General features: G+C 37.4%; 3 protein-coding genes across 3 annotated transcripts; all 3 read left to right on the top strand.

Annotated features, from left to right (window-relative positions):
- Positions 1-13326: 13326 nt before the first annotated feature.
- On the top strand, positions 13327-25260 carry LOC110785205 (uncharacterized). The gene is made up of 9 exons (XM_021989640.2): positions 13327-13674; positions 13780-13959; positions 14064-14139; positions 18497-18623; positions 18724-18835; positions 21325-21416; positions 22955-23024; positions 23118-23200; positions 24092-25260. The coding sequence occupies exons 1-9, from the start codon at positions 13507-13509 to the stop codon at positions 24210-24212; spliced, it is 1029 nt and encodes a 342-aa protein (XP_021845332.1). The 5' UTR covers positions 13327-13506; the 3' UTR covers positions 24213-25260.
- An 8652-nt stretch (positions 25261-33912) lies between these two features.
- On the top strand, positions 33913-34948 carry LOC130467438 (glutathione S-transferase T2-like). The gene is made up of 2 exons (XM_056835944.1): positions 33913-34354; positions 34476-34948. Exons 1-2 carry the CDS (start codon positions 33913-33915, stop codon positions 34946-34948), a joined length of 915 nt encoding a protein of 304 aa, XP_056691922.1.
- Positions 34949-35496: 548 nt separating this feature from the next.
- Positions 35497-36927, top strand: LOC110785217 (uncharacterized). The gene has a single exon (XM_021989657.1). The coding sequence runs from the start codon at positions 35497-35499 to the stop codon at positions 36925-36927; it is 1431 nt and encodes a 476-aa protein (XP_021845349.1).
- The last annotated feature ends 35162 nt before the right edge of the window (positions 36928-72089 follow it).

Here is a 72089-nt window from a genome sequence, read left to right on the forward strand (position 1 = left end):
CATATTATGAGTTTCCTACCCTAGACAGTCTAGGAAAAGTTTAAGTATTACTATTTTCTTAGAAGGAGTTAAGTTAAGCATGGTTCGAACTCAAAGATTATGTGGATATGGATTGTTTTAAGGAACTTTTATGAAAGATTTAAGGATGGTATAAATGTTAGAGTGCCAAACAAGCATAAGGTTGTATTTCATGAGTGGTTGATCCCCAGTTAAGATGAGGTTATTCGAAGTTTAACGTGTTAACGTTATGAATAAAAGTGATCCTTGGTCTACCTTTCCGATGCATATTTTGGTGTTTATAAGTACAAAGGCCTATTATCTAAAAGCTGATTGATATGCCCCTATTAATGAAGCTAAGAAGTTATACATAAATGTTATGAACCCAACATGAGTTATGATAAAAGACCCATTTGAGTTGACACATGAATAAGATCTTGAGGATTTTTCCAAAAGAAGTTACCAAGAATTAGCTTGTCAATAAAGGTTGAATGATAGAGTACCGAAAGAGCATGAGTTGTAATTTTGTAAGTGGTGAACCATCGATTAAATCAAGGTTATTCAAGGTTTAAAGCGTTCAAGTATGATTGATTCTTGAGTTACTATTCCGCGCCCTTTATAATGATTGTTTTTGCGGTTGCAAGTACCTAAGTGTATTTTCAGATATGTTAAGGAAGCTAAGCTAGAATTTTAAAAGTTATGCAAGAATATTATGCGCAACCAAACACGATTTATGGTGAAAAGATGAAATTAAGGTTACACATGAAGTTCTGAGAATTTTAAAAAGAAGTTATCAAGAATTGGTCTTTCAATAAGGTTGACCTTCTGCATCATTTATAAGGATTGTTTTTGTGTAATTATCTGAAAGGATGCTTGATTATCTCCATAAAAGAAAAGTTGAACCAGAGAATGTAAGTTTTGCAAAAATGTTGTGAGGAAAAGTATGATTTATGGTGAGGAAATGAAATTGAGTTTGCATATAAAGCAAGTTATCGAGAATTAGTCCTTCTATTAGGTTGATGATATCAATGGATGTTATCAAAAAGAAATATGAATGATTGAGGAACGCAATGGAATTGAGAATAGGAAAATCGACAAAATGACATGTCTATAGAACCAGGTAGTATGGAGTAAGTTTCCTAGGAGCTAGATTATTCCTGATAAAGGCACGCTTGATGGCTTAGCGTTATCCGCAAAATACAAGATTTACTGATTTAAAATATTAAGGATAAGTAACGAAGTTGTATGTCTAACGATATATCTCTAGTCACGTGATTGGACTCGAACCCCTACAACGAACGTAGTTAACAAAGTTACTCATCGTAGAAGAAAAGATCGGAAATCGAAATCAAAACGAATTAAATAAAGAAAGTCAACGACAAGATTCCTGCAGCAAAGAAGCTCAAGAGCAAACGAAAACGCAATATCTCCCAATAGTCGCCTAAGAATGATATAAATCACGATGTTTTATGTAAACGTGCTATGAATCAACCATGCTCGTGCGTTAGATCAAATGATTATGAATGTTATGAATGTTATGCTTATGTTGAATTTGAAATTTTCAGTTTATGAACTATGTCTCTATGATATGGATTACGTTTATGCTGACATGATTGTACTGGTAATTTAATTGTTATACATGGATGTCGTCTCCGATGAAAGTTCTCCTGAGCTCAGAGTACGAGATTAATATAATAAATAAATTTTACAATTATTTGAGTATTGTAATTGATAGATAAATATTTATTTTCATTATATATACACATATTTTCAGAATTATAATTTTGCATTAAAAAAAAAACAACTATTTCTGGTGGAAAATATTTTCAAACACAATCTCGCAAAGTAAAATAGGAGCCTAGTCTATGCTAACAAGTTTGCCCCTTTTATGTTCTTTGCTCCTCGATCCTATTATATGAAAGCAAGTGGAGTTACGAAAGACGATGGCGAAATGTAATTGACCTTAATGACGATTAAGGATCAATATATAATTTTACCCCTTTTGTATTCTTTACACTTCGTTCTAGGTCTCGAGTTGAAGCGAAGTCCCAAAAGATGATGGAGGAATGAAGGCTAGACATTGTCGGGATTGAAATAAAATTTTGAGATCTTGGTTTTAAAATAAAACATCATACTTTAATTTGAGCGTTTTCAACTTTCAACAAACATTTTATAAATCTAATTATCAAGTTTCGAGGACGAAACTTTTTCTAAGGGGGTAAGAATGTAATACCCCGAGTTTTTAAAACTCGATTAATTATGCTTAATTATTTTTATTTAGCTTAAATCGTTTTAAATCCTAATTTTGAAACTTTATTTTAATTAACGAAGTTTTATTTCGCTTGAATTTTTAATATTGCTACACGATTTATTTTTCAATTTATAATTTAATTTTCATATTTACGAGTTTAACAAACTTTTTAAATTTTAATTATTTTCGAATTTCTAAATTTATTTTATTCAGAAACTAAATTAATTATTTAACGTTCTTATTTTTATTCGGAAACTAAATTTAATTTTCGTTAACGATAATTTTATAAAGAATTATTTTAGCTAAACATTTCTATTTTTAGTAGTTTCCTAAAATAGCAATTAAAAATTCAGAAATTTGCCTAACTAGTGAAAATTACGAAAATGCCCTTTTAAAGCCAAAATGCCATTTTTCTTCTCTGTTTGCTCTCCACGTAGAAAGCAAGAATGAAGAGGTTTCTTCATTCCTCTCCTTCCCTCAATTCAGTCTTAATTCATTGCCTTGCTCCCCAAGGATTTCAGCTTTCATTCACTCTATTTACCATTATAATCAGCCATTTTCTTTCCACTTCTCTCAACCCAAAATCATTTACCAAAACTGATTCACTCCCCTTTGTGTTCTTCGTTCGAACCACTGCTCAACCACCACCACCATCAGTGGTTGCCGCCATTGAAACCTCCGTCAAACACCTCTACCACTGCTGCCTAGCATCACCTCAACCGTTCCGTTCACCACCACCGCAACCACCCTTTATTCGCCCCCCTGTTCCTCCATCTCACGCACTCGGCACTCCCCTGCTCCCTCCTTTCTTTCGACCTGTCGCACCACCAAAGCCACGCCCCACCACCGTTCACCATCACCACCACTTGCGCAACCCTGTTGTGCTGCCCAGCCACCCAGACCACCACCCGCCAACGCACCACCTTCACCTCCCTTGCTCTTCGCATCCCCTGCCCCCTCCCCTGTTTCATCCCCCTTCCCCGCCTCGCACCACCAACACCGCAGCCACCACACCAAAACCGTCATCATCAAATCCAACCTCCGCCCTAATTCCCGGTGAGCCACCGCCGCCCAGAACCGCCCAACGAAACTCCCCTGCCTCCCCTGTTCGCCTTTCCTTTCCTCTCCTTCCCCTCGCTGTACCGCCGCCGAACAAACCACCACCACCCTCGCCTTCACCGGCTTTTCCCGCCGCCACCAAACCCAGCCCCATCGCCCTCCTTTTCGTGCTCTGCTCAGCCGTGCTCCCTCCCCCTCTGTTCGTACCTCTCATTCAAAAAAAAAAGGAGAGAATCAGTTTCAATTGAAACTGATTCATTTTCCTCCAACCCAAATTTAAGTTGGGCCAACTTAACCATTTGGGCTTTGGGTAAGACCAACCTAAGTTTTCAGAATTTCTATGGTGTTTATGTTTAATAAATTGATTTTATAATATAATTATTTACTAATAAATCGTTATTATTTTTCAGGTTTAATTATCGATTTTAATAAAGGAAATTACTAGATTTATTTAACAAAAATGGAGTTTAAATAATATTCATGACAAACAATTTATGAAATAAATATATATACATATAAATATTTTGATTGAAAATTAGATTAATATTATTTTCATTAAATTTCGAAAAGTATATTTTATTAAAACTCTTGATTTATAAAATTTATTAATTATAAAATTTATGATTTATAAAAATATTGATTTTTAAATTATTTATCGATTTAGTACTAATTCAAGGATTTATTATTTTGAAAGAAATTGGACTCGGAGCTCAGGACGAACGAACCAAGGAAAATCCTTAGCAAAATCGTGGAAGTGAGGTAACGGCTATTGCTAGTACCCGCAATCCCCTTATAAATGTATTATGAAATTATGACGTTATGATTGGATTATGAATTAAATGTTTTGACATGTTTTATGGATTGTGGGAATGAAATATGATTTGATTGAATTGTTTCCTATAATATGATTTGATTGAGTTTTCTCATAAAATGATGTTTATGCAATGCTATGAAAGAAACGATGTTTTATTTGATCCCAGGATCAAAATGATGTTTTATGATATGAAAGAGTTATGTGATTTCAACTGAAATACAAGCCAAGGCTTGGTAAAATTATACAAAACATGATAAATGAAAGTGAAAGACCTGGTTTGTCTGGCGGTATATAAACTACCATCTTCCTATCTACCGGTCATGCATGCACCACGGACACCTGTCCACCCATGGATTACGAGCCCAGGCTCCCATAGTTTATGAGCCCAGGCTCAGGGCCCAGGCCCCATGTTACGATGAGCCCAGGCTCTTATGGGCCCAGTGGAGAATTCCTTCACGGTTCGTACTTGCCGACAACTAGCATGTTAATTAAAAGTTTATGAATGACGTTTTCATTAAAAGTTTATGAATGAATTAAATATGATGTTTTATTAAATATTTTACTTATTCTATTCTCCCTGTGTTATTAAATAAAATTAGTTGGGATGAATTTACGTTGCTAGGGTAGTCGTTACTGAGTCTTCGGCTCACCGTTTTGTTTTGCATTTTAGGTACTGCGGGGATCGACGGAAACGAGTAGAGGCGAGGAATTTCACTTTAATAATATTCACCTAGTTTATGCTTAAAGTTATAATAGTTTAATTAAAGACTTTTAGTAAGTTATGTACTTTTATTTTGAGAATATAAAGGATTATTATATATATTGGAGTATTTAAAGGCTTATGATTGATGTTTTCCTTGTAATTTCTGAAAAGGAAGTTACGGCAGGTAATGTCCCGACCAATTAGGTTAATTCCGCTGCTAATTATGCTTTAATAATTGAATTAGAGGTCGGGGCGTTACAAAATTAGACTACTTCCGGCCTAAACGACCAAGAAAACTGAAACCCTAAAAGATGAGAGAGAAGAGAGAAAAAAATTAACCCGAGTCTCAGGCTCTCAGCTCCCTCTATAAATACAAACTTAGTGAAACTAAGGGTTTATTTGCATTGCAAAACCCATTTGTACTTTGATTAAAATAATTTTTAACATCATCTTTTTTCTATTTTTTTGTTATTCCCTCCCTCATTTGCTTTATTATTATTATTAGATTAAACTCCCATTCCTTAATACGCGTGCGGACCAACATGTGACTCCTAATGCAATAATACGGAGAGAGTATTTTACACAACTCTTTCTTGTTTATCCTTACCCATTTACCATACCTTTTTTTATGCAATATATTTTTTTCTTACCTTCTCTGTATTTTTTTTTACCATATCTTTCACCTTTCATTTATGCCTGCCACTACTTCATCCATAATCACCAGAGCACCACCATAATAGCTCAAGGAGTCACACCCACGGTCCGACGAACTGTTCATCCAAATGTTTTCGACCTCCCTCATCCAGTGAATTGTTCTTCAGTCATATACATCCGCATTACAATGAGTTATCCTCTTTTCTCTCTCCTGAGCATGCCTGTTCTTCATAATTTTAGCTTAAATTTCTTCAATCTTGTTCAATTCATCATCCACAATCACTACCATGTGTAGGAGAACAACCACAATATCCACCCCCTTTTACCCCAATAATACCTATTCGTCTGATATAAGTAGGTGACTCACATGGATGAAGAGTACAACAACAATTGCGCACGTGGTAATGTCCAGTCTGTGAAATTTATAGTTTTCGAAAAATAGGGCGAGACTAATCTAAGTGAGGATATCCCATGGGTAGACTTTTATTTGACGATTTATGCGTTATTCGTACTCCCTCTGTTCTGGAATACTCGCACCGTTTTGACTAGACACACTCGCCAATGCACAACTTTGACCACCAATATCTTTAACAACATATTATAAAAACTTATAAAATATCAATATTTTTAAAATATATATTAAGATGAAGCCAAAATAATATACTAGAATTTGTTTTCATATACTAGAAATAAAATAGGGCCAACGTGAATTATGTGAATAGTGCAAAAAGTCAAAACGATGTGAGTATTCCGGGATAGAGGCAGTACTTCTTGTTCTAAAATTTCAAAGTTTGACTTATTGACAATGTAGAACTGCCTCTTTTCAAATAATGATTATTCCTTTTTATAAGTAACAAATTGCTAGTTATAGTTGGAGTTCTACATTCTAGGGTCTGACTAAGTCTATTTCAATGTTCTATGACTATGGTGTTCCATTCTGTGTCACTGTAATACTCTAGTGCGGCTGACATTACAAGACCACCAAGATTGTCACTGAATAGATCACTGAAAGGTAACTTCACAATCCTATATAGAGTCAATTATAGTGAAGAACAAGGCAATGCACCATCATATACCTATGAAGCCAATCAGGTACCTGTTTTGTACGAATTCTACTCAGAGTCGAACTCGTCTTAGGGAGGTGATAACAATCGAGATAAACTAGATAATATTAGGATTACAAGAGTAGGATTGAGAGAGTACGAGTGTAGTATTGAGCAATATGATAACGTATCCTCTAACAAGAAATTACCAACGTATTTTATACACCTACTCCTACTTTGTAACTTACAAATGATGATTAAATCCCCACTTAATGTTTTGACTCCATGAATTAAGCTTTGCTACTTAATGTATATAACCGTCGTTCCTCTTATAGTCGTTGCTTTGATGGACGGGTGAGACGTTAATCATGCCTTGCTGGCTGCCACGCACTATCCAAGTAGACTCGTCACGCCATGTCACAAGGAGGGTATTTTCCCTCTAACAATTGTCCCAAAATCCATTTTTAAATTCTTCCGGGAAGCTTAAAGGGAAAATGGGTTCAATTTTTGAAAAGGGGAGGAAATAAACCTACTGCATTCTTATTGACTGGTGAGATGTAATGATGATCTCGAAAAACCAACCTCCTCCCACCTTTAATAAATTCAGGGGGAGAGGTTCCAGATCCTCCACGCTTCCTTTCTTCTCTCTCTCCAACCGCAAAAACCAGAGCTTTCTCTCTCTAGAAAAACCAGGTAACTGTCTTCCCTTTCTCTTCAATTTCTTCCTCGATTCTTCGATTCCTCATGTCAAGAAGGATGGAACCAAATCCACTCGATCCAAGAAAAAGAAAGTGGTGATTGATTGTGACTTAGAGGACGGGCCGTCACTCAAACCGAGCAATATCCTTGATTGCAAAAGCGCCCGCCCAACAAATTGGGGCAAGCAAGACGCGACACAATTGGGGACCGAGTGCGGTTTCCCTACGGCGACGGGAGTTTACCTGCCTCTGCATGGCGAGTGCGCCGTCCAGGTGGGAATGTTTCTATGAGTACCCCTTTAAAACAGGGTACACTTATCCTTTCACGCCGCTGGCCAGGGGCGTACTAAAAACCCTAGGCGTTTCGCCTTCTCAATTGATGCCGCAGGCCTAGCGGGTGTTACGGACAATCGACCATGTGGGTGACAAATTGGGGGTGAAAACTGTTGGTGGAGGACTTGGCATACACGTATAAGGTCCGTAACTATGGCGTCGGGAGGTACCTGCTATATGTCGAAGACGACAAGGAGGCTCTGCTGGGGTCTGATCAGCCCAACAACAGGGGTTGGATGGAGAGGTTCTTTTTCGTGGATTTGGCGGTATTGGGTCCCGAGAAAGACTTCTTGACTGGGGAATGGAGGGCTAGAGGTATTTGTGTTTACTTTTGTGTTTGAGCAAACGTTTGTAATTGACCATTCTCTCACTCTTTTTGTTTTGCAGGGCCGAATGTGGACTCTGTTGGACTTGGTGCTCAGGCTGTCGAGAAGACTGCAGTCATCTTAGGGGCGTCTCTGGGTGACAGGACCTTTACTGGAGCACAATTCACAAGAGGCGAGAATCCACAAGAGGAGGAATATTCTGAACCCGGAGACATGTCAACTTAAAAAATCATTAGTGTTAGTGTAAAAAATAAAGTATGCAAATATGTTTGTAACGAGAATGAGTCGTCTGTAACTTGGTGCATGTGCAGATACTAGGAGATCATCTCGTTCTAGGAGGTCTCCAACTTTTGATGCCCTGATGAGAAAGAGGCTCGAGACAATGGGGGGTACTTCTCGTCCCACTCCTGCTGTTGTTAAGTCTCCAAATAGCTTACCTAGGGTGCTTCCAGACGCGGTTTCGACCGACGAGACCTGGACGTCTCAGGTAGCTGAATTCAAGGTCTCGCCCCCATCTCGGAAGAGGAAGATGACAATAGAATTTCCCGACGACTATGGGTCGGTTAACACTCTGACTTACAAACTGTGGCCAAAGGTGGATCGCCTGTGGGTGCCGGCGAGTCGTGAGCGCCAGGAGGCCTTGTCCTCAGTCGCTACTACTGCCGAGAACGTCTCTAAAGCCTGGAAGATAGATCTCTTCAACTCTCTTTGTGTTGTGTCGTACTGTAGCTTGTTTTAGGTTTTTAAAAATTTTGTTATTCGTGCCTTTGTTAGACCCTTCAATCCGCCTTGGCTACTCATCACCTATAATGTCATTGGAAGACAAGTTAGTAAAAATGAAGGTCGGCTTGAAGTCAGCAAAGAATGAACAAGGGCGTCTAGATGGTGTCGCCACCGAGGCGAGGATCGGGGCCGATGCGTTGGAGGTGGACAAGGTGAAGTTCTCAGCAGATGTTGCATCGATGATTGATGATAAGGAGGCTTTATCAGCCGAGGTCACCGAGCTGAAGGCGTCGCTGGGCAAGGTCAAGGCAAGGATCTTTGAGTGCACTGGCTGCTACTCCTGGAAGAGCAGGGCTGAGCTGATGGGGGACTTCTTGGAGGGCAGGCATACGAGATGGAATCCTCAGGATGACATCGACAAGTTTAACGCTGCATTCCCCGGGGAGTATGTCCCCGTGACGAGGACGACGTTGAGGTGGGTGCAACTACAACCAGCCCCAATGCCGATGACGAGGCAGCACCAGGTGATGGCGAACAAGCGGAGAATGCAGGCCCTAAAGCACATCTTGAGTAGTCCCTCTTCCCTAATTTGAAAAAACTTTGTTAAATATTTGTAGTTAGAAATATTTCTGTATGTATGCATTTAAAGAATAATATGAAGTTCATTATATATGCAGTTAAAATTGGTTAATCAACAATCGACATACTAAATTTTTGAGTAATTTACATTATTTGCATAAAACTTTACTCATTTGATTAGTTAAAGGAAAGTGAATCATTTTATTCCTATTCTATTCTCTATTAATTTTTATGTTTGATCTAAATATTTTGTTTTGAAAATATACTACGTATAAATGATTAATAATGAATAAACTGAAGGAAGAATATTTTTATCATAAATTGTTATTCAAGTACATAAATTTGGGCATTAAACTTTTATACATTTATAAGAATGATTTTTCTTTTTTTAATAGTTTTAGAGTCATAAGTTGTATTGTTGGTGTGATGGTTAAAACTTTGCTTTAACATATGAGAGGTCATGGGTTCGAGGATGAATATCAACATTATATATTTAGATTGGTGTTTCCCCTCGTATTTGTCCAACTAAAAGTAAACAGGCGGTATCGTCATCGAAATTTAGGGGGAGATACAATTTTGGTGTCTACATCACTATTTTAGCTCCATAGTATATTAGTCATTTATACATATTAATATTTCTAACTATAATATATATGAGTGATCAAATAGATGTGTTATAAAATTGTTCCACTGAGGAATTTGTCATAAATTTAGTCAATGGGTTTAATAAAATAAATCATGTCCTCCATATTAATTTCTCATATTCTGATATTTTTTCATGAATAAGGAATAAAGATTAGGTCAACAAGAAGAGTTAAATTTGGGGGTTGCTAAATGCAACATGATTTTACTTAACGCAACCCTTTTTTCTTTCATTTGTTTCATTCTGGAAAAAAAAACCTAACCCCCACTTTTATTGTTTTCTCTCAACCTTTTCCCCTATTATTTTTATTCACGTAAACTTGAATTTTTTTTAGTGTAACGTGTATGTGATAAAATTAGAATACGTATTTGGATTGACATGGACAATTTTTTTTGAATTGGAAGACCTTGGAATTGAGGTAATATCCGTTTTTTTTCTGTTTTTTTCGAGTCACTTCATGTAACTTATATGAAATATACGCTTCCATTTTGTACAGATTGAACAAAACAGAATTAGCTATTTCGTATAGATTGAACATAGTGGAACTAACTATTTCGTACAGATTGAACAAAATAGAGTTAACTATTTCATACAGATTGAACAAAATATAGTTAACTATTTCATACAGAAACCAAAGAATTAAAAAGGGTATTTCTGGTTTTTTACAGGGGTGCGCCAAAGTAATTGAAGATTGCGTATAGCAACCGTGTTAAGTTTATATGTTAACATCATATCAAATATTAGTTATAATCAAAGGTATGATCCTAGGTGCTTGTACGTACGTTGGTATATTTATACATTATCAATTTTAAATACTACAACTCCTGGATTTTGGTTTTATCGTGATAGTAGTGTTTACTTATATTGTTTGGTTTTCTAAAACTTCCATTATGATTTAAATATTTAATGGTTAGCTAATACCATGATTGGTATGCTACTTAAGTTTTTTCGAGCAACATCATCTTCTAGCTATAATATGCTCCAATTTGTTAGAAATTTGTTCAAGATTTATACTTTTTATTCTTTATTTTATTGATACGTTTATACTCCATATAATTCGGGAAAAAAAATATATTCCGCAGTAAAGCTCCAATGATATGCATCGAGGAAACCTTTATATTTGTTTTATGTCCTTTCTCATCTTGTCTTCGATGAATTAGGGGCGGATAATTTGTTTGTCTTTCACTCTGAAAGATTTTTGGATTGTTAATTTCATATCATAAATAAAATAGTTTATTGGAGTCCAACCTAATTTCTCATTTCAACTCCAATGGCTGAGCTAATAACTTAATTGAAATTTTTAAAATTACAAGCAAGCCTCTAAATACAACTATTGAAGTTGCTTTAAGGGAAGACTAATAGGTTTTAACATTGATGATAAAGTTTTTTTATTTATTTTTAAATATGGGTAATTAAGCATTGTTGTTAGGATCGTCTAGATCATCTTTTACATGAGTTATCTATCTATCTATCTATACTATATATTAAAAGGCGTTTACAATCATGTTCATCTTCCACGTGGCGCTCTCCCTCTTCCTTCTTAATTAGAGGGTGGTACTCCATGCATTTACATACAATTAAAAAAATTGAAATATTGTTTATGTAAGACTCGAACCCTTGACCTCAGGTTTTAAACAATAAAGACTTATCCACCAAGCTATATGTCATGTTTGATTTCTTTCTTTCCAAACAAAATATAACAAATGACAAAATAGTCAAAAAGAAAAATAATATAAGCATTTAATCACGTTCCTTGTATGTAAAGGAATAAATATGGTTTTTCATGTAATGACCCGGGGCATCGCCCGGGATCAGAAACTAGTTGATGATTAATGGTAGAATATTTGACGTAAAACTTCCCAATATTTTTATTTTGATGTCTATTGGGAAGGAAACCGGTCTCCACTTATTTTTATTGCCTATTAGCAGAAGGACAATGTATTGACGCAAATAGGTATATTCTCTGTAGGAATTTCACGCACTATTAAGTTTAGTTTATATACGTAGTATATCTTATGAATAATTGTTGTTTTAAGATTATTTCTTGATGTCTATATGCACCTCTTTAGTGTTATATTGGGAAGGAAATTGATAGCGATCCACTTATTTTTATTGCCTAATAGTGGAAAGACGTGGTATCGCGCAAATATGTAGATATAATCTTAAACAACAATGTATCGACGCAAATATGTAGATCCACTTATAATCTTAAACAACAATGTATCTGAGTCAAATATGTAGATATAAATAAAGTTCTTAATGAATATTAGAATAAATGCCACTTATAATAATGTATCATTTGTTATTTCCTTATTATGATTGTTTGATTAGTAATACAATCAATGTATTTAGTACGAAAGTACGAAGATTTTATTATCTACTACCTCCGTTTCAAAAAGATCTTTACAGTTACTATTTGCACGGATTCCAATGCAATATTTAACTACTGATATATCCAATTTTGTATGTGAAAAATTTATAAAAATTTGATATTCTGAAAATACATTCCGAGGCCAATCTAACAAGATCTTACATGTAATGTTTTGATGTATATAATGGTGAGAATATACGGTCAAAGTTTGTATACTTTGGACACATTTTCCAAAGCGTAAAGAACTTTGTGAAACGGAGGTAGTATACCTTTTGAACTTGGTATATTTTTTGTAGGAATTTCATACACTATTTAAGTTTAGTTTATATACATAGTATATCTTATGTGATTGTAAATCTCTATTATATAAGTGAAGAGGTGAGGTTATTTTAGTAAATTCACTTTTGGTGTCCCCCTTGGATTACTAAAATACCCTCCACATTTATAGAATAGAGAATATAAATATATAATGGCAACCTACCCAGTAGGAAAAGCTCAAAGAAGCAGTTTAATCAATCTAGCCCCTTAAATAAATTCTTATCATTTTAATCAATCTGTTTATATGCGTTCGGATCTATCTAACTTATATGTTTCTTATATTCGCACGCATCGCATTTATATTATATTTTTTACATGTTTATTAAGGTTTAAAAGTAATAAAATAAATCTGTTTCTTATATTCGCACGCATCGCATGCATATAAGATTAGTAAAATAATAAGAAGACAATGTTGTCATAAATAAAAAAAGATTACATAATTCAGGCCATTTATTTAGGAAAAGAAAAAAAGAGCGGGAAACCTTTTATTGTGAGAGTGACATGTGTCATCTTAGGTTTTAGGGGCTCTATTTTAGTATAGATATATACATATACATATGAGTTTTATTTAACTTAACAATTTAATAGAATTCGTGCATCGCACACCGTTGTCGGCATCTGCCTAACCTGCTTTAGCTGCTACGGGCTAAAATCTAATTTTATTATAAAATAGAAATTCAAAAATTGCAAAATACAAATTACATGACAAGAAGCTTAAAAAAATAAATACAAAGTCAACCAGGGTAACCAAATAAATATTAAGTCAACTCTTTGATGTAATGAAATACCAAGTCTACTCTAAAAATTAGAAACAATCAAACTTTATCCACAAGTGGTCTATTTTTTTCAAAAAAGAAAAAGTTCTGCTCTGTATAAAATACCTTCAATTGAGAGTCATGGCTCAGATAAGTAATTAAGTGGCATTGCACTAAATAAACACTCTTACATCATTTTAGGGTTTTAAAACAGCCAACCTCCACCTCATCAAACAACAATGGCGGGTGCCGGTATTCATCCTTATCACCACCAACAATGGCCACCTGTTCCGGCTCCTCCACCACCTCCTTCCACCGCCGCTCCTCCTCCTCTTCCTCCCCCAAACTCTGTCGTTCCTATGCCACCGCCGCCTCATCCTCCTCTCGATAATCGCCTCTGTGATGATGTCATTTTCTGTCTCGTACTTTTTATTTTTTTTAAAGAACACATTTTTTTGGTTGATTTTTGACTTGACAATGTACGAATAATCTTTTTGATGGATTTTGAGCAGGTGAGGACGATATTCATTTCGGGATTACCGGAAGATGTGAAGGAGAGAGAATTGCAGAATTTGCTACGGTGGTTGCCAGGTTACGAGGCGTCTCAGATTAATCAGAAAGGCGAGCATCCTATGGGATTTGCTCTTTTCTCTTCGCCTGAGTTTGCTCACGCTGCTAAGGATGCGCTTCAGGTGTTTTTTTCTTCCAATCTTTTATCATTTGATTTGTGTTTTGATGTATCGAAATCGTTGATTGTTTGTTGTTGTTTGATTTATTTTTGGTTCCGTGTTTGTAGAATATGGTTTTTGATGTGGATTCAAAGTCGGTTTTGCATACAGAAATGGCGAAAAAAAATCTTTTCGTTAAGAGAGGTTTGTGTTCGATTCTACATTTTGGTTTGTTGTTATGGTGGTTTATGTTGGCTAAATTAATCTTGATTGATAGATTATGAGTTGTTTGTACCAAGGAGGTGAGGGGGGATAGGAGGAAGTTTATGTATAGGATTATGGCTTGTTGTCGTTTTTTGGTCGAATGGAGAATGTGTAAAGGTTAATTTTGCGGCTGTTCGTGTTGTAACAAGTTTATGTTAGGTTTAGATATATGCAATTCTAAAGAAAAATCCTTTGGAAAGGTTTAGTGGTTAGTAGAAGGATTACTTTGTCATTGGAAAGTCTGACTTTGGTCTTTAGTTGAGTTCAAATGATGAACAGCTTTGTTCATTTACATCCTCCACAAGGAAAAAAACTTAAATGGAAATACTTGGAATAGGTTTGTTATTGCGTAAGGAAACTATATATAAGAGCATGACCAATGGCTAGCAACAAAGGTTGTTGCTTTGTTTTGCCACATCATTTCCAAACTGCTACCCAATTTCAAGCTACGACTTCTCTTATGGAATACCACTCGTACTTGTAGTTGTTGTAGATCCCACATGTCAATCATCATTTCAAATTAGTACAATATAATTTCATAATGATGTATGGTGGGGACCAAATATGGTGACAATAACAACAACAAAATGGCAAGTGAAACTGTGAAACACACTTTCCCATCTACACCATGTGTGTAGTACAATTGAGAGGAGAATGAGTTATTGTTTTTCTCAAAAACAAACACCAAGCTACTGGCTCCATAAAACTACAAGGTTTTGTAGAGCTACAAGTTTCATTCTTCCGCAATGGTTGAGCTTGTAGCTCTAACAATTTAATATCTGCTAGCAGGTCCTTCTTTTCAACAACTGATGATGCTCCAATGTCCTATTGACGTTGTCTATTTACTAGATAGTGGAATTTTATTGATGAATTGTTGCATTATATTCTTTTTCCCCCTTTTTTGACCCTTTAACAATACCAAGACAACAAGGCCCTGATATGGATCTGAAGAGTAGTAGGAGTATCCTCTTTAAATATTATAACCATCAAAACTAATCAAGGATTTTAGATTTTTGTCCAAAATATCATGCATCACACCATCTGTTTGGAAGGATGGAGAGGAAAAGGAGTGTTCTTTGATCCACCCAAATTGGTGAATACATTTAGATACGGGTGACATGATCAATACAACATGGGGAATCGGGGATTGTAGGAACATTCTGGATACTGAAATGTGTTATGGTGACATGATCTATATGATACGAGGATGCAGTGTTAGAACATTCTGGATACTGAAATGTGATACCACTTGTAAGGACATCTTATTTGATAATCTATCATATTAAGATAGTAAATGGGCCAAGGCCAACTGTTCCTACATCCGTGATTAGTCTTTTTTTTTAAAAAAATCTGTTCATTTTTTTGACAGATTGTGCTCCTGTTGGGATTTGCATGTATGTTTTTATGGATTATGGGTTAAGGAGTACAAGTTAGGATGCAGTACGTTTCTTAAAACTTCCATTTGGAACAAATGTCTGGCGTATATGTAAATAGAAAGTTTATAGAACATATCTGGTAGAAAATAAATGCATCATTTTCTTTTGTTTCTATGTTTTAGCCTTTTAGGAAAGCAGGAAGGTTTTATATCGATCAATTATTATAATATACATTGTTTAATCTTTGAAGAATTTACAGCCATCCTCTTTGTCTTTTACATAGAGGTAGGGTTTACCCAGTGTTTAAAAAAGCGCGCTTAAAGCTCGCTTAAGCGCTGAAGCTCGAAGCTCTAGGGCAAAGGGCTTAATTAGGTATGAGCGAAGCGTTTGTGAAAAAGCGCACCGAAGCGCACTTCAGCGCATGAAGCGCAAAAAGCGTATGAGCTTCATTGAAATTCTTCTTCTTTTTAATTCACATTAAAAGCTTTTTTTTATATGTTTGTTATTGTCTATTGGACCACATCCTATAATCCTTAACAATAGAAAGTGGGCCAAGAGTCGAAAGAAAAGAAAAAAAGAAGATGACATATCATTTTGAAAATAACATAGTATATTTGTTTCCTAGAAGGTCTTTCATTCCCTTTCTCTCTACTGTCTTGTACTGTTGTGTTTGATAAGTGATACGAAGTATAAACTACTCTTGCTTGCTTGCCAAAAAAAATAAAAAAATAAATAAGAGCATAAAGCTGGTAGAAAAAGACAGAGCTAGTGAAACGAGGTGTTAGGGTAGGTAGTTTGTAAAAGGAAAAGATAGTGGTAAACCCAGTGTTTAAAAAAGCGCAAAGCGCACTAAAGCGATATGAGTCCTAGAGCTTAAGCGTAAAGCGCAAGCGCAAAGCGCGAGCTTCATCTAAGTGAAGCGCACTTTTTAAGAATTCAAGGTTTCTTTACCATTATAGATATATATCTTACTAAAATAACCACAAAAATACATAAGCATCAGATTTTCTTCCCTATTGCTCCTTGTTTTAACAAAATAAAGAATACAACATAGTGTTTATCAAGGCTAAACTTACCCTACAAACTGCCCCTAGTAAGCCCAACAAACTGAGCTTACATAAAGAGAAACATTACAACTCCTGAAACCAGTTTCTACCATAATATCCTTGATCCTGTGCTTCACCTCAAACTGAATAAGCTGGACTGTAGTTGCAGGGGTAGGAACCACATTTCTCCAAACTGCAGAATTTCTGGGTAACCAGATGTGATACACTAGGCAGGCCATTGTTGCATAAGCCACGATCCTTCTGAAATTACTCTTGCTATACTTCCTGATCCAGTTCAGGCCATGAAGTTTAGTCCACCTACTATGAAAACCAAGCCAGGAGAAGACAACAGACTTGCAAGTAACACTGAAGTGACAGTCAAAGAAGAGATGTGGGATATCCTCTGCTACATTTCCACATATAGCACAAGAGTTGGAATCACACACTCCAATCTGGTGTAACCTTGCTCTAGTCTTAAGTCTGTCCAGTAGAGCAAGCCAAAGAATCACCCCTATGTTTTGGGACAGTTAGTCTGTTCCAAACATATTTGCACCACTGAGCTTTTGGGAGACTAACACTTAGCTAAGAGTACATATCTCTGATAGAGTACTTGTAAGCTGTTAGCCATTGGTGAGACTGCAATCTGGTATTGCAATGGTTAGATGCATTTAAATGCAGTCTCCTCTTATTGTCTGGGATTTTAGATGCATTTTTGAATGCCTGATTTGTATAGAAGGTATTTGGGAAATTTGATTATTGGACAGGAATACAGGATAGCAATTATTTTTGCAATTTAGCATTTAAATTATAGGTCCACTAAAAAAGTGGGATTGCTACCATCGGTACCTTATGCCATTTAAGCTGTCAATGTTAAATGTTTGTGTTTTTCCTTTTGTTAGATACTTCGTATACATTGCAAAAGCTGATTTGGCATCCAAAGTTCTGATACTCTTTGCTTCATTAAAGTTTGTGGTTTGATTTAGTGGAGATACTATGAAGTCACTTAAAAGTTTGTTGACATAATTATTATACTCAAAATATTAACTTTTACATCCTTACTGCTATACCTAAAAGAATGACACCATGCCTTTATTTTACTACGTACTTCGTAATTGTTTGTTATGCTTAAATCAATTTTCTACAAGAAAATCAACAAAGAAGCGAGTGCAAATTTGACCTCTGTTTTTTTCACCTATAAAAATTAGGTCAAAGACTCATAAGTTTTGACTAGTTCAATTCAAATGCTACTAAGTTCCAATTAGTTCAATTAAAGACTACTAAATGTAAGTACTATCAAAAAGAAATTTCAGTTAGGAAGAAATAAGTTCAACCATTTAGGGCAAATGGGTTTAGATGAGTTATAAGTTCAGTTCAGGGATATAAACTAAGGATATTTAGGTGAAATGAACGAGATGTTAGTATAAAGAAATTCAGTTATTGGGAATATATGATAGAAATATGATTTTAAGATGATAAGAGATTAAACATTCTCATATACATGGTGAAACTTTTTGAATTGAATAATATGTTTCTATGCTCAAACTTGATTAGGTTGAAAGATGTTAATTTCCTCTACGCTATCTTTGAACAATTGAACCTTTTTGACTTTTTCCGTCTAACTTCTATGGGAAACTTCCCATGTAAAAGAGGGATGCTTAGCTAGAAAGAGCGATGATAGAATTTTACAGAATTAAAAATTGTTAAGAACACTTTTAATTTTTCTTGTAATCACTGTAGATAATTGCTCGTCTTATTCATACTCTTTTCAACTTTCTTTGTGTCTTTATCACCTTTTTCTTCCTATCCGCGGGGGAGGACTGCTGTTGTGTTTGTATTGTTTAATAATCTTCTTGTTCACTCGTCTGCTTGTAATAGGTATTGTAGCAGATGCAAATGCTTATGACCAAAGTAAACGTTTAAGAACAGGTGGTGACTATACGCATACTGGTTATGCCAGTCCATCACCATTTCACCCTCCAGCACCTGTTTGGGGACCACATGGGTAGGTTTAAACTTTGATTTTTAGTGAAAGCAATGGCTTGTGAAAGTGTGAAACAATTATCAGTTATTAGTTATTAACTGACTCCATTTCTATGTCTTAGGTATATGGCTCCCCCTCCCCCTCCACCATATGATCCATATGGAGGATACCCTGTACCTCCAGTTCCCATGCCTGCTCCTGTACCTGCACCAAGTAGCTATGTTCCTGTGCAGGTACTTTCTCTTTCACTTACACCTCGTGCATGATACTAAACAATAATGGAAATCGTGGCAAGTATTTTCAATTTGACTTGTGTATTATGCTTATTTTGGTATAAAAACCTACTTCGATATGGCTATAGTCACTAAGCTTACCTATAAATATTGAATTTCATCTATAGTACATTCTTAGCAGCCTTGATGAATGTTTACAATTTTAAATCTTTTAACCTAATATTAAAGCGTCAAAAGTGCCCCCCCCCCCCCCCCCCAAGTTTAATGTATAAAAAGTCTCGGTTAATTTATTATTAGCCTTACAAATGTTTAGACCTTTGTTTCATGATAAAATACGAGAAGTTTAAAAATTGCCCACCTCCCTCTCTCCAAAAATGTATAATTTGTGGACTATCAAAAATATGTTCAGCCACATGACTGCAACATTGAAGTCTACATATCTCATGTAATACTGTAGAGAATCTAGAACTTTTGTGTACGGCCGACGTTTGCTTGAATACAGAAAATGAAAACGACTGCAATTTTATTATTGTGGTGCCTATTTCATTCTTTGACTTACCTAGGTGAATGGAGACCCATGGCTAATGCTATTGCAGATTCTTAAACACAATCATATGACTGCAACATTGAAGGTTAAATATCTGATGTAGTACTGTAGAGAGTCTGGAACTTTTGTGAGCGGATGACCTCTGCTTGAATACAAAAAACTGAAAACGACTAAATTTAATTATCGTGGTGCCTATTTCATTCTTTCTTTTATCTAGGTGAATGGAGACTGATGGCTAAAATTAAGATATATTTTTGAGTGATATGAGATTGTGAGGTGCTTTTCTCTGTATATATATAGTTCAACTATTTCTGCCGAAGTCTTGTAAAAGGATTTTCTTTTGAAGTCGCCCACGGCGCTGTTTTTCCTATGTAGTCTTAACCCATACATACTAATATTTGTGCTTAAGCGTTTTTATTTATTTATTGTTTTGGAATGTCAATTAATTTCCTTAGGACTTTATGGATTTCTTTTGATGCGAAACGTCGACCTAAGTTGATGATCAGGTGACAGAAGCGCCGCAAGTCATGGTCAATGGTTACCTTTTGTGGTTACAACGCCGTTGATGGTTATTTAGGTGGTCGCTATTTTGGTGTGACCATAGTTCCCCTTAAATAGGTAGATTTTCACGCTTTGATTGCCAGCAAGGGTTGGTTTTGAGTTAACAAGATGATTGGAAGATTTAGGAAAGAGTTTGGGAGCTAAAATGAGCAAATAGGGCCTTGCACGACTGTGTCGTCGAGCTATTTTATTTTCAACAATCCAGAATGGTCATTCAAAATGGCACGCTCTTGCCAAAGCTGCACTTGATAGTCGCACGATTAAGCAACACACCAATAGGATTCTCAAGCTCCACTTTACCGTCGTATAGTTGTCGCACCATAGTGCAATATACACTCCTTTGTTATTTTGCAATGGGTATTTTTTTTCCTAACAATCAAGATCCAAGTATTGTTAAACTTTTGACTTTAGCTTGATTGTATTCTAATGGCCCTTATTTGGGGGTCACTTTAAGCTATATTAGCATTCCGATAATTATAATGTATGAGGGAACATGCCTGTATTCTTTTTGTTGAATTAAATATATGACAATTTCTTTCTCTTTAGTACTTTGTAAACTTTCCTGCGCAAAAAACGTGAAAACTCTTGAACTTTCCTTTGTGGTATTTGGTAAACCCTTGCTTATTTGATCTCTACTTCTGTGTTTAATTTGTAGCTTAGTTCTAGAATAGTGGTCATCTTTGTGCTAATCTCTTTTCAAGACCATATTTTTTTTCTTCTTCATGCAATCCAATGGAAACCCCAAAAATTTTGTTCCAAACATCTGAAATTTCTTGTTCGTGGATTATCAAAAGTAGTATCAAGAACTAAATGTCGCCTGAATATAAGGTTTACACCAAATATGCCACCGTAAGCTAAATTTTATACCCTTATGTCATTGTTGATAACTTTTATATCAAAGTCGCAAAAACCGAAAAGGTGCTATGTTCTGTACCAATTTGGCTAATTAGCCTTCTTGTTTATAGTGGCCAATCTGGTAACATAAAAATATTATTAACGGTGGTTGCAGCATGTTTCTAAATCATACCTTACATAACGACAAGTCCAAAGTCCGTTAAAGAACTGCTTTGTTTTATTTGGTACACAATTGAGTTGTCTAGCTGTCTTTGTCCTGAATTTCCTTTCAAGATCATACCATAAGTCCTTGTTGTTCATGCAAGCCCTTGAAAAACCCTAAAATATTTGTTTCTAAAATCTGAGATTTCCTGCCGTAGCTCGTGCCGGACAAACTTTATCTGTTGCTTCTTGGAAATAGGAATCACCAAGTACTGTATTTTTTAAATAGTTTTCAAGTGAAGTTTCCAATTTTTTCTGTATATCTTGCTTTGCGTAGCTAGCACTATCTCTCTTGTTCTCATTACTATTTTTTGTTGATCTGCAGAACACAAAGGATAACCCTCCTTGTAATACCTTGTTTATTGGTAACCTTGGGGAGAACATTAACGAGGAAGAGCTAAGGGGTTTGTTTAGCATGTAAGCTTGTCTCTTCCTTGTTTAACTGCTATTTTAATTTCTTTTTCCATTAACTCTTTTGGTGGGGGGGGGGGGGGGGTTGGGGGGGTTGGGGAGGGGGGATAGTTTATTCCGTATCGGTTATCTGACTTATTTAAGGCATTCAAGGTCGTATTTGCTGACCTATGCATAGGGGTTTGTTGTTTGAGTTTTTTCTTCTTTTATTTCTTTGAAGTTCATTATGATTTATGATTGGGCCTTTAACAGTTTATGAGCATCAAAATTTTGGTCAGATCCAATTTGGACTTTTCTCATGCCACATTATAGTTCTCTCCTCTCTCAGCTTGAAACCCTAGGTGAGGCCTATAATGCTTCTGCCTTTAGAGGTTTTATCATGAGACCCTCAAATGAATTTATTCTCCTGTTCCTTTTATCCCCTCTCTTAAGTCTAGCAAATATTTTTTTTCCTTGGGGGGGGGGGGGGGGGAATCGTTGCTCTTAGTGTAGATTCCATCAATTACCTAGACAGCAATGTTAGTTACCCTCAGACTCTCAGAGCCAATCTCCGGATTGAACAAATGTCCCCTGCCAGAAAACAGATTCATACTACCCTCCTTGGCACATTGCTCAGAGGATTTACAAAAGAACCTATGTCTTTTGTTCATGAGTGAAATTATATTTAAGGTTTTACAGAAGATTTGTACAAAGGATCCGTGAGTGAAGCAATGTGGTAGTGTATGGGCATGCGCTCATGGTTAATTTAAACTGTTTTAAGTTCCTGGCAGAAATTCAGGCCTTAAAGATATGAATGACAGATTAGTCTGAACCTCTTGTACCAACGGAACCGAAGTACCTGTGAACAGATTTTTTTAACGTAGATAGCGAATGGAATTACCGAGGTCCTTTGGTTTGCCAGTCCTGTGTGTTCTGCCTAACTGGTTAACTATGAATTGCACTGAGGATCTAGTGCATTTACTGTTATCTGATACATGTGCTTTTATCGTATATGTTAGGCTGTTGTAATGTTTACCCTTGCTTTTTGATCCAAGTGTCCTTCTGAATCAGCTCTTTTTTTCATGTACTTCCTCTGTTTTTTAATACTTGCAACTTTTGACTTAGTCTCAAATATCTTTTCGAAATATCATTTTATGATTTTTAAATAACAGTTAGAGATATTGATAGTCAAAGTTAGGCATTGGCAAACATGAACTTCAAAGTTTTGCAAGTATTAAGTAACCTAGGAAGTACAAATTATGTCTACAGCACATGAAGGGCATACCTTCCGGCAAGCTACCCCCCCTTCCCCCCATGTACTCATAACTTGATTCCTCGTTATTGGGTGATATCTTGGGTCGGAGGGTTTGAGAATCGCTATATGTTTAGGGCACAGCACACATGTAATTATATTTGTCTTTAAATGTGGAATGTTTTTAATTTATTTCATGTGCATGTGTTCAATTTAAGGTGTAGAAGGTTGTTCAATATTGACGCCTGGGATTTTCCGAATATTGACTTTTTTCTTTAAATACCCTGTTTTATTCATGGGTTCATGTGTGCAGACAATCAGGATTTAAGCAGATGAAGGTTCTGAGGCAGGAAAGACACACTGTTTGCTTTATTGAGTTTGAAGTAAGTGTTCACTACAGAGGTTGATTGGTTTCTTGTGTCATCATTTTCCTTCTGTTTCACTTCTTGCAATAAATACTGTATTCTTCTTTGCAGGATTTGAATAGTGCTTCTCATGTCCATCATAATCTACAAGGGGCTGTTATTCCCAGTTCTGGCTCTATTGGCATGCGTATACAATATCCTTTCTTTTGTTTATCATGCATATTCAGCTCTTGATTATGTGAAATATTTAGGTTACAGTTTCTGTAATTTTAGGAATTTCATGTTTGGTTTACCTCATGTCTGTTCCTCGTGGAATCCTTAGTTTCTTGCATTTTGGGCATTTAAGTATTTGGGTAGGCTTGGATTGTTCGTGGTCTGGGTTGGTGAGGTTTAGTACCCAAACCAAACTAGACCGCACCAAAGTGTTACGGTTTGGTGCTGTATGGTTTGTGGTTTAACCACATTTTTAAAAAAAATCACGTAAAAATAACACTTTTTTTTTGGTGACTATTATAAAACTCATAATGGATGTTTGAGACTATCTTACTTGGAAACATTAGTTTATTTTTCATTTTATTTTATTTATATACATATCTTTTAGATTAAAATTGGATGACTTAGACTTGTTACTGGCACATATTGTAAATTTATAAACTTTGAATACGTGGTTACAGTAGGTTTATTTTATTTTTGATTTGTTTAACTAAAAAAATGATAAAAATGGTGCCTGGTTTAATGAGGTTTGTGGTGCGGTTTGTTTCACAATTTTTGAAACATCTAATCCGTTGCAAACTGGGGTCTGGTCAAAATCTCAACCATTCCGCAATTTTTTCAGATTGCAACAGAAACTGCAAAATAACGGTTTGGTCGTGGTTTACCGCACTCTGAACAGCCTTTGTAAGGCAGTTGATTGCTTGATGTAATTTTGTTTGAAGGCATGTCTCCACTGCAATGATCATGAATTACATTTGCTTTTTTCTTTTCGTATTTTATGGCTATCTGTGTATTATAATTTGTTTTGATTAAAGTTTCTTCACCATTTTGCCTTTTTCATTTAACTCATTCATTTTTCTTGACTTTGAAACGTATTCGAAGAATCCCTATGGTAAGCGGAAGGATTCCAATCATTCTGCTGCTGCTATCAATGCTGCTGCTGCACCTATGAATACCATGAGTGGAGCTGCCCCACCTATGACTTACCAGTAGTCCGAAGGGGATGTACTCTGTTTTTAATGGTCCAAAAATGCAACTACATGATAAGATGCATCATGCAGCAGTTACACACATCCATTTCATCAGCATTAGCATTTCTTCTCATGTGAATGAATACGCATATTGACATCATGAATGTACCATTGAGCCATATTGTTTCTTGACATCCGATATGCTTCTTCTCCGCATATTGGCATCATGAATGTACCATCGGGCCATGTTTTTCCTTGGCATGTGATATGCATTTGAAGAAGCATCCTAACTGCCTTGATGACATCATAGATATCACAGTTTTTGTTTGTTGTATTACTGATGCATTTCCTGTTGTAGTTTTATGGATGTGTGTGTTTAATGTTCATATTGACCATGCTATTGATTGAATAAAACATAGATGGACTGCCAAGTCATGTAGCTGGAACTTGTGCTCTTGTAGTCTTGTGTGACATTTCATGGGCATGAAGTTGTGATATAGGAAGCATAGGAGTTCACATCACTGATCATGATTGCTTTGCAATCCATTGCCATTATCATTGGCATCATGATTCATTTATCATCAACCCTATCGATCCATCATCTCTACTGGTTCAAACAGGAGATAAACATACATTTCAGTCAGGGTTTAGGCTCTTCTATCAAAAGAATTTATGCTTGAGAATGTTGTTCTCGTGCAGTCTATTTCAGTCAGTTACTAATGATATTATTGCTTTGTGTTCAAATGATCGCTGAAGCTCATTTTTCAGGTAATCATTCTGGAGTTTCCTGGGATAATATGTTAAAGTTCTTTTGATCAAGTGAATTACTTTGGTAGTCTCGTAGTTTATGCAGTTCAAGCACTCATGGTCTTATGAGCTTCTGTTTGGCTGTTTTTGCTGAGTTCTGTTGGGTTTTGGATTGATTATTGTAGTTTCAACTTTGTAAGAGAAATGTATTTAGTCGCGAGAGTGATAACTTGAGGACCGGCTGCTATTTTGTCTTCCGTACTGTTTGACAACTATAACTTGTATTTTCATTTTTGCTTTTGGAAGGTAAATTGGACTCTTAAGCTGTCGTATGTTACGATTTGACTTAGGTAGTGGTGGTGCATGCCTCGGCATTGTGCATGTGTGTGAAGTAAGACCTGTTCTACAGGCCGGGTTAGGGCTGGACTGGGCTGAAGCTAGAATCTAAACAAAGCAGCCGCAAAACTTTGAACCACCGCCCTTCCCGTTCCCCTCTCCAGATCTGATTGTTTTGGATAGATTTTAAGTGTTGGAGTTTGCTTGTTTCATCTTCAATCAAGTGGTTTCTTCCAAAACTCGACAAGGTTGAAGCGTTATTTGCTGAAGACAAGGTTGAAGATGATACACATGAGCAAGGTTTGGTTGAAATTAATTTAGAGGAATTACTTCAAAAATTGTTCATGAAAAAGAGGAGAGAGAAAGTGGTGAAAGCAATGAGTTCTGGTCTTCTTTGCCTTCCTTGAATTCTCTTTTTTTATTTGTGTATAATTTTTTATCATCTTGTTTAATTAATCCATTCAGCAAATAAACCTATAAGGGCCCAATCCACCCATTAAACATCAACCCTTTAAGATCCCAACCCATTTACTTCGTATAAAAATAATGGGTTGAACCCATTTTAAAATGGCCTGCACTCGGGCTTTTAATGGGCACCCAACCCGTTGAACATGTATGTGAAGGCACAAATGCGACTGCGTGTAGCCAACCCTCGATCTTTAGAAAGGCTCTGCGTAAAGCTTTCACTTCCATTCACATTCCTTGGGGAATTTCATTGACAATGTAATGATATGAAAATTTCTCTGGCAAGCTGGTACACGAGTAACTAATTGCACATGCTAAAGTATTTTTTGAACCTGAGCTGTTTGGCTATTGACCTCTAAATTAGATTCCAGTACATATGCAAATAATTTTTTAAAGCATTATGTGAAAATATGTAATGAAAAGTCTTTTGTGTTAATATGAAAATTATTATTACCGACATTTATTTTGCGGATTTTCTTTTTCAACATGATTGAAGCGACCGAGCAAATCTAACAACGTATGAATGAATAACTTTTCTAGAGCATAGAATTTGATGTTAATGAAAGTATCTAAGATGAGAAAAATATAGAGATTGATTTTCAATAAACCATTAGAGAAGTTGTAAATTGAATATAATATTTTATTCACAATACATAGTAAATGGAATGAAAGTTTTTATTCACAATCCATAAAAGTACTTCATGTCCTATTTATTATTAGCACGAGCTTGAAAAATCTAACAAAATAATCATTTATAACAACATCTATACTAATATATTAAAAGGCGTTGAGAAAAATGTCCATGTGGCACATAGTATACTTCCCTTTGCGCCACATCATCCACTCACCAAATGATATGTCATATCATGGACAATCAAAAATCAATACGTACAATGAGGTTTGAACTCCTAACCTCAAGTGTGGAGGATAACTCTCATTACCATCTTAACCAACAACCATTTGTGGTATATGTTTTCACATTAATGTATAAATGAGTGTTAACATGAAGTTTACAACAACTAAACTTTTATGTGACTTTTTATTTTCTATTGACTATTTTGGAAAAAAAAACAATAATTAAAGAATTAGGACAACCATGAATAAACATGATGTCATAAGTCTCATAAGCATCAACTACAGAAATGCCTTGTATGACTGCATATGTCTAATTTGGTGTTTGTTAATTTTGAATCACTTATTTCCACTAGAAAACAAATTATAAATTGTAAGATGATGCAATTGAAAAATTATTTCTCATGATAAATGACTTAGTGTGTTTGTGTAGTTTACGAACTTGATGAATGCTTTCACTTAATGCTATACATGTATCTTATCAAATATTTTGCTCAAGAAAAATCTAAAATTTTAACTATTCAATATAGCAATTGGGGCATCGCCCGAGCCACGCACTAGTTTTAAGTTTAAACATTGAACATATATAAGCTTTGAATTATAAATGAAGCTTTTATGAAGCGTACAGAGTGATTTAAAAAACAAGGTACTTTAATGTCTTTTGAGTTAATCTAATAGATTGGTTAAATGGTATTTTAAATAATTGATGAATTTACTACGAAAATGCTATTAAATGTGGGCCTCAAGTACAGTCATATGACTTTAAATGTTGGCTAGCCACATGTACATTCAATATTTTATTTTCGTAATACATCAACAACTATATAATATACAATCAACTATTATCAATATACAAAAAACATCTATTTAAACATAATCTACAACTATAAATATCCAGTCAATCACCTGCAACTAACAATATTGCATTTTTGTTTACATCAATCATGAAATATATAGTCAACAACAAGTAGTATACAATAAACTTTAATTAATGTGCAGTCAACAAATAAGATTATACTACCCACAATTTTCAAGTAAAATATTTAACTGGAAAGTTTTCCCAATCACTGAGACTAACTCGGAATCTCTACCAATGTTTGACGTATTGAGGTTTAATAAAATAGAGTTTGATCTTTAATTGGCCGTTAAGGTTTTGTTATATTCGACTTATTTTATGTGAACGTATGTGAACTTATTTTATCTAATAAAACTTATTTTTCAGAAAAAAAAACTTATTTTATGAACTTATCATATATTAACTTATCTGAATTATTTTAATTTGTTTGAACTTGTATGAAATAATTCAAACAAAATAACCCTAAGTTATCTAACTAAATATAACTTTTTGCAAACATTCTATAATTAATACCCAAATTTGTAATATTATTAATATGTTTAAAATGTAATCATTGTTTTAGATCCAAGCATGTATGTATAGACGAGTTTGAATAAAAAAAATATGTATGAATAGATAAAAATTATTCACCTGATATTCCTTTTTTCCCTTAACTTATTAGAAATTATCAAAATTTATTTTTCTTAAACTTATATTTCCTCCATTTTTTTACTTGCACCATTTTCCTTTTATATAATGTACATGTTATTTGCACCATTTGGATTTATGATATGATTTCACATGTTGATTGACGTGTTCACACACTAAATATACACTTTACCGAATATTGTGTTGCAATGTGAAATTTAAATTATTTATCGCATGCATTATCCTTTATAAAACTATCCACATAATTTACTTGCATTATAACTTTTAATAATAAATTATGGACAATTTGGTTATCCTATTTAAGTTCGTTTAATCATTCTAAATCACCCCTTTTGATATACTATTACAATTATACGTGCATTAAAAATCAACTCAATAGTAAATTAGAATAACGTATATCTCTGCATTGATTCGTGACACAAAATTTCAGGCGAGTAAGACAACCAAGGCTGATACTAGGCATTCCCCGTATTAATAAATTTACCCTATAACCCAATCTCAACTATGCTGATATATGTTCGGGCGATCTTCATTCGAGATCACAAGGGAAACAATTGGTATTGTTATCAAATATTTGAGCCTCTTCAGATCTGACATCTGTAGACTTATACATAACATAAATAGGGTTTTTTTTAGTTTCTCCAATAAGACTAAAATTATTTGGAGGCTCTAGTAACTAGTTAAGGAAGTATAAGTCCCTTTTGATATGTTCATTTCATATAAAGTTTTTACCCCCGTCCCATGCGCACTTTTGATCTTAATTGAGCTCTTCGGAGCCATTTTTTGTACTAATGTGTGTTGTGTAGTATACATACTTGTAGGACCGCTATTTGATGGAGATCGGTCTTTTGAGACCTTTTTCAATATATTCCTGGACGACTATTACAATATCCTGTATTTTTAAGTAATGTTAAATATATTTAATTATATTTATAAAGCGTTTTATTATTTTTATAAATTAAAGTCGCATTTAAATATTTTTTAAAATATTTTTTTATTAATTAAAAATATTAAATATTTTTAATTAGAGGAGAATAATTTTAATTGGGTTTTGAACAAAAGCTAAACGATTTTGAAATATTCTAGCCCTATCTAATTTCAATTACGAACCCATGCAAATAAAGCAAGTTAATCTCATTAATTAAGCCCATTCTTAAATTCCCTGATCCTATCCCATCTAGGAAACGAAACCTATAAATACCCCTCCCCTACGTTTTATTAATCACCAACATTCATTAATTGCGCAAACCCTCACAAACACTCCCTCACTTTCTCTCTCTTTCACTCGGCCCTTCCTCCCTTCGAGACGAGCACCCGCGCCTAGCGCCCTTCCGCCCTTGCTGCACTCGCTGCCCCGCGTCCTCTCGTGCCTGCCGCTTGCCCTGCGCCCATGCACAACCTTGGCCCAGCGCGCACAACACCACACGTAGCAGTCCTCGCACGCAAACTGCCGGGCCGGTTTTGGATTGGTTATTGTAGTTTAAACTCTGTAAGAGAAACCTATTTAGTCGCGAGAGTAATAACTTGTGGAAAGGCTGCTATTCCTTTTTTCGTACTGTTGAACAACTATAGCTTGTATTTTCAATTTTGCTTTTGGGAGGTAAATTGGACCCGCCGTTGTATGTTACGATTTGACTGGGGTAGTGGTGGTGCATGCCTCGGCATTTTGCATGTGTGTGAGTTAGACCTGTTCAACGGGCCGGGTTAGGGCTGGACTGGGCCGAAGCTAGAATCTAAACAAAGAGGCCACAAAACTATGAACCACCGCCCTTCCCGTTTCCCTCTCCAGATCTGATTGTTTTTGATAGATTTTAGGCGTTGGGGTTTTTTATCGGATCGACGGAAGTTTATAAGAGGAAGAATGTGAAGTTTTGGAAGAAACCCAATTGATTGAAGATGAAATTGATGCAGATGAGTATTTAATTGAGGCGTTATTTGCTGAAGACAAGGTTGAAGATGATACAAATGAGCAAGGTTGGTTGAAATTAATTTAGAGGAATTACTTCAAAAATTGTTCATGAAAAAGAGGAGAGAGAAAGTGGTGAAAGCAATGAGTTCCGGTCTTCTTTGCCTTCCTTGAATTCTCTTTTTTTTATTTGTGTATAATTTTTTATCATCTTGTTTAATTAATCCATTAAGCAAATAAACCCTATAAGGGCCCAATCCACCCATTAAACATCAACCCTTTAAGATCCCAACCCATTTACTTCGTATAAAAATAATGGGTTGAACCCGTTTTAAAATGGCCTGGACTCGGGCTTTTAATGGGCAGCCAACCCGTTGAACATGTATGTGAAGGCACAAATGCGACAATGCGTGTAACCAACCCTCGATCTTAATATTGTCAACAATCTTTAGAAAGGCCCTGCGTAAAGCTTCCACTTCCATTCACATTCCTTGGGGAATTTCATTGACAATGTAATGACATGAAAATTTCTCTGGCAAGCTGGTACACGAGTAACTAATTGCACATGCAAAAGTAGTTTTTGAACCTGAGCTGTTTGGCTATTGACCTCTAAATTAGATTCCAGTACATATGCGAACAAAATTTTTAAAGCATGTAATAAAGATTCTTTAGTGTTAATATGCAAATTATTATTACCGACATTTATTTTGGGGATTTCCTTTTTAAACATGATTGAAACGACCGAGCAAATTTGACAATGAATGAATAACTTTTCTGGAGCTTAGAGTTTGATGTTAAAGAAAGTATCTAAGATGAGAAGAATATAGAGTTTGATTTTCAATAAACCATTAGAGCATTGCCAGCGGGTGTCCATGGCGTGGCGTGAGGCAAGAAACAGATGAAAAAAATAATAAAAAATTAGAAGAGAGAAGAAATAAAGAGAGAAGGATGCATGACCAAAATTAATTTTGTGGCATGTAATATATAAGTGACAAGTGTAATATTCTTTGGAGCAAAAAAACAAAATCACAGAAAAAGCCCATGATTTTCTTACAGGAACAATTTGTAACGGATAAGTGTAATAAATCAATGGCATGCAATATTTGATGTAACCCAAATCAACGGTTACATTTGTTCATTTTGAACAAATTATTAACGTTAAAAATTTCAAACGGTAATAAAATACAAAGTAAAAAATTACTCCCTCCGTCTCTTTTTGTTTTTTACGTTTTCCTTTTTGGGTGTTTCAAAATGTTCTTTACATTTCTTTTTATATTATCGCATAAATGATTTAATATTCTATCAAATTTTGTGTCCAATTATTATTTTAACCAATTAAATCCATTGGATCATTTAATCTCTCACACTTTTCCATTATGACATTAACTTTTTCTCATTTTCCCAATATCAGAATTTTGATAAGAGTGAAAACATTATAAATAAATGTAATTTTCCTCGTTTACATAAAAACTAAGAAGAATCTCAATGCACATTAATTAATCGTTAAAATGCGTGCAAAATACCAAACGTAAAAAACAAAAAGAGACGGAGGGAGTACAAAATTTGTACCAACGACTTTATTTTTTTTCCCTCTATAAAATGAGATCAATATTGAGATACTTTAACAAAACTTTTCATTTACCCAAATCTTCCAATCTATATACGTAATCTATTTTATTCTAAACAATCCAATATTTTTTCTTGAAGATGAATAACAAAAAATCTACGGTTTTTTCATGAAATGCCCCTGAGGTTTGCAATAATGCACCAAATACCCCTGCGCGTTTCAAAATTCATAGAATACCCCTATTTTTTCCAAACTGTTAACCAAATACCCCTATTATGACTTTCCGTTAGTACTCCGTTAAGTCATGTTTATAATTCATAAAATACACCTACATATAAAGTTATTGCATAATATACACCTATTTATAAAGTTCTTTGCATCAAATACCCAAAATTCCTTTAAAACTGCAGAATTTGAATCCAACGGCTAGTTTGAATTTCTAATTTTCCTAGCAATGAAGTAGAGCAGTTTGTAACAAATTTCCAGCAATAAATAGGAATTATATTCCATAAAAAGCCGATTAATTTGCAGAGTAGCTTTACAAAAACTCTGATTATATTGCCATTGCCATATACATTTGAAAGTCTATAAAAGCTCTTGAAAATTCAAAGTAAGCCGGTAATAATACCCTTGCAATGAACATTTACAATCACTCTTGTACTACAATGCATCACATTCTTGGTTACCTTGCTTGAGCCATTTCCACCCTTAAGAAAGAACTACACCAATAGAACGCAAATTAGTTTTGCAGTCCCAATTCCAACAACAAACCAAAGTAATAACTTTAAATATTCCGCCTTTAACCTTCATTTGATAATCTCTTTGCAGCTGAATCGTGTTTATGTCACCAGCTTTACAATAGAGCTTTAACTGATGACTGATCTTCAGAGTGTTGTTCAGAGACATGATATAATGATGTTCAGGAATTTGAGATGCAATGTGCCATAAAAGTAAGGTTCTTGGTAGCATAATTGGGTTAGAAACAAAGTCAACAATGCCTTCCCTGTATTGTTGTTTTCACACTTTCCCAGTCCATTTGTGGAACCCCCGCTAATTCTGACTATTCACCTAAACCCTTGCCTTCAGATCTCGTACTTCACAGTCTTAGATCTCTAATGTTCAAAACTTGATAGTTCCATACTTGATACTTAATTTGTTGTTTTAGAATTTAGATAACTATCAACTCTTCCCATTATTTCAATACCTTTCAACCCAAATGTAGTTACTCCATCATCACACAGTACCTCACAAAAATTGAGCGGCTTTCAAGCATATTTCTCTCTTCTCCCACCTCCCATGGCTTCCGATTCTCTCCCCTCCCCTGAAAATGGCGCCCATACCCCAAGAAACCCAAGCTCAATCTGTCAATCACCTCCCCCTCCACCAACAACAACCACAAGAAGATCGAACAAGATCAAACCGCTCTCAAAACCCTAATTTCTCCCACCGAAATCGCCGCCGAATTCACCCACCATGACCACGCCAACAACAGACGTTTCTGGTGTTGTCCCTCCTCCGTCATCTCCGCCCAACGATGGTGGCAACTCCTCTTCCTCCGCCAACCCGATTTTTTGTGATTCTCTCTCCTCCGCTCTGGGATCAACTCCTCCCGCCGTCTTCTCCTCCCGTTAATCAATGCCTCTCACCTTGATGAAATCTCACTCGTCGACAACGCCAATGGAGGAGATAGAGAGTTGACCGGGTCACCGATGCCATCGACGGTGCAACAGAGAAAGTCAAACCCTGGCCGAGGTTGGCGACGGTAGCGGGGGCGAAGATGGTGACGGGGTGAGGAGTGGTGTTGGTTCAGTGGGAGGAGAGAGAAAGTTTGGGTGGGTTGAGTGGGAGAGAGAAAGTATGCAGATGAATGGGATTTAAGTCACATAAGGGTAAAAACGTAAATTCCTACTAACGGAGGACTAACGGACGTTAAGTCCAAGTGTATTTTATGAACAGTTGGAAAAAATAGGGGTATTTTATGAATTTTGAAACGCGCAGGGGTATTTGGTGCATTATTGCAAACCTCAGGGGCATTTCATGAAAAAACCGAAAAATCTAGTAGGAAAAAAAATCCCCCAAAATCCAAAAATTCTTCACAGCTCCATAATAATCCAAATTTTACACCTAATTTGTCTAGTTATCCAATTGATCTAAACTCTCAAGAGGTCTCAAACTCACAAAATTTTCCACAGTTTCCAAATGATGGATCACTAAATCTCAATTTTTCCAATCCGACCTCTTTCTCACCAATTGCTCCAAGATCACAACAAGAATTTTCAACTTATGAGAATTATCAAACTTTTTCACAAGATCAAACAACATTTCCCATGTCACAACATTTTCACATGTCACAAGGTGAAAATGTTCTTCCGAGTTTCAATAATTCATACAGAGAAACCGCGGTATCGGAAGACGACAATGACGATGATGATGTTGTTGATGATGATGATGATGATGATGTTGAAAATGAAGGAGGAGCAAATTCATCGTCTAGAAGATTTTGGTTGCATGCTGAAGACGAGGTCCTTGTGAAGGCTTGGCTTGAGGTTAGTTGTAATAAGAAAACTAACACCAAACAAAAGGGGGCTGTATTTTGGGGTAAAATTGAAAAAATGTTTGATAATGTTAGATTATATAAAGAAAAGTTATATAATGAAGGGGTTATAAAAAGTGATTTGTTGAAGGTAAGAAATTTAGAGCAACTTAGAAGTCGATGGAAAAGGGTAGCAGCTTCATGCGCCAAATTTTCTGGAGCATATGCAATGGCTGTAGAAAGGAGGGCAAGTGGTGAATGTGATGATGATGAAATGAAGCTAGCACATAAACTATATAGGGCTGACAATACAAAAAAATACCTCTAAGGTATTTCATGACAAGCATGCTTGAGATATTTTGAAAAATGCTTCAGGATGGGAGCCAGTTGAAAATATTGTCGATACATGTAAGAAAAATACATCAAACCAAGGAAACAACTCAAAGAGATCACGGATCAATGAAGCTGGTAACTACTCGTCTTCAACAAACCCGGATACACCAACCAGTGGTGATATTGGGTGTTTTGGGTTCCCCTTAAGTGACAGATCTTGCAAAAATAAAGGTAAGAACAAAGTGATGAATGTTCCTTCAGAGTCATTTCAACAATGGTTGGATGTTGTGGAAAACATGAACATTACAAGGCAATCTGAAACTGAGATGGAAAGAGAAAGATTGAAATATGAAAGAGAAAGAGAGGTTGAAAAGACTCAATTGGAAAGAGAGAAAGAAGCACGAAAGCAACGAAAAATCAATATGGAGTTATTCAAGATACTTGAAGCCAAACCGTACTTGTCGGAAGAAGATCAAGAACGCCGTAACAATTTAGCGAGGATATTATTCCCATGAAATTAATGTAATATTTACTTAAGGCTTAAGTTAGTTATTTATGTTTAATATTCTAATGTTCTTTTCTAAATCCTGATGTTTAAATTAAATTATTATTAGTATTTGGGTTAAAATTCATAACATTCCAATAATGTAATTGTTTTTTGTTTGAAAATTATTTCATAGCTCTATTATTGTTCCTGATAAAATTACTCCATTATTTTGAGTGACAAGACTTATCACTGTGACTTATTGCTATGCCAATGTTGGGTAATAATGACATTGATGAAGTGAAGTATCACTGCACCTTCATTACATGACCCATATGAAGTGAAGTATCACTACTACCATTTATCACATCAATCAATTTTTGCAGTAAATGGTTGTATTCATAATGCTCATTATTGAATTAGATAGCTTCAATATTGTTCTATAAATTGAGTGAAAAATTTCAGCTTCACTCCACTCCACTCACTCTTAGTATCTTTTAATATCTTCAATCTCCTACGTAGTATCTTTTAATTTCAATCTAAAATTTTTCACTTCAATAGGCTTGCTTGAAGTGAAAGATGTCCTCAAACCAAAGTACCAATTCTTCAAAGTCTTCTTCCAGCTCTTCCAATAATTCTGATAATAATAACCAACAATCTATTAATGATTATAACCGACGTTATGAAAGACGTAGACAAGCGAATCGTGTAGTTGATCGGATGATGGATGAGTTCATGGTGGCGAATAATTCATTTGAATTTTTTCAAATGGCTAATCAAGTTCCAAGAGCACCAAGGGTCCTTGTACAGAGGAATCGTGATGATGGAAACGACCGTTTGTGGAATGACTACTTTGCTGACCAACCGGTGTTCACCCCATCTTTATTTCGTCGGAGATTTCGCATGAAAAAGCATGTGTTAATCCGTATAATGCAAACTTTGGAAGAACGCCATGAGTTCTTTCAGCAACGTTCGGATGCTACCGGTAGACTCGGTGCATCATCATTGCAAAAATGCACCGCGGCTATGAGGTTGCTAGCGTATGGTACCGCTGCTGATAGTGTTGAAGACTACTTACGGATCAGTGCATCTCTTGCTCGAGATTCCTTACAACATTTTGTTGAAGGGATTGTGTCTTACTTTAGTGATGAATACCTCAGAAGGCCAACGGAAGCGGATATAGCAAGACTTTTACAAATTGGAGAAGCAAGAGGATTTCCAGGCATGATGGGTTCCATTGATTGTATGCATTGCCGATGGAAAAATTGTCCTCTCAGATTGAAAGGGTTGTTCTCTGGAAGAGCTAATAAGACAACATTTATTTTAGAAGCTGTGGCATCGCAAGACCTTTGGATCTGGCATGCTTTCTTTGGAACGCCAGGTAGGTGTAATGATATCAATGTTCTTGATAGATCTCCATTATTTACAGATGTCTTTGAAGGTCGCGCACCACCTATTAACTATGTCGTGAATGGCCACCAATACAATATGGGATATTATCTCACTGATGGTATATACCCAAAATGGGCAGCATTCATTCCAACGATATCCCTCCCCCAAAACGAAAAGGAAGGTCTTTTTGCCAAATTACAAGAAAGTCGGCGAAAGGATCTGGAACGTGCATTTGGGGTACTTCAAGCTCGTTTCGCAATAATTCGTCAACCTGCTCTAGCTCGTAATACATCAATGCTTGGAAAAATTATGATAGCTTGTGTTATTATACATAACATGATTGTTGAGGATGAACGAGATACATATTTAAATTATAAGGACCCAAGTGAGTATGACCAAGCCGTGGAACAACCTTCATCCTCGAACAAAAGAAATAATGGAGAACCATTTCAATTTCACAACGGTGCTGAGAGGATAGCAAATTTGGATACTTACATGTCTAATAGAGTTCGAGTTCGTGACGAAGTTATGCATAGAGCCCTCAAGTCGGATCTGGTAGAACATTTGTGGCTCAAATATGGGGGTAATAATAGGGAAGAAGGTAATAATAGGGAGTAACGGACTTGATATTGTAACTATAATCATATTTGTCTTTAGTCATTATGCTTAATTTCTATAAATTATGTTATGTTTATCATATGTATTGTCGTATCCTTTTAAGGTGTGTTCTCGTATTATTGTATTCGTATCTTATTATAATGTACTTTCGTTTTAAACTATATTTTCTTTGTTAACTTTTAATTAAATATTTATCTAATGTTGATTAGTGTTTAATTATAAGTCATAATTTAATTAAGAATAAGGTTTAATGCATTTATTAGTAATTATTTTAAGTTTTATGATGCAATAGGAGAGAGAGAATTGTGGTGGGGTAGGATAAAAGTAAGAGAGATAAAATGGTGACCAAAATAAATTGGGCAACCATTGGGCATATTTGAGCATTGTTGGTCATAAGCTTTGGTCATGGTTGAGTTGGAAGGGTAAAAAATACTTATTTATTTGATGACCCAAAATTTTGGGTCATCCATTGGCTCTAATCTTAGAGAAGTTGTTAATAGAATTTAATATTTTATTCACAATCCATAGTAAATGGAATGTAATTTTTTATTCACAATCCATCAAATTACTCCATGTCCTATTTATTATTAGCAAGAGCTTGAAAAATCTAACAAAAGAATCATTTATAACAAAATTTTAAGTTTAAACATTGGACATATATAGGTTTTGAACTATATATAAATGAAGCTTTTATGAAGCGTAGAGAGTGATTTAAAAAACAAGGTACTTCAATGTCTTTCGAGTTAATCTAATTGATTGGTTAAATGGTATTTTAGTTAATAATTGATGGATTTACTACGAAAATGCTATTAAATGTAAGCCTCAAGTGCAATGATATGATTTTAAATGTTGGCTAGCCACATATACAATCAACATTTTATTTTCGTAATACATTAACAATTATATAATATACAGTCAACTGTTACCATTATACAATAAAAATCTATTTAAACATAATCTACAACTATAAATATCCAGTCAATCACCTACAAATAAACAATATTGCATTTTGTATAGATCATCAATCATAAATAGAGTTTGTGATTCAAGACTCCTAATTTCAATATTCAAGTTCAATATTCAAGTTCTATATTCAAGTTCTATATGCAAGTTCTATTTCAATAACCAAAATCAAAGATGCTTTATGATGAGCAACTCATCTAAAGTTGAGATTTTTAGAATTTAATCCGTGTCGGGCACACTTATTATTAAGTAATTTTTTGGCGTTCGAATCTGAAGTACAATAATACAATTTCAATATTGCCTTTCAATATCGCACATTTCAATATCGCATTTCAATATCGCACTTTCAATACCGCATTTCAATATCGCATTTCAATAACGCACTTTCAATATCGCACCTTTACTTTTGCAATTTCAATTCCGCACTCTTTACTCACATTTTTTAAGGTGATGTGGTTTTGTACGCATTTCAATAATTCCTACTATCTTGTGATGATGCTTTACGTGTTTATTGCTTTTATCACCTCACATGCTAAATTCAATAACATACAAAAGGTTACATCACGCTTAACAAAGATAATTCTTGGACAAACCGGCCTTAGGTTCCTTTAATTAACTTTAAAGAGAAGTGACCACGTACAAGTAGCAATTTCTATGTTCTAAAATGCATGCTAAAACCAACTTAGTGTTATGACTAGGATTATTCAAAAACGATTCTTGTCATGTACTCGAATGCAATTTCAAAAGCTCACAAAATAAGAATTTCGTTCACTTGCCCGGATCTCACCCATCCGTTTCTAAGATTCAATGCCTTATCCACAAGAGTCAACTTTGGTCTTTCCAAACCGGACCCTTAAATATTGTTTGGTGGTGAATCCTTCGAAATTCAAAAACCTACAAAACCCGTAGGGGAATTCAAAATCCAAATACTTCGCCGGAAGGACAAAAAAAAAGCCCTACAATTATGGAAGCCCAATTTACCTCTGGGAAATTATAATAGTAGTACCTTTGTTTTTGTCAACAAATTCATCGGTTTGATCTTCAGTATCATCGTAATCATCATTTCCATGAACATCACCTGGTTCCTTAAAGCTTGAACTTGTCATTGCCGTTTACTTTCTTATTTGTTTCAGTAACCACTATATGAGAGAAAAACTTGGGAGAATGGTATACTGATGAGTAATGTATTTCCAAACATTTAGGGCGTAACAAATATGCAACCATTTTTTTAATTAATTTTTTTGAATTAAAAAAATGTGGTTGTTGGTTGTTGTTTTTTTGTTAGATTCCAAATATATAGGGCGCAAGCAATCTGGAGTTGTTTAATTTCGTTTTTTTAATTTTATTATTTTATTATTTTTAATTCAAAAATAAGCAAAACGACGTAGTTTTGGAGAGGGTGCACGTAGAGGACTGTGCACCCTGGTCCACCATTTAAATTGCGTGGAAATATGAAGCTCTTCTGAAAAACAATAAGCAGCTCTACTAAAGCTTAGAATCTGCAAAATTGTATGAGTTTTGGGCTCACTATAAGCGGTTATTTTATATTCTTTGTGATGTTCTTTTATTTCATTGCTATGTTCTTTCTAGTTGGTTGTTGTGTTCTTTTGTATTTTTTTTGCTGTTATTTTATTATGTGTTCTTTGATTTTTTCAAGGAGTTTATGAAACAATTTGGTGAGGTTACAACCATAATTTCCAATGATTTTGTTAAACTCACCAACCTCCTAGCAGTTGGGGAGCAACTATCGCCAGTGAATATATTCAAGGAAGACATGGCGTTCAACTTAGCTAAGATGTGGTCGAGGTGCTCCAGTACTCAACTTCCCTCTGAATTCCATCTTTTCACCCAACAAGTTAGGAGCAGGTCATTGCTTAGTCAAGACAATGATATGTATTCTTCTATTTGGTTCGCAAATATCATGGATGAAATAGTTAGGAAAGAAACTGGTCAAGATCAAGTATCCATGCAAAACCAGGTACTCCAGCAAGTTCCTATTTTAGATCAATCATATCAACAAGATGACACAAATTTTGAATATAAACAGGACTTGACGGTGGATTCTAGTTCACCAGTCCATATGATTGAGTGTGATCCAACATACTATGACGACCTCTTAAAGAATGACGAGTTGGTAGTAAATGGAAAAATATGTGACAATGTGCCAAACTGTCAAGATCAAGGGTAATATTTTAAATGCATTTGTGATATGATTTGGTGTTCTTTTATTTCATACATTATGTTCTTATGCATTAACTGCATGTTCTTCTTTGTAATGAAACAGTATGGAAGAACACGAAGATTATGAAAGATGCAATGAAAAAAGGGCAAGAAAGCTACCATCAATTTTTAGGTCCCCGTTTTTTGTCCAGTACTCTCATTTGATGAATGGGAAAGAGAAAGAAAGAAATCGCATTTTGGATTATGCCTTTTTCCCAGACCTTGATGGAGAGTACGTAATGAGTTGTTATTTTCCTATACTATGTGTAATTGTTCATTCTTTTATTTTTTTTATAAAATCATTTAGCTGCACTATTTTTCTTGACCTATAACCTTTAAATTATTGGCCAATAACTAAATTGTTTTTATTGTATGATAGTGAGGAATTGTACGAAGATGGAGTCAACTTGCTTATCATATAGTACTTTAAAACTATGGGAGCTAATGTATTTATATGTAACGATATAATTGATTCGTGGGCATACATCCTCAACGAAAGGGACAAGATAAGGAAGAGAGGGAAAAGAATGTTTTTTCCCACCGAAGCTTTCGTAAGTTGTACTTATCCCTTTATTTAGTAAACCATATCATCACCTTGAGTTTATTTAACCTTTGGTCATAACATATAGAATCTCCTTATTCACATCTATGAGACAGGAGGAAAAAGTAAAAATAGCTATGATGCAAGTCTACAAAATTTTAAAGGATGTTGTTCATATAATATGGAACAACACAATATTAGTTCCCTTAAAGTCTATAGTCTAGTAATTATTTTTCTCATCACTTGTTTGTCATTAATTACAATGCATTCCGTTGAATTTTAGGTACTTGACAATATAATGTACACCATCTTGTTTCAGATTTTTTTCCCCAGTGTATGCACCATAACATTGCTATGTGATGTGCATAAATATCAAGGACAAAACTTTGTACATTTTGGACAACAATGTCCCAGAGGAAGGATGGAAGCTACAAAACAAGTATTATGATTATCCTGAAAAACTTGTAAGTTATCTTTTAAAATACTATTAATTTTAAATACTTTAAAAATTCTTTATGTATTTCTTGAATCGTTGGAACATTTTTGTAGCTAGGAGCATTCTCCATACACTTCAATAGCGCAAGACATAAATTAAAAAGACCATTGACCCAGTACAGTGTGCGAATAATTGAAATGCCATGGAGAAACAATAAAAACAATTCCGACTGTGGATATATACAATGGAGCACATGGAAACCTACCATGCTAAAGAGAAATGGAAATGTGGCTTGGAACCGGACAATGTAAGCTTGTGTACCTTTACCAACTCTTTATTTACTTTTTTTTTGAAAAGATACACATATCTAAGATAACCTTCTCTAATGTTTTATATTCTTTCCTTTAGAAACTAGTGTACATTTCCCCTAATAAAGGTTGAAATTTTTGATAATTTTAGGATGATATCTTGAAGCAACTGAGATTAAAATACTCTGCTGAAATCATTTATTGCAAGAAAAACCAGAAGATGGCTGATGTAAATGTAAAAGCTTCGTGTTTCACACACAATAACAATAGTTAGAGAACATTTTTATTGCAAGTTTTTTTTTTGGAGAAACAATGTTTTTATTTTTATGATAGGTTCTTCTTTACTTCTTCTTCTTCTTCTTTTTTTTTTTTTTTTTTTTTTCCCTGTATGTTCTTTTTTGGGATTATGCATTAGCTTGATAATAGATCCCCGAATTTGGTGAACAAAGAATATGGTTTTGTTTTTACACAATGTATGCATTGAGATTTAGAGATGTAGAGTGTTTTTTTACGTTTAAAATAACAAGTTGAATATACCCCTGTGTTCTTTCTTTTTACATAGTGTGTACAATTTGATGGTCTGAGCAGTTTGACCCGTATGAGGGAAGATTATGTTCCTGGAGCAATGTGTATGCTAAGTGGTACACTTAATCACATCACAGCTAAAGTCTGCACATTAGACTTTTGTGAATAAATTTAGTGCTTTGATAATTTTCAAGGATCATACTCAAGTCGCCGTATCATTAGGTGTTAAATTTATGTCTGACAATGGTACTGGGTACAGTGGAGTCTTATCAAAGGATCAAACTCAAGAGTGTTCTCTTTTCCGAAAATATATAAAGGTCAAAAAAAACAAAAAACATTTCTGTATTTAGGCAGAGGTTTGGACTCGCACAAAATGTATTCAAAAGCTATCCTATGCAACAATGTTAAATTAATAAATTCGGCATTTGTTCCATCTTGGATAATCGATCTTATCAAATTAATGGAGTGATAACTATTCTTGTTTATTTTTTTGAGCTTTGCTCGCTTATTTCTTTCCTTTTGGCTGGCGAGTATGTGTTGGGACATGGAAGTTGGTGGAAAATTTCCACCTAGTGACCTTGATATTGAGGAATGGGTAAACATCAATGACCCATCTGACAAATACGTGCTAGGGTAAGATCTTAATATGCAACTAGGTCTTTCATACTTTTTCGAGTTTGAGTTTATTTTTATACAATATTGAGTTATTCTAGTACATTTGTACTACGAAGAAATCATACCAAACTATTTTTTCATACAAATAATTAAAACCTTCAAAAAATAAATTAATAACTAATTCTTAATAATTTTTTGTAAAAGACGCAACTAATTCTTGAAAGGTGTAAGGTTAACACCAAAATAGTCATCAGGTGCAAAAAGCTCCAGATCTCCAGCAAAATTTGTCGGATATGCCACATTTGAACCATCGGGAACATCTAAGTACTCCTATCAAAAAAATGGGACTTCAGTTAAATAATTAATATAAGAACATAATGCAACACATGTATTGGCCATACAGTGTATTGTTCATGAACATTACATGTAATGAAGTATGAGCTTTGCCTTTCATCTTCGTAACTCCCCTTGTTGTTTTCTTCTTCCATGCCTGAGGTTTCCTAGCTTTTAGCTTGTTGCACACCTTTTCTTGAGTCCCTTTTAGTCTTACATTCCCCCCCCCCCCCTTCTTCCTTTTTTTTTTTTTCGGATTCTTGATTTTTTGTTCATTTACTCCATCACCCCCCTAGGTAGTTGGTACATCTATCCCCTCACCTTCAAATACACTCTCAACCCCCTGAGTAGTTGGCTCAAGCATACACTCCCTTTCTACCATACTCTCCCCTTCTTGATCTGCAATATTTTCTGCTATTGCACCAATTAAAATTTCAACCCTCTGCTTGCATTCGATGAAAGCCGATTCCATAACTTTGCTTGAAGCTAAGTCATGTTGGCTTGAGTTTATTACGCTAATCAAGTTTCTCGTATTTTGCAGCCTCCAAACACAAGACGGGACGACTCCTGACACTTGTGTAACACTGTCACTTACCTTGTGGCACATAGCACCCTTTGTCCATCTCTTTAAAATGTACCTCTTAGGGATTGAAATAACATTATTAAGATGAAGAATACGGAGTGAATGCCAACAAAGGACACCAACCTCACTGAAGTATTTGCAGGTGCAGTCGACTGATATCCTTGACTGATCAAACTTCACGATGTGCATAATTAAATCATTCTTAGGATGTTTAACATGGTATTCATACAAAGGCGTGAGAAACCTGACGATGTTAACAATGTAGGGAATGCTTTTAAGAAAGTTCGCCTCAAAATGCAGATATATGTCGATATTATAAATTTCCATTGCATTATCAAGTATGCCCACCCCTTCAGCTGCTAAATATCGATTCTCAATCGCACTTTGGTGATCATCAACATTCTCGTTACTGCTCCACTCCTCAACCACTTCAAGGAAACACTTGTAAAAATCACATAGACCATGAGTCTTATGGAGCCTTCTTGAGACAGAGTTATTAGTTGTTTCACTCCTTTGTGAAGACAAAACTCCTCCAGAAAAGTAGTCTTTAGAATAAGCAGGGCACTAAAACTCTCTAATGGTGTACAAGTTTTGGAGCCATTTATTTCCAGAGCACTCATACTTTTTCACCATGCTGGTAAATAGAGCACCATAGTTAAACATAAAACAAGAGTACAATAACTCTGAAAAAATAGCCCACGATAAAATTTAGAAGATAGGTAGAACATATAATCACTTTGTAATATTCAGTAAACCAAATCCTACGAATAAAAGGAAAGTCAACCTCATTGTCCTTTACCCTTTTCCCCCCCTTCCCTATATGACGGCTAAACCATATGCATTGTTAAGTAATCAGGATTAGCACATCAAACCCTGTCCATGACAGCAGTAAAGAAGCATGTAAGCTGTTAAGCATTAGCAGTATGTGGATACTCCATAGGCCATTGTAGCATATGAACTATAAACGGAGCATGACTATATGGAAATTGAAATTACCAAACGAGTTTTCACTAACTAACATCAGATTCTTGTAGGTTATACTATTTCCTGCCTCTTGAAATCAAAATGCCTAGCAATATGCAGACATATTTCATAGTGCACACCCAAAAAATTGTCTCATAATCAAAGACACTCCATTTTAGTCTGCACACTTAGTAGCTGACAAGTAACAACGTGGTCAAAACTAGATAAAACTAATAGACGGCCTGGGATTATATATGCAATAAACTGTAAATAAATCTTATGTATATATATATATGTTGTTTGGGCTCCCAATTGGATACCAATTGGACCACTAAGTCCAAAGCCCAATGACTCAATACAACAACATCAAACCCATTTCTACTCAACATGGCTGGTCAGCCACCAACAAAGGCCCAAGGCCCAATAGCAATAAATGACCTATGGGCATTTACTACACAAACACTATAAATAAGCCGCCAAGGCTAACACCTCAAGCTACGTCCAATTTACCGCCTTAAGACTACTCTCTAGAGAACTTCTCTCTAGAACCCGAGCATCGTTCTTACTTAGGCATCGGAGGGGCTTTCCTCGGAAACACCCCCGAGGCTAGTAACTTAGTCATTGTGCAGGTGAATCCAAACACAACCCATTCAAGCAAGCAAGATCTTCAACACAAACAGAAAGGGCCTTCATTCGAAGCCCATTGTTTCAACACCGGAACAATTTGGCACCGTCTCTGGGGAAGAACACTTCAAAGCCTTGAAAAAATCAACCATCTTTGCTCTGAAAATGGATAACAAAAATATCAACAACGGTGATAATGACATGATTGTCTGCACAGATTCAGAATCTGAAGCGAAAATGTAGCCACGGTCAGTGGCGGGGACACAGCCAAGTAGGGCTACGACCGCCACGACTGCAAGACCCATAATTCCATCCCGGGAAGAACTCAACGCGGCCATGACCATCATGCAAAACTTTCTCTTCAACGAGAAGGAGCAGGGATTGGCAAACGACCGCCGAGAGGAAAGGAGAACTAAGCGACGGATGAACATGCCGCCCAATGAAGAGGTTTCCAGACTCGAACGAGAGCTTCCTTCCATGACAGGAACTCACCTGACATCGAGGTGGATGGAAAGCACGTGAGATACTCAAAAGAGGGCTTAATAGCAGCCAGATTGGTTCGCAAGGCCAGCACCTACTCCATCAGCTCTCCAAAGTAAATCGACCGCCCCAAACACTCGGATCCGAAGCTCGGTACTCAGCAGGTTGAGGCCATCGGTTCATAGCAGGCTAGGTGAGTCAAGCAGATCCAACGAACGACCCGAGGTCAGTAGCTGGTCGGCGAGAAGGAGAGACAGGAGGCATGATCAAACCCCTAGCCCCCGACGCACACCCGAGCGTTCTAACAACAGAACCCCGACAAGTGATGGCATCAGAGCTAGGCTCGGGAAAAGAATCATGAACCCAACGTCCTCCCCGTTCACAGATGAGCTGATCATGGAGGAGATCCCAAAGGTTAGGCTGCCAGCACACTTTACATACAACGGGACCACGGATCCGAGGGATCATGTCATCTCCTACGAGCAGCAAATGTTCCTGAGCCCCTACTCCGAAGCTTGTTGGTGCAAGTACTTCCCAACCACGATGACTGGAGTGGCGGGAGAGTGGTTCAGATCGCTGCCGAAGGGACCAATCAGAAGTTGGAAGAAGTTGAAGAGTAAATTTGTTAGTTTATGATACATATGACAAAACATAAATCATGCGGAAAAACCATAAAGCCAGGAAACATATTATTTACACATAATCATTTAGCATAATTTAGATGCATACACTTTGTAGCGTGCCCTCCCTAGCTGCGCCCGAACCGAACAAGAACAAGTCTTTAGGACTCCAAGTGTTGTCCCTCCGTAGTTAGTCCACAGCACGTCCGGATCCGCCTTAAGCTTGACTAACTAGAATCGCCCTTAAGGTTACTAGGATTTTCTGCTAATAGGTTGCAAGTGTTTGGCTGATTTTTGCTTCAAAATCTTACCTTTAGAATACTTCAATTGTATCTATAAATTGTGACCCTAGGCACTTATTTCTAGAGATATGGAAAAGGATTTGTAATCCTACTAGGATATGGATTTATTAATTAGAATCCTATTAGAACTCTAAATAATAAATTTAATCTTTTAGGATTAGCATTTAATCAATGCATGAATTCCAATAGGATTAGGATTCGTTACGAACACGAGTGTTGCACGACTACGAGCATTGCACCACCCGCGCAGGCCTTGCGGCCCACACGAGCAGTCGCTGCTCGCAGCCCACGAGCACCTACTCCGCGCGCGCCTACGGCCTTGCTGGGCCTGGCCTTGCGCTGGGCCTGGCGAGGCTGTGGCCTTCGTGTTGGGCGCTTGGCTTGCTGGGCGCGGGCCTTGCTTCGTGCTGGGCCTTCGTCTAGCAAGCCTCGTCCGATGCTAATTCGTACGATGCGCTTCCGATTAAATTCCCGGTTCCGGAATTCATTTCCGATACGAACAATATTTAATATTTCCGATTCCGGAATTAATTTCTGTTTCGAACAAATATTTAATATTTCCGTTTCCGGAATTATTTTCCGATTCCGATAATATTTCCGATTCTGACAATATTTCCGTTTCCGGCAATATTTCCGATTCCGGTAATATTTCCATTTCCAATAATATTTTCCGATACGTACCATGTTTCCGTTTCCGGCAACATCTACGACTTGGATAATATTTATATTTCCGATATGATCCATATTTTCGTTTCCGGCAATATCATCGTTTTCGGAGTATTCATTTCTTGCTTGTGACGATCTCAGCTCCCACTGAAACCAAGATCCGTCGATTCCGAATATCCATAGATTGAGTGTTTAATGCCATTAAATACTTGATCCGTTTACGTACTATTTGTGTGACCCTACGGGTTCAGTCAAGAGTAAGCTGTGGATTAATATCATTAATTCCACTTGAACTGAAGCGGCCTCTAGCTAGGCATTCAGCTCACTTGATCTCACTGAATTATTAACTTGTTAATTAATACTGAACCGCATTTATTAGACTTAACATTAAATGCATAGTTGGACCAAGGGCATTATTTCCTTCAGTCTCCCACTTGTCCTTAGGGACAAGTGTGCATTTCCTAATTCCTTCGTCGCTCGATGCTTGCTCTTGAACATAAGGTAAGAGTTGTCATCCTTATTATGTCCAGAGGTGTTTCTCGGTTTCAGAGTTCAACTGATCAAATAAACAGATAATCATAGCCTATGATTCATCCGAGCACGGCCATGCATTTTACAGTTTCTAGCTCTCCGAGTGGCCTTGTACAACTTTTAGCATCTCATCCCGATTTATGGGAGGACAATCCCAATCTTGTGACCTTAAGATTAGACTTCGTTTGATAGGTGATTACCTGAGCGTTGCCTTTAATGCCTCCTTTTACGGTGCGACGGTTGGTCAACGTCAAAGCAACCAGTTCTCAAACAAGTAATCTCAAATCACTCAGGTATTGAGGATTTAGTGTCTAATAATTTTAATGAAATTTACTTATGACAGATTTTCATCTCTTACAGTAAAGTTTCATAGGTCTGTCCGATACTAGTCTTCCCAAAGTAAGTATCTATTCAAATGATTACGACATTGCCATGTCCACATAGTTCAAGAAACAGAACTACTAGTCATCTTGCATTCTAGTCGTCTAACGTTTTCTATGCGTCCATCTTTATAGAAAACTCCGACCAGGGACCATTTTCAACTTTTTGACATTCAAGTTCACTTGATAGACATTTCTTAGTCACAGGACTGGTCCTGACATTCTATCTTGAATATTTCGTCAAACTGAAGGGACTCATCATTTAATACTAAACCAAGATTAAATGGAATATGAAAATACATTTCATATATGATAAATGTTCAACCCCAATGTTTTACAACCATGGGCCTCAAACCCATCTTTAAAACAGTTCATGGATTTCAAAGCTATGCTTGATTTCCAGTGCTACAATGTGAGTGTTGCCTCTCACTTGTTGCATAGGTTTAGTTATCATGCTTTGCCAATCTTAATATCCTTTTCATCGAATGTTCTTCGAGATATGATGATAAGATCTTTTGAGTATGTTTATTTTGTGATCTAGTCTTTCTTGCTACATTAGTGGTTCTACGCATTTTGCAATGAAGAACCATTAAGTCAACAGACATGTGATCTTCCCAAGTTCAATGAATAACTCATTAATATAAAAAACTCTATTTTATTGCTTCTTAGGCAATAAGTACTTTAACTTCAACTGTTTAGGTTGCTAGTGATGCTTTGTTTGAATTTACTTATCCAAGCAGTTTACAGATATGTGGAAGACTTTCCAGCTGTATCTTAGAACATAGAAATTAATATTTAATTTCCCACGCAACAACTCATGGTCTCCGATCCATGTTGCCATTTCAAAACACGATGCTCTTTAGCTCGTCCTTGTCAATGGTTAACTCCAAAGGAATCTTGCTTGATCCTTTACCAGTGTTTATGCGTGTAGCATCAATATTTAGCATATCTTTATTTCCTTGAATCAAGAACTATTCCTATGTACCTTTTCAAGTACCATAAGTATTCTTGATCTCAATCTAGTTGATCTTCACTTAGATCAATAGAGATTGGTATATGTTCGTCATGCCTAAAGTCATACGATACGTTTTTGGCGATCCTCATATTATATCATACATGATAAATTCTTTTGCAGAATAATTCCCAATTGAATTCTATTCATGTAACTTTAGCTCGTCTAGTTTCAGTATATACTAATTCCAGCTAAATTCTTTGACATATAATATAGGTTAAGAATCTCATTTAGACTCTTTGATGTTTAACTTAGTAAATGCTTATACATAGTTCAAACATCTTTTACTAAGATTTATTCATATGGGTCGAATATCTCCAATGGAGTCTTTCGTGTTTGATTTAGTAAATGCCATTACTTAATCCAAAACAATATCATAAGATCTTTGTAAATAGATCTTAATACCCAGTATGTACTAAGTTTCGCCTTGGTCCATCATTGATGAATAATTTCAAACCTAAGTCATTAGCATTTGAATGTTATTTCACAATAGAGAGATATGTGTGTGATACACATAGGACCAATTAAGTTTTTATGTACTCCCACTAAACTTCTTATATATCTATAAGAATCATGTACATTTTATGAAACTAAAATACTTATTAGCTTCACTAAAATACAATTCCCAATTCCCAATTGCTTGCTTAAATCTGTACTTAGATTTCATAAGCTAGCTTTCCTTTTCAAGCATTTATTTGGATCCACAAATCCTATGACATACCATGTACATAGTTTATTCCAACATTTGATTGAGGAATTGTTTTGTCATCCAATTGCCATTTGTACCAATATGCAATCATTGCTTGATTTATAGACTTAAGCATTCGATTATGCATGAGGTTTCAACACAATCCACATCGTGAATTTGCTTGTAACCTTTAGCAACTAATCTAGCTTTGTGTGTGAACACAATTTCATGTTTGATGGTTTTTATCCTTAAAACCAATTTGCAACCAATAGGTGTTAACCCATTCTTGCAAATCAACAAAATTGCAATTTTGTCATCAAAACATTGGTTATGTTTTAGGGCCTTTAACCATCTAAAACATTTGAGTCTATATATGGCCTTTAACCATTTTAGGGAATCTTCGTTACTCGTCATAGCTTTCTTACAAGTCACAAACTTATTAATCTACATGATAATAGTTTGACTGCAAGTTGTAGGTTTCTTCACTATCTAATAGAAGAATCGCATAGCTTCAGTGACCTGAACTCCATGATTCTTTACTATCTAATAGAAGAATCTCATAGTTTCAGTGACTTGAACTCTATGCCTACTTGGGTATAGAACATCAAACAATAGAATATCAATAGCCACTTGAAAGTCCTTTGAATATTCTGTTCTCCTTGAAGCACTTGTAAAGTCTTCTAAGAGATGTCTATTCTTTAAAGCCACTTCTAAAGTCCTTAAAGAATACATGTTCGGATTTTCTAAAGAACTTCGAAAAGCCCCCTGAATGTCCGTTTATGTTTGTTGTTCGCCTCGAAGACTTTCGAGGTCTATTTTCTCCCACTTGTCATTTTGGAAACGAATCTCCAAAAGGACATTATTTCGAGCAAACAAACATTATGTTCTCAAAAATTCGTGGTAGAAATAATACCCTTGTGTCTCATTTGAATAAATCACAATGAAACATATATATAGTCTTGGGCCTTAGTTTGTTGAATAACAAACACTAAGCTCCCACTGAGTTTAGCAACTCTTTAGATATATTATATATTATTGAAAAGATATTCTGAAATTACTTTTCAATAGCTTTGACGAATTTGGTTTAGTTTGGTGGTAGTTGAGAATTTTGTTTTAGAAATTATAGGAAAAGTCTTTATGAATCATCATTGACCGAATCAAGTACTAATTGACTTCGATCATTCCAACTTAGATATGCCATATCTTATGGAGCTAGATTGTGAATTTTACTACACACAATCATTGATGATCATTTTGGTCTCAAGTAATCATTAACATGATCTATCCTAGATCTTTATGATTTCTTGCCAAGTGGATTTTATACTTCTGAATCTTTGAACTAGCCAAACAGATTCAAACTTATATCACTTCGAGTAAATGAACCAACATTCACTCAAATCTAGGTGAAATAATAAAGTCATAAAATCTCTTTCTTTAGCTTTGAATTCTATTGTTTAGGCGTTCTAACAATAGTTCATATCTTTTGTTACTTTCAACAAGTAAGACTAGCTTGTCTTGAATCGATCTAGAAATCAATCCACTTTCAAAAGTCCATTAAAATAGAGCTTAGAATGTTAACTTGTTGATATGGTCTAAGCAATAATGCCAAAGATTAGTGGAACTCAAATCAAGGGTTTGATTTGAACCTAGTAAAGTTTTTATGTTAAAGAGTTGTTTGTTTTAATCAAGCATATTGACTCAACCCGTAAATGACCATTTCATTCTAATAAACAAACAAACATTGTTTTTGTTCTTCTGAATGTGAGTCTTTCTGTGTTTGAAAACAGAAATTTAGGTATGCAAATTGTGGAACAAAATAGCTTTAAGTTCCAGCCTTTGAAAGGAATTAAAATAAACTAGATGACCCTACAACTAATGTAGCATTTCCATGCTTCATTTCCCACTTGTAGGCCATTAGTGTATCCTAGCTTCCATTGTTTGAGTCATTACCAAAGTAAGAACCTCAAGCGGTATATATATGATACCAAGGAAGTTTGATTGCTAGGTCACTTTTCTTTAAACATAAACTTACAGGTAGAAACGGAATTGTAAATTCCTTTCATCTGTTCCTTTGTTTTCCTATTTCTTGTACCCTTTCTTATAGCCTTAAGAATTGAATTCTCTAGTGTTGACTTTTATACTTTGTTTAGACATGTCCAATGTCACTCCAACAAAGTTCTTACCATTTATGTTGAATATTAAGTTTCAACTAGATGATCTTACCAGAAGCTTCTAAAGTTCTCTAAGCATCGATCTATTCGAATGTCTAGGGACTAGACTCATTCGAGAATTAAATGGACAAAGATATTAGGTTGTTAACCATTGGTAAAGCTGATCGTTTTAAACTCAATGCTTTATGATCTCAAAACTATATTGTATTTTGAATTCACAAGCACCAATTGGTTTGCCATTCGATTTTGATATTCGAAAACAACCATAAAAGTCGATATAAGAAACGTACATTTTAAATTGCTCACTTTCTCTCATTTCCGTGAATCGTTCTTGGATTCACTACCAATCGAGAAAATTTACTGTTACCTTTCTAAAAGGATTTACTGCAGTGCAAGATATTTAATTATAAACAATAATTAAAACATACATTGAAGCATGCAAAGTCTAAACATTTATCATGAATAATAACTTGAAAATTAAAGCAATCATGCAATTCAAACAAGTTATTAGCATTTTATTCGAATTTATTGTTCCGGCAGGTGTGAATAAAATGATTCCAAGATCCTAAAAACCATTGAAGAATTAAGCACATTATGTATTTAGACTCAATTCTAAAATCTTTTAGGTAAGCAAAAGCCTTTTGCTAATAGTATAGAAACTACTCTTGGTTAATAGGTACGTCTAAGAACTTATTAGGTAAACCTATCGATTTTGCCACGACATAAAAGGACTCCTTACTTATATCGTTGAGTTTCACCAAAACTAACATGTACTCACAATTATTTGTGTACCTTACCCCTTTAGGACCAATAAGTAATACCTCGCTGAGCGAAAACTATTACTAGATTGATGTAAAGGATATCCAAGTAAGTGTTTAATTTGGCATGGCACCTTTTAACTCAATTTTTAAGTTTGGAACTTAAGGCTCTTACTATGTTGGTTAGATTTTAAGTGAACTAAAATCCTTAATCATGCAACATAATCAAGCCACAATCTCATGCATAATTAAGACATATTTAAAGCAATAAATAACTTAAAGCATGCATAAGATAAATGTGATCTAGTATGGCCCGACTTCATCTTGAAGCTTCAACTTCAAAGTCCGTCATGAAAATGGATTGAAAACTCCGTCTTGAATTTCACCGTGCGAGGCGCCATTTTCTTCAAATAGGATAAGCTATAATTAAACTAATTACAACTATTTGATGGTACGCAGACCATATTTAAATTGAAAAAAAAATTTGGTGCATTAGACCAATTACATTCAAATTAATGGTACGCAGACCATATTTTCTATCCTATTTGGGTCATACTAGTCACTCCATAACCTGCAAAACAGTACATATACAATATATACCATTCATCCATTCATTATCATGAATGACCCACATAGCTGGTTAATGCATCACATAAATATTTGCAGCAATTAATCAAGGGCACCAATAATCTACCAATTATTCAGTCCTTATTAATTCTAATCAAGTTGTTTAACCTTAAAGGATTTGTAGACCTAATCAAGAGTTTATGACTAAAAGGCTCCCACTTAAACCAATAAATTCATATGCTTTACTAATTTTAAACATAAAAATGTATTTCTAGTCTAACCGGAAACATACAAATTTAATTAAAATTTAAAGCTCATATAAAATTTACAATCGAATCCATTAATTTAATTTATTTCAGCAACACGCAAGCAACCACACGCAACGCAGTACTGCAGGCCACGCTGCGCACGCGCTTGCTCGCTTGTCGCGCCTGCAGGCCACACGCAACGCAGCACTGCAGGCCACGCTGCGCGTGCCCGCTTGCTCGTCGCCTTGTGTCTGCTTGCTTGCTGGGCGTGGCAGCGCGCGCTGTGGCGCAGCACGCTTGATGCCCACACGCGTCTGCCACTGGCCTGCGCCTTGCCCTTCGCCCTTGCCCACTCGCCCACATGCGCACAACACTCGACACAGGGCAGCGTGCTGCCTTGTGCTCGTGTGCCATGACCCTTGCTCGTTGCATCGTACCGCATGGGCGACGAGCTCCCTTGCTCGTCGTCGCATGCCTGCACTATACAACACCCCTTAAGGGTAACACGTAGCGTCCATTGCTTTGTGCGTGCAAGTTTTATGAGCGAATTGCATAAAAATTAAAACTTTTATTTCCAAAATTAATGACAAATTAATAAATCATATTAATTTCATAATTTTAGGGCGAAAAATCGAAAATTTATTAATCAATTAATTTCCGATTAACATGGATTCAAATCTAGGTCATAAAGATTTAAAATTTAACACAAATTAACAATTTTATGGTGGTTTTTAATCATTGGTACCTAATTAAATTATTAATTAATTATGAAAATCAAATTAATTCTAAATTATTCGAATTTCAACAAATTAATCATAATTACAAATTAGGTTGTATAATTAACAAGGCTAGGCATTCAAACTTGTTAAACATATACAGTAGGTCAACCAAAGATTCAAGATTTATCAACAAGAATCGCAAATATTCAATTTAACATCTTAAATTTACAAACTTTTGCGTTCGAAAAACTAAAACCTCCGAAAAGTCATAGTTAGGCTTCGAATTCGGGAATTCTGGGTTTCGGCGAAAAATACATTATTTTTTGTCAAAATTTTAGAATGCCTTTTACATGCGGAATTGACACAAAAATCACTCGATTTGGTTAAGTAACGAACATTCTGCCAAAAAACTGCGTACATATAATTAAATAAACGCAATTTGCAATTAATTAACAATTACGAAAATTAATCACCCCTTTTAATTCCTTGCAAATTTGTAATATTTAACCATGTTTATGCAATTTAGATTATGAAAATAATAAGAGGCTCGTGATACCACTGTTAGTTTATGATACATATGACAAAACATAAATCATGCGGAAAAACCATAAAGCCAGGAAACATATTATTTACACATAATCATTTAGCATAATTTAGATGCATACACTTTGTAGCGTGCCCTCCCTAGCTGCGCCCGAACCGAACAAGAACAAGTCTTTAGGACTCCAAGTGTCGTCCCTCCGTAGATAGTCCACAGCACGTCCGGATACGCCTTAAGCTTGACCAACTAGAATCGCCCTTAAGGTTACTAGGATTTTCTGCTAATAGGTTGCAAGTGTTTGGCTGATTTTTGCTTCAAAATCTTACCTTTAGAATACTTCAATTGTATCTATAAATTGTGACCCTAGGCACTTATTTCTAGAGATATGGAAAAGGATTTGTAATCCTACTAGGATATGGATTTATTAATTAGAATCCTATTAGAACTCTAAATAATAAATTTAATCTTTTAGGATTAGGATTTAATCAATGCAAGAATTCCAATAGGATTAGGATTCGTTACGAACACGAGTGTTGCAAGACTACGAGCATCGCACCACCCGCGCAGGCCTTGCGGCCCACACGAGCAGTCGCTGCTCGCAGCCCACGAGCACCTGCTCCGCGGGCGCCTACGGCCTTGCTGGGCCTGGCGAGGCTGTGGCCTTCGTGTTGGGCGCTTGGCTTGCTGGGCGCGGGCCTTGCTTCGTGCTGGGCCTTCGTCTAGCAAGCCTCGTCCGATGCTAATTCGTACAATGCGCTTCCGATTAAATTCCCGGTTCCGGAATTCATTTCCGATACGAACAATATTTAATATTTCCGTTTCCGGAATTAATTTCCGTTTCGAACAAATATTTAATATTTCCGTTTTCGGAATTATTTTCCGATTCCGATAATATTTCCGATTCTGACAATATTTCCGTTTCCGGCAATATTTCCGATTCCGGTAATATTTCCATTTCCAATAATATTTTCCGATACGTACCATGTTTCCGTTTCCGGCAACATCTACGACTTGGATAATATTTATATTTCCGATACGATCCATATTTCCGTTTCCGGCAATATCATCGTTTCCGAAGTATTCATTTCTTGCTTGTGACGATCTCAGCTCCCACTGAAACCAAGATCCGCCGATTCCGAATATCCATAGATTGAGTATTTAATGCCATTAAATACTTGATCCGTTTACGTACTATTTGTGTGACCCTACGGGTTCAGTCAAGAGTAAGCTGTGGATTAATATCATTAATTCCACGTGAACTAAAGCGACCTCTAGCTAGGCATTCAGCTCACTTGATCTCACTGAATTATTAACTTGTTAATTAATACTGAACCGCATTTATTAGACTTAACATTAAATGCATACTTGGACCAAGGGCATTATTTCCTTCAAAATTCTGCGTGCAGTTCGTGAGCAATAATCGCCCCGAACGAACTACCGCGGAATTGACCTCCATCCAACAAGAAAGAGACGAAAGTCTACGAGACTTCATGGCCAGATTCATGAAAGAATCAACCAACATCTCAAATCTGCAGCCTGACGTGGAAATCTTCGCTTTGAAGCACGCACTCCAGGAGGGGAGGTTCCGTGATAAACTTGTCAATGAAGAACCCCTCCAAAATAGCTGATGTGCTCCAAATGGCAGATGCGTTCATCATAACAGAGGAGTTCAACAAAGCCGCTGCAAGGTTGAAAGGATCTACGGATCCGAAGGACACAAGAACAAATCAGAGCAAGCCCAAGGGCAGCTCGAGAAAAGGGAAAGAGAAAGTGGGTGCAAGAGATGCGAGCCCGAAGAAAGACGGGAGAAAGGGTGAACTTCAACCCAAATACACTAACTACACTCCACTCACTCTGCCCCGAAAAGAAATTTTCAGCCTCCACAGGAACGAAGAAAAGTGGAAGCTACCAGGGAAGCTCAGGTCCAACCCGAATCGGAGAAACAAGAACAAGTGGTACGAGTTCCATGATGACTTCGGCCATCACATCGAGGAATGCAACTCGCTAAAGGATAACATTGAAGACCTCGTCCGCCGAGGCTACCTGAAACAGTACTTGTTAGACCAAAGGGAGGAAAAGGAAAAAGGCGCGAGTGGCAAGCCACAAGAGTAATCCCAAAAAAGGGTCTACGAGGCCACTGGACAAAAGAATAATGACATCCTAGTGGTTTTCGGAGGGTAGAAGTCTGGCCACGCCAGCAAGAAACTTCTGAGAGCTCTCTCCCATCGAGTCAACTTCAGCGCCGTGGGAGAAAATCAGCCTCACCCTCCAAAAATGACTTTCACTGCCGACGATTGCCTCGGAGTCCAGTACAAGCATGATGATCCCCTGATAATTTCCATGGATCTCAACCACCACAACGTTCACAGAGTACTAGTTGACGGAGGAAGCGTCGTTAACATCATCTTCAGAAACTGCTTCGAGCAGCTGATCCTCGAAGAATCATAAGAGTCACTGACGAAAGTCAGCTATCCCCTGATCGGATTCAACAGATCCGCATCGATTCCTCGAGGGAAGATCACCCTACCAGTCACGGTTGGCGAAGGCCAGGCAGCAAGAACCCTCCGAGACGAATTTCTAGTGATGGATTGCGATTCAGTGTACAATGTCATCATGGGACGGACCATGATCCACAAGATGCAAGCAATCCCATCCACGTACCACCAAATGATGATATATATCTCGGACGCATGCTTCGCCGAACGAGTTAGGGGTGACCAAGAGGTCGCAAGAAGAACTTGCCACATTGCCATCCGAAAGCCAAGGCTAGGGGACGGTCCCGAAGATGAGGAAGGCAAGAGAGATCCCTCAAGGGAAGAAAACGAGGCGAAAAGGAGAAAGGAGGGACGAGCATGAAGGAAATAATTCCCTTGGTCCAAGTATGCATTTAATGTTAAGTCTAATAAATGCGGTTCAGTATTAATTAACAATTTAATAATTCAGTGAGATCAAGTGAGCTGAATGCCTAGCTATAGGCCGCTTCAGTTCAAGTGGAGTTAATGATATTAATCCACAGCTTACTCTTGACTGAACCCGTAGGGTCACACAAATAGTACGTAAACGGATCAAGTATTTAATGGCATTAAATACTCCATCTATGGATATTCGGAATCGACGGATCTTGGTTTTAGTGGGAGCTGAGATCGTCAAAAGCAAGAAATGAATACTCCGGAAACGATGATATTGCCGGAAACGGAAATATGGATCGTATCGGAAATATAAATATTATCCAAGTCGTAGATGTTGCCGGAAACGGAAACATGGTACGTATCGGAAAATATTATCAGAAATGGAAATATTGGCGGAATCGGAAATATTGCCGGAAACGGAAATATTGTCTGAATCGGAAATATTATCGAAATCGGAAAATAATTCCGGAAACGGAAAAATTAAATATTTGTTCGAAACGGAAATTAATTCTGGAATCGGAAATATTAAATATTGTTCGTATCGGAAATGAATTCCGGAATCGGGAATTTAATCAGAAGCGTATCGTACGAGTTAGCATCGGTCGAGGCTTGCTAGACGAAGGCCCAACACGAAGCCAGGCCGTCGCCCAGCAAGCCAAGCGCAACAAACCACACGCCAAGCCTCGACCAGGCCCAGCGCAAGGCCAGGCTCAGCCAAGGCTTGGGCGCGCGCACGGATCAGGCAGGCTGCGAGCAGTGGGCCTCAGCGCTGTGCGCTCGGCTTGGGCCGCAAGGCTTGCGCGCGGGGCGTGCGGTGCTTGTGCGCTGCTCGTATGCGTGTTACACGAATCCTAAAGCTATCGGGATTCGTCATATGATTAAATCCTAATCCTAATAGATAAAGTTTATTTAATAGAGTCCTAGCAGGATTCTAATTAAACTAAATTAGTATTCTAATAGGATTATAAGTCCTTTTCCATAACTCTATAAATAGGTGCCTAGGGTCACAAATTTATACACAACATTGAAGTATTCAAAGGTAAGATTTTGAAGTAAAAATCAGCCAGTCACTTGCAACCATTTTAGCCGAAAATTCCTAGGAACCTTAAGGGCGATTCTAGTTGGTCAAGCTTAAGGCGGATCCGGACGTGCTGTGGACTATCTACGGAGGGACGACACTTGGAGTCCTAAAGACTTGTTCTTGTTCAGTTCGGGCGCAGCTAGGGAAGGCACGCTACAAAGTGTATGCATCTAAATTATGCTATATGATTATGTGTAAATAATATGTTTCCTGGCATTAAGGTTTTCCGCATGATTTATGTTTTGTCATATGTATCATAACCTAACAGAGCAGTCTTGTGAAGCCCGCAGAGGTTGATGCTCGGCCTGAAACCCTCTCCCCCGAGCCAGACCAAGAAATGGAGGATATCTTCCTCGAAGATGATTCAGACCGGAGTGTCCGAATAGGCAAAGGCCTAAGCTTGGGACTCCGAATCGATTTGATCCAACTACTCAGGGATCACAAGGATATTTTTGCATGGTCGGCGACTGACATGCTAGGGATATACCCGAAAATGACATGTGTGAGGGGATCGAAAAAGCACGAGGCTAATGCATGACCTCGTCCCTCGTGGGCGTGACGTCGTCAGATCAAGTGTAATTGGATTTCCTGTGAGTTTACACCCAATCGACTAGTAATATAGGAGTCGCCATTCAGTTTTTAACGACAATGAGAAAAACCGACAAAACCCGGTTATCGTGACATAAAGGGAGTGCAATTATGTTCGACCACGACGGCCATAGGTTCCCTTGTGATCCCTGGTGTGGGGATCGCTCAACGTACACCCACAGGGCAGAGATTGAGAGTTCGGGGGACTGTAGCTACCGAGAGGAGTGCTCATCGATAATACTCCAGAGGCAGGTTATCCTTACTAGCTCAGCATAAATAATTGAAGGGACATGCGTTAAACTATTAAACTATTCTGAATTAATTTTAGCAATATGCAACACATAATACTAAATCGATCGCGATTATCTTATTTAGATTGATTTAAGGTACCTAGCATGATAATTCGATTGTCCAAGATATTATCTTATTAGGCGTGATAGATCAATCAAGTTAATAGTTTGACAATTTTATAAAAGGGTGATGAAAGCGATTAAATCATATGAGGGACACATTCCAACGCACCCTTGAGAGGTGCGTTGTGGTTCTCAGAAAACTAACCACTTGGCTTTGCTATTTCTCCTTTTATTTAACGAATCTCGGGTTTCTAAGCAATGTTGCAGTATTTAGGCTTAATTCATCAAGCTACAAGGGGCAGGACGCGTTCTGTTCGACTTTTGGGTCGATTGCGACAGAACGCCGGATCAATTTCGCATCGTGAGGCTTAGGCTTAAGGCTAGAGTCAATACTTAGGTTAGGCAATTGTGTGTTCTTTTCACGTCGGTTTTGAGGCTGTATTTATAGGAAAAGGGGGTGTGGAAAGATAGATTTTAAGATACGAATCCAAAAAGAATCCGGAGATAAAACGGCCCCAGGCATTTTCAGCGCCCAGGGTTGGGCGCCGAAGATTTCGGCGCCCAGATCCAGGCGTTGAAAATGGGATCTGGGCTGAGTTCTTTGTCAGATTTAGACTCTTAAAACACTGAGCTTTTGAGATTTGTCCGAGTCTTTTAGTGCGTATTAACTTATGACGGAATGCGTCTGGGCCCGTTACGAACTCTAGGTTTGTTAGGAATTTAATTAATACGTAACTCTTATTTTCGAATTATACCAGGAATGGAAATTCTATCTCTTTTAGGATTTATGTTGGAGTGAAACACCTAATTATGACAGGTTTCTATCTTTTATGACTTTGCCGCTTTTAACAACTACCTTTTACGGTAGTTACTATTCTTAGCAGGTTTCTATAAATAGCAGCTTTGGCTGAAATGAAAGGGTGATTGAGATTCGTTATTTTATAGGAGATGCGTTGCCAAGTGGAGATTTATGCTCTCATCATCGAACCTTCCCTTTCGGGAATAGGGACAAAAGTAGGTGTCTATAGTTAGCCCCCACTTTGACTGAGTCTCGAGATGAGACGATGGTCAAAGTACTTGACAGAGTGCTCCATACAAGCCATGGTGTATGTGACTTGTTTTGCGAGGGTCTCACAAGCCCCCGAGTGATAACATTTGACTTAAGGGTCATCACTTGAAGTGTTAACACATTCCTCACGCGTCATTGGAATTTGTTAACTGATAGTATTGAAACTCCCTCACTTTGTCATTGGAAGTATCTAAAGATGTTTTCGAAATCAAAGCTATAAAGTGTAACTAGGCCTGGCCAAGCCCAATCACGAGGTAAATTTTTTTAAAGATTCTCATTTTCAGGGTTAGCTAAACGAGAAAACCCCCTTGTTTTTTATAGGACGTAAAACAAAGGAAAATCCAGCACATCGCTCTTTTTTGGAAAAACGGAAAACCAATCCTTTGATTTTTGGAAAAGGGAAACTATCCTTTGATTTTTGGAAAAGGGAAACCATCCTTTGATTTTTGGAAAAGGGAAACCATACTTTGATTTTTGGATAAGGGAAACCATCTTTTGATTTTTGGAAAAAGATAAACCATCTTTTGATTTTTGGAAAAAGATAAACCAGGAAAAGTTATCGCTGCAGCGACTAAGGACCTGCGCGGTTAGTGGCGCAGACCCCGTCCGCTGAAGGTGGGCGAGCCTGTCCGCTGAGGGTGGACGCCCCGTCCGATAGAAGTGGACGAATCTGTTTTGATGTTTTGAAAATAAGAACCTACGCGGTTTGTGACGTAGACCCCACCGGCTGAAGATGGCGAGCCTGTTTTTGTTTTGAAGATTTTATTTTCTTTTCATTTTCGAAAACTGAGGACCTGCGCGGTTAGTGACGCAGACCCCGCCCGCTGAAGGTGGGCGAGCCCTGTCCGCTAAGGGTGGACGCCCCGCTCGCTGGAGGTGAGCGAACCTGAATTCGTCTTTTCGATTTGGGACTCTTGTGGTACGTGCCGCGATCTTGCCCGATCGAGGTGGGAAAGTCTTTATTTCATTTGTTCTTGTGATTTCTTTTGAGAATTTCTTTTTAGAATTTCTTTTTATTCATTCTTGTAAGAGCGAATTCTTTCAAGGGATGCTCGGATTTAGTTGCAACCTGAATGTGGGTTGACAACGTGCTTGGACGGACCATTGTCTCGTGGTCATCATCTTTCATGGTTTTGAGCTAGTCTTTACGGCTCAATTTTCCCACTACCCAGGTCCTTGATTAGGGGACTATGTATAAGTATCAACGACGACCTTTGTCTTGAGGTCGTAATCCGGTTTTATCTTTTGAGATTATCCAACACGGGACTTCGTACAGCGTAGTCTGGGAATATTGTTTTAACTTTGTATCCTCTCTTTTGAAATATATATTTTCTTTCGAGCCCCCAAGCACTCGTGCTTGACGGTCATTTCTTGTCAAAGAGGTTTCTTGGGGATACACATTTTGTAATGTCCTTGATTTTGTTTTGGGATCGTGCTCGTAAGTGCGAGCGATCTTTGTAGTGGTGTGCTACTCTTAACAAAGTCGTGAGGTGCGACTTTCAGTAAAGAAATCGGCAATTTTCGAGTCGAATGGCTATGGCAGGGCCCTATTGAAGTCAGGGCTTCTTTTGGGCCTGGGCTCATTTTCGGCGCCCAGCCCTGGGCGTTAAAAATATTGTTTTGGGCTGGTCTTTTGATGACACAGTTGGCCTCTTGTTCGTTCGTTTATTTCACTTGGAAATTCTACGTATTCTCTTCTCTTTTGTTTTTTCTTTATTTTTGGAACGTAGAATTTTATTAGAGATCACAATGAGTTGAGTGATCGTGATGATTTCTCGAGAAGCCGTAGCCGATTGGTGGACTACGGTGTTTGTCGCTTTGGGGCGATTATTTAAAGGAACTGTTGCTCTTAAGGCGTACAGTTATTGCAATAGTTGGGCGAGTCTATATGGCCCGAGGAACATACCTTGAGGCGTAAGACTTTGATTGCTCTTGTTGTTATTTTGAACGTATATTTATTCCTTATGAACGTGTTCGTGAATGTTCGATACTTAGAATGTATGTGTGGACGAGCGTTCATAGAATGGCCGTTGCGTGCGGTCCATTAATCAGTTTGCTTGAATCAATTTTTTCTTTTTTTGAGCAATGACTGATGTTGAATAGTTTGCTTAGAAGCTTGATAGGGTTCAGGTCCATTCATGAAGTGGGCTCAAACATCGTGCCCTTTCGATCGTTCAAACATTTGCTTTGGGATTTTTTTATTTTGCTACGGTCGTTTCGTAGCTTGGAGCCCCCCAGTATGCATGTTGGGATGCTTCCTTTTGGCGTACGATTTTTGTAGGTTCTTTCGAGAAAGATGCCTTGGGGTTCCGCTCGTGTAGGTGCGAGATATCCCTTCCGTGGTAGGTAATATTTTGCTACCTTTAATCCTTAATGTAGAAATCGTGTGGCTTGCATTTTGAATTTGGGCGATAAGTAGTCTTTGCCTCATACTCTTGGTCGTGCCCGCATTAGTGCAATATGCCTTACTCTTTTTTTATTAGACTTTTACAGTGGGATAGTTGAACTTATGGTGCGACGTAGGCTTGTGTGGCCTAACAGCGTGTCTTAGAACATTCCTCCAGGTGTTGGGATGTCATTATTATTTTTTGCATTGGAGTACTTCATCATGCCTCGTTCAGGTGCTCGAACAAGTGTAGCACCTTCTGAGTGGGTGTGCACGGCTTATTACTTCGTTCGATGCGAGGATTCGTAGATGTTTCTTTCCTTTTCTTATCTTTGATTTTTCTTTCGCTTTTGCTTTGGAACGATGTAGACTGTGTAACGGGCGCTTGTAGGGCGAGCGTTATGTGCAGTAGTTTGATCGGAGTTTTGGTGACTCGCGATTTTCAGTTACCCTTGTTAGTGGGGTGACTTTATATATTCTAAGTAGCGCTTAGAATTTGGGAGGGGTTGTAGCCATTCTAAGGTTCGTTTTACACAATCAAACCTTAGGATTGTGCCCCTATGACGTGTGTATAGCATTAGCGTCGGGAATTTGCGATAAAATCGTCATTTCGAGCATTTTTAAAGTGTTTTTCTCAAGCCCCCAATTGTAGCTACGGGATTGGCTTGGTGCTATAATGCTTGGCATACGTTTTTATGCATTCATGGTGACATGGATCATGAATAGTTTGAACCAGACTCGTTTAGTGCGAGGTACGTTTGAGTAGTGTTTTGCTACTTCTCTTGTAAATGTCGTTTTGTGCGACATTGCCATGGTCCAGGTAGTCACATGTTGAAGTGTGCCTTGACCAAAAGCTAGGTGCCTTTCTTTACCCATAATCATATTTAGAAATATTTTTGACTCACTTGAAACATCGAGATAAACGCATACTTAGCTTAAACCAACGACACTTTATTATGTTCGAAGAAGTCTTTGAAAATTACTTGAAATCCGAGTCCTACTGTGTACAATCCGAGGTGTCCTAAGTAAGTTGACTTATAGAAGGGTTCGTACAGGATTACATGAGTGAATCAAAATACTGTTACGATTTTCGGAATGCTGTCTAAGGATTTGCTGGAAGCCAGGGTGCAGGCGTCAAGATATTACTTGTGCCCGTTTGGCACATGCTTTAGGCTTTTAGGGCCATTATTTCCAGAATTGTGAGAATATAAACCGCCTTCAAATTGACTTAGATTTACTTGGTGTATGTCTGCACAAAAGGTCAAGGTATACTTAGTTCTTTCCCTATTTCTTTCATTTCAATTTTATGCCCCCAGTTGCTATTATGTCTTCTCATTAATGTTGCTTTCAGATTTCGATTTTAGATGCCCGTGTCATATGTCTGAGTAGGGTGAGCCTTGGTTAAGTGCCAAGTCCTATTGATAATGTCTGATTTTTTCAAAGGGGATTCGCAAACATTTGAATTACCATGAACGGGTTCCCTGAGTTCGAAGGAACGATGGGGAGATGCCGTAGAACAATCCTCTTTATTGCAAGCTTACTGCCTTTACTACTTGTTGGTGATTATGACTGTGTCTAGTGGTGAAAGAAGGTCCTTAAGTGAGTTACTTTGCTTTAGGGAGGGTCAAGTCGAGTACTTTTAGAGGTCATGGACGCTCGCGCGAGCCCCCATTCAATTGAGGCAAAGCGATCCTTTGAGTATTGGCTAAGTGCCTAGGAGTGTGAGTGCTCCTTCTGGCAAGGGTACGTGCCCTTATTATTTTTCGATGTGTGCTCATTTTGGCATCTTGATGACTTGGATTCTTCCTTGGACTTAAATTTTTCTTTCGATTTGGATGGCAAGTAATTAAATTTCAATAAGGGACTCTATATTCTTGTTATTCTATAGGCTTTAACATTTTCGCAAATTGGTTGGACCGAATCATGGATTGCCTACGTATCCGCCTTAAAAAGATTTAATTTGGAATCAGGTCTTGCGTAGTTCTTATCCAGAAAATGGTTTCTTAGAATGCCGATTTTAAACAAATACGTTCGAGTGGAATCGTAATGTTTGAAATATGGTGAAATAAGTGTACGAAAATTTTGGAGCGCGCGTATTTTGCGTATTTTATATGATCTTCTACCCCCAAGTGTTCGTTATTCTTCCGCATGTGTATAGGAAAATGTACGAACACTTTTAGGAATTGGGAGTTGAAAAGTGATAAGCAAGAACGGCGCCCAGGGCAGGGCGTTATTATTTTTGGCGCCCAGGTCTGGGCGCTGAAAATGTGTTATGGGCTGCCTTTTTGTGCTGATCCTTTTCGTTTTGTGCCAAATCTTTGCGAATATTTTTTGTGCTCTAAATGCTTCTTTTTATTTTTAGACGAACTTTAAAGGTGCTTTGCAAAGTTTCTTTTTTATTATTATATTGTTTTTTACGTTAAGCGTAGAATGTACTTTTCATTTGTCTTTTTTTTTATTCGTGACTCAAGACGGCTTGAAAGATGGGTTGAATGAGATAGGATAATTAGTATAGGTATTAGTCAAGCATGAGGATTGGAAAGGGTAGAAGATCGTAGAACTTCATGTAGTTTTTGTGGTATGATTTGGATTGGTTGACTCAGTTCTTTTCCTTTGTTTACTTGGGTAAATTTCGCAGTTTGGGAGGTACGGGCTAAGTATTTCATGGCTCGCTCTTTTCGCTCTCCCTTTTCTCTTTCTCTTTTTTCTTTTTTGCTTGGGATTTCTCCCCCCTTTTTATTTTGGGCTAAAAGGTAGATGGTTGTGGTCTTTGAGTCACGAGGCGAGACTGAGTGAGCCTCGTTTGGTAGGCCTATAGTGGGCCTTTAATTTTAGTAGGCCTAGGGTGGACCTTTAAATTGTCTTACTTTGCAAGCGTTTTTAGTCGTTCCTTAAAATGTGCAAATAGTGTAGATTCAAAATTTTGTTTTTACTTTATTGAAATTTAACGAAAGAATTACATCGAAAATAATTTTTTGCTTCTTTTCAGATTCCAGTTTCCTGGATTTAATTGGAAGTTGTGATTTAGACTCGAACTTTCATTAATTTTTCTAATTATAACCCGTGTATGAATACAAGGAGGTGGCCTAGACTCAAAATAATGACGTGGCGTAAGCCTATAATACTTAACCAACCGACTCTCAGACTTAGGCTAATTGGACCATAACTTTCGTTGGTTGACACTTTAGATTTTAACCCTTAGGTGTTCGTTTGTCATGCGCCATTTTGCTTAGTGTTGGCAAGGTAGTTAGTTGGGGAGATCGAATTTTCATTTTTGCAAGACTAGAATCATTAGTGCGGCTTCCCTCTTAGTGTGTATTGCTTTACCCCAATGGTAGCCTTATGGCATGCCGATTTGGGTATTTTCATGGTTCGTCATGTGGCATTCATGGAAAATCTTTTAGTCCGTACTTAGGAGTACTTCAAGGAGCGAGTGGCTCGAGAGGACTATGATAGTCGTGACCCAATGTGATCATAAGCCTTGAGGCCATTAAGTTTTTCTTGCCAATGGTATTGACACCTTATGCTCACTTTGGGGGTTGTGCGACTATGGAGGAACGATTTTCAGAATGTGACTGTTTCCATTTTGCAAATTACATAATATATTCTTTTTATTGGTGAGACAGAGTATTGAGGCCGTAGATTCTTAGCAAGGGATGACAATTACATATGGGTGCTTATCGATTTAAATGTTAGGAAGGGAGACTCAATATGGTTTAACCTTTTAACTTGCAGAACGACACCAAGCATTAGGACCGATTCTATGTATAAGACAACTAAGACTTAGGATTTAGATTGTACGTTGGCATAGCCTAGTCTAGACTCGGATTTATTTATTTTTTATTCGAACATTATTTTTCCTTGAAAACTTTATTTGAACATCATTTTTTGAATACTTTGCCCATGTGACATTCAAGGTCATTTAATCAGCGTGCTCGGTTTTGGTGCCGAACATTGTCGTCATATGAGGCCTAATGACGACACAAGGAGTTGTTTATTTTATAAGTCGTTCTTTGAATCGAGTGCCTTTTTTCATACGTCCTCGTAGCAAATTTGTTACGATTTTTTTTTATTGCTACGTATACTTTATGCGCGGGTACCGAGGCTGTTGTGCCTGACCAAAAGGCCAGGGAGCAACTTCGGCGCCCAGGCTGGGCGTGGAAAATGATTGGCGCCCAGCCAGGGGCGCTGAAAATGCGTCCCTGACTGGTACTCGTATTCTGTTCGTCTATCCTTTTTTCGTGCATACGACTTAATTTTGCGTGCTTGCCTAATAACGTCCTTTACGCATTGTGCGGCGTTGTGGGATCCGTTACAGGTTGTCCTGGGCGTCGCTTATATTTGTGGCGATCGCCTGGGGCTACGGAACACGTATTTTGGTATAACTCTTTGGCCAATTGGTGTTTATGAATGTTTGGACAATTTTTAGGGTCGTTGGTTTTCTAGTATTATTCTTCACACACAATCACATAATTCGCTACACATAACTAACATTACAACATGAAGCAAAATAATATGTCACGTAGTTTATGATACGCTTCTATGGGTAATATTTGCGCCGGCTTGGTACCGCTTCTATCGTCGATCCAACACATGCCCCGGTCGAGGTAGTGCATTCACGAGCGAATTTCGTCCAAAGAGGCCAATCACGATGTAAGCCAAGGGGGCATGCACCAATGAGAGGGACCTAGTGGGCGAGCGATTGGGTTTGGGACAGGTGTACTACTAGCGAAAGTGCCGAGTGGAAAACATTCGAAGCGTATGCACCCCCCGAATGGAGATGGGTATCCTTATTCCCAACTCCCGAGATGAAACATGACAAGGGAGCCGAGATTCGTTATGCGGTTCTGTCCGTTCACATTAATATGCTGATTTTCAGGTTGTCCCAACTTGATAGGGAAATAAACGCGGGGTAGGATCGTTTCACCCTTCGGCTATTTTGATTACCTACGAGCACGAGTATTTCCTTAACATCCCCAGCGAAGTCGCCACTGTGAGGGGGTCGAAAAAGCACGAGGATAATGCATGACCTCGTCCCTCGTGGGCGTGACGTCGTCAGATCAAGTGTAATTGGATTTCCTGTGAGTTTACACCCAATCGACTAGTAATATAGGAGTCGCCATTCAGTTTTTAACGACAATGAGAAAAACTGACAAAACCCGGTTATCGTGACATAAAGGGAGTGCAATTATGTTCGACCACGACAGCCATAGGTTCCCTTGTGATCCCTGGTGTGGGGATCGCTCAACGTACACCCGCAGGGCAGAGATTGAGAGTTCGGGGACTGTAGCTACCGAGAGGAGGGCTCATTGATAATACTCCAGAGGCAGGTTATCCTTACTAGCTCAGCATAAATAATTGAAGGGACATGCGTTAAACTATTAAACTATTCTGAACTTATTTAAGCAATATGCAACACATAATACTAAATCGATCGCGATTATCTTATTCAGATTGATTTAAGGTACGTAGCATGATAATTCAATTGTCCAAGATATTATCTTATTAGGCGTGATAGATCAATCAAGTTAATAGTTTGACAATTTTATAAAAGGGTGATGAAAGCGATTAAATCATATGAGGGACACATTACAACGCACCCTTGAGAGGTGCGTTGTGGTTCTCAGAAAACTAACCACTTGGCTTTGCTATTTCTCCTTTTATTTAACGAATCTCGGGTTTCTAAGAAATGTTCCAGTATTTAGGCTTAATTCATCAAGCTACAAGGGGCAGGACGCGTTCTGTTCGACTTTTGGGTCGATTGCGACAGAACGCCGGATCAATTTCGCAGCGTGAGGCTTAGGCTTAAGGCTAGAGTCAATACTCAGGTTATGCAATTGTGTGTTCTTTTCACGTCGGTTTTGAGGCTGTATTTATAGGAAAAGGGGGTGTGGAAAGATAGATTTTAAGATACGAATCCAAAAAGAATCCGGAGATAAAACGGCCCTTGGCATTTTCAGCGCCCAGGGCTGGGCGCCGAAGATTTCGGCGCCCAGATCCAGGCGTTGAAAATGGGATCTGGGCCGAGTTCTTTGTCAGATTTGGACTCTTAAAACACGGAGCTTTTGAGATTTATCCGAGTCTTTTAGTGCGTATTAACTTATGATGGAATGCGTCTGGTCCCGTTACGAACTCTAGGTTCGTTAGGAATTTAATTAATACGTAACTCTTATTTTCGAATTATACCAGGAATGAAAATTCTATCTCTTTTAGGATTTATGTTGGAGTGAAACACCTAATTCTAACAGGTTTCTATCTTTTATGACTTTGCCGCTTTTAACAACTACCTTTTACGCTAGTTACTATTCTTAGCAGGTTTCTATAAATAGCAGCTTTGGCTGAAATGAAAGGGTGATTGAGATTCGTTATTTTATAGGAGATGCGTTGCCAAGTGGAGATTTATGTTCTCATCATCGAATCTTCCCTTTCGGGAATAGGGACAAAAGTAGGTGTCTACAACATGTCACAAGTTGGATGTCAACGCCGAGGCCCGACCAATCAAGCAGAAAAAGAGGAATTACTCCTCGGAGAAAAACAAAGCCATCGCCGAAGAGGTGAAAAAGCTGCAAGAGGCTGGATTCATCGAGCCATGCATGTATCCCAAGTGGTTAGCCAATGTGGTGATGGTCAAGAAAGCAAACGGCTCATGGTGCATGTGCGTGGATTTCACGGATCTGAACCGAGCCTGCCCCAAGGACTGCTATCCCCTGCCGAGGATAAACCAATTGGTGGACTCCACGAGTGGCCATGCACTGCTCAGCTTCATGGACGCCTTTTCAGGGTACCATCAAGTATTCATGCACCCCGATGACAGGGCGAAGACAGCATTCATCACGAGTGCAGTGTTCAACTACAAAATGATGCCCTTTTGCTTGAAAAATGCCGGAGCAACCTACCAAAGGCTAGTTGATCACGTCTTCGCTGATCAAAAGGGAAGGAACGTCGAGGTTTATGTGGACGATTCCATAGTAAAAAGCATCAAGGAAGATGACCATGTCAAAGACTTGGCCGAGACCTTCGGAAATCTAAGGAAATACAACATGAAACTGAACCCGAAGAAGTGTGTCTTCGGTGTCAAGTCAGGAAAGTTCCTTGGATTCATGGTGAGCGAAAGAGGGATCGACGCGAACCCAGACAAATTCCAGGCAGCATTGGATTTGCCCGAACCGAGGACGAAGAGAGACGTGCAGAGGCTAACTGGCAGGTTAACCGCACTGTCGAGATTCATATCGAAAGCCTCGGACAAGGGGGCCCCCTTCTTTAAAGCACTAAAACCAAAAACCCTCCCTGGAGGAGAAGCAGAACCCATCAAGAAAAAAGGCGTCCCGAGAAAGGTGGACCCAGAGCTGACATGGGAGTAAGAGCAAAGAGATGTGTTCCAGCAGCTCAGGGCTCATCTGGCCAACTGCCGACACTGGCGAGGCCGAAGGAGGGGGAACCCTATACTTATACGTCGCAGTCAGCCCCGGGACCGTGAGCGCAGTACTCCTTCGGGAAGAAGAGAAGAAGCAACAGCCAATCTACTTCACCAGCCGAACGCTAACAGGCGCCGAAAGTCGGTACCCACTCATTGAGAAATTGGCATATGCAATGGTGGTAGCTGCACGGAAGCTAAGACCATACTTCGACTCTCACCAGATCGTAGTATTAACCGATCAATCGGTCGAAAAAGTACTTGATAAAATAGAGAGGTCGGGAAGATTGGCTGTGTGGGCCTTCGAATTATCAGAGTTCGACATTAAGTACCAGCCGAGGACAACCATCAAGGCACAAGCACTCGCTGACTTCTTGGCCGAATGCTCATACCAGGAGGTGTTGGACGACACAAAGAGCACTTGGGAGGTCTACACTGATGGATCCTCCACAGTAAACGGCTCGGGAGCCGGAGTCGTGTTAATCCCTCCAATAGGAAAAACATAGATAATGCACTGAAGTTTGGCTTCAAAGAAACTAACAATGAGGCCGAATATGAGGCTGCAATTGCAGGAATAGAGCTTTGCCTATCTCTGGAAGCCGAACATGTTTGTCTCAAGACTGATTCACAGCTGGTAGCCAACCAGATCCGAGGGGAGTATGAGGCCAAATGGCCCACCATGACAGCTTACCTAGCAAAAATTAAATCCTTAACGTCAAAGTTAAGATCTTTCGAAGTCATCCTCATTCCTCGAGGCCAAAATACACAAGCTGACGCACTGTCAAAACTTGCAAGCTCAACGCTCATCGACCTAAACAGATCGGTCCATGTGGAGGTTCACCAAGAGAGAAGCATTGATTTTCCACCCCACACAATATGCAATTTACGTCCCGAGTCGAGCTGGATGGACGCAGTAATAGCATACAAAGAGAGGGGAGAGCTTCCCGAAGACAAGCTACAAGCAAGAAAGCTGAAAAGGTTCAACAGATGGTTCATCATCGATGCCAATGGGGAGCTCATGAGGAAATCATTCTCAGCCCCACTGCTGAAATGTGTCGGGCCAACCGATGCTGACTACATCCTAAGGGAGATTCACCTCGGCATATGTGGAAATCACATTGGAGGCAGGGCTTTGGAACATAAGGCACTTCGGGCCGGATATTGGTGGCCCACTATGGTTTCCGAAGCAAAACTGATGACGAGGAAGTGCGAGAAATGCCAGAAATTTGCACCGGCTATCCACCAACCAGCTCAAACCCTACAATCAACACTCTATCCCTTACCATTCGCACAATGGGGGTTGCACATCATTGGCCCCTTCCCCTCAGCTGTAAACCAGAAGAAGTGGTTGATAGTAGGAGTCGACTATTTCAGCAAGTGGATCGAAGCCGAAGCAGTTTCTTCCATCACTGAGCCACAGGTCCGTCGATTCATCTGGCAGAACATAATCACAAGGTTCGGTATACCGAGGCTCATGGTCTTTGACCATGGAAGGCAATTTGACAACACCCCATTGCAAAAGTGGTGCAAGTAGTTCGGTATCCACCTAGCTTACTCAGCAGTGTGCC

The sequence above is a fragment of the Spinacia oleracea genome, chromosome 2 (genome assembly GCF_020520425.1).
Source record: "Spinacia oleracea cultivar Varoflay chromosome 2, BTI_SOV_V1, whole genome shotgun sequence".
In the NCBI taxonomy this organism is placed as follows: Eukaryota; Viridiplantae; Streptophyta; class Magnoliopsida; order Caryophyllales; family Amaranthaceae; genus Spinacia; species Spinacia oleracea.

What these genes read in the sequence shown, in the direction of transcription:
- LOC130467438 (XM_056835944.1), top strand. Translation starts at nt 33,913, where the DNA reads ATGTCACAAGGTGAAAATGTTCTTCCGAGTTTCAATAATTCATACAGA. An exon ending in TGTAGAAAGGAGGGCAAGTG is followed by an intron (nt 34,355 to 34,475) that starts GTGAATGTGATG and finishes AAAATGCTTCAG; the next exon opens with GATGGGAGCCAGTTGAAAAT.
- LOC110785217 (XM_021989657.1), top strand. Translation starts at nt 35,497, where the DNA reads ATGTCCTCAAACCAAAGTACCAATTCTTCAAAGTCTTCTTCCAGCTCT.
- LOC110785205 (XM_021989640.2), top strand. Translation starts at nt 13,507, where the DNA reads ATGGCGGGTGCCGGTATTCATCCTTATCACCACCAACAATGGCCACCT. An exon ending in ATAATCGCCTCTGTGATGAT is followed by an intron (nt 13,675 to 13,779) that starts GTCATTTTCTGT and finishes GATTTTGAGCAG; the next exon opens with GTGAGGACGATATTCATTTC. An exon ending in GTAGCTATGTTCCTGTGCAG is followed by an intron (nt 18,836 to 21,324) that starts GTACTTTCTCTT and finishes GTTGATCTGCAG; the next exon opens with AACACAAAGGATAACCCTCC.